The following is a 72,089-nucleotide window of genomic DNA, read 5'->3' as shown; positions in this document are numbered from 1 at the left end:
CCCTTAAAATGTTTCACTAATAATTTTATTTTTCTACAATAACGTGGTTAATGTGGTTGTAATAATTATTTTTATCATTTAATTGTTTAATTTAAATTTGACAGTAAATGGAATATATAAAGACGTACATTATACTGTACAAAAGTAATACAAGAGTAATATATTTCTGTTACATGTTAAACCGCACTTTTATTTTGACATTTTGCTGTGACGTTTCTGTGTGTATACAGTAGGGCTGTCACATTACTAGATTTTTCACACCACGGTTATTGTGGCCAAAAGAATTCACGATATCAATATATCGCGATATCTATAGAATCCTTGGGGAATCAGCCAAATTAATTTTTACTTTGTTAATTTAGTTTTTCTTTTTACCCAATGAGCATAAGGAGAAGGATAAGTTCAACAGTATGATGAATAAATATTAACATCAAAACTGATACTTTAACCTGTTAACTTGTGTAAGTTACATGTATTTTAATCTCTTTAACCTATAGTTGCACCGGTGCCAATGAATTCATGCAATTAACGCGCTTCTAATTCAGTATTAATGTGCGTCTTGAACGACCGCAGATGAGGCATTAAGTGCATGGCACTGCGACCAAAATAACATTTTACAGAGTTTAATGTAGCAATGTGGTCGCTCAGCTTTTCTGGATTTGTTTTAATTGTGTAAAAAAGATTTGAACAAAGAAATCAAGTGCTACGCACATGTATTGGCCATGACTTGATTGCAGATACAAATACAAAATTTAGACGAGTAAAGAAAACGCGGTACTTATTAAAAGAATCATCCCTTTTATTTAAACATATGAACACAGGAAACCGCTGTTAACAGGTTAATGTAACGTTTCCCATTTCATGACTAGTAAAATAATGACAACTTACTGTATAATATTGAACATGGTTTTTCTCGGAGTAGCGTTAGTATAAGTTATTTGGCGTCTTCTTCTTGTTTGAAAGGTGTCAGTGTTAAGGCGCAATACTGCCACCTGGGAGCTCAACCATGTACTGGCGCTGGAGTAGGCTATTTGCGTGTCGTGTTATCTTAAGTGTCCTGTTCGTTTTAAATATCATGGTTATCGCAAATACCGGTATATCGTCACACCCAAAATTAACACGATGTCGATATTGAATATCACGGTTATTGTCAATACTGGTATATCGCGACACCCCTAGTATACAGATATGATGCTAGTTTTCTCAAATGAAACGGTAAAATTCTAATGAAGTGACTCTCACAGCCTGTAAGATCATGTCGTCATGTAGTGAGATGCAGAGGCCGAGGGCGAATTCCAAACGGAAGTGAGCATCCCTATGCCCTACTCCCTGCGAAGGGCAAAGCCCTTGAAGTGTGTTCTTTGAAGGGTGTAGGGCATTACTGTCTCCTATAAACGTTTGGAACTCCTTTGGTGAAGGGAATGATGGACAAAATGTTACCTTTTTTTTTTGTTATCAACATTTTTATTTTTTTTTATACATAACATCCAAAATAAAAATAAATAAATAAATAAATAAAAAATAAAAAACAACAACAGACACATACTCAATATCTCAAAGTCCAGTCAAAGGGAGGGAGAGAGGGAAAGGCAAGAAAAACACAAAAGTCACTCCTTTATACAGTCACGTATATCAAAAAGAAAGCACTGCCAAGCATCAATGGTAGAAGGCTTGGCCCCATTGATTCGTGCCGTTGTACATTCACAAGTCACTATGTGCAGGAGGCTACGGATCCAATATGTTGACAAAATGTTACCTTGACAACGTTGCGCGTGCATGCAGCATTCAGCGCTCCAACAGTTGTTGCAAATAAATATTTCCTCTTATTGTTATTATTTTATTCAAATACTGTCTAATTGTGTCTTATTTACAATTAAACTTTTTCAAACTAAACTTGCTTAAACATGCTTACAATACAGTCTTAAATCATATTTCAATCACTAACATAAATATTGACAAATTTAATTAGCTTATTCTACTTACGTTTGTATGTAAAGTCAAAATAAACCTGAACTTTGCTTTAAAATGCATCTCAAGATCTCCTAACTGAAGATCACATGATCACAAACGGAAATCACTTCCGTGAAGTGACCATCGCACGTTCCCTTCGCTAACGGACTTCTGGAACTGCCCTTCATGAAGGGATTAAGTTGTTCACTTTCGTTTGGAACGTCCCTACAAATGGCGCCCCATTCCCGAAGTGCCCTACAAGGGTGCAAAAAAGCCATTTGGAATTTGGCCCGAAAATCACCGCGAGTTCACGTGTGCATCAGTATTTGTGTAGTAAACAAACCACGTCTCCACCATTCATACATACCGAGGCTAACGGAACATGCAGGATTCATATTTAAACTGTCTTTTTGCGTTTTAATGTTCACATACACTTGTTCTAAATTACACACTACTTCTTTTATTCATCCGCCTATAGAGTAAATTCCATTTTATGAATGGACTCTGCCATCCTGTCTGCGTCAAGAGAAACCATATGACCCTAGAAATGTAAGCACACTTCAGAACATTTCGGTTTGCCCTGTGTGTTGTGTTTTAAAGAGTTGCAGTGGTGACATCATGTCACCGGGTCTCTCTCTCTCTCTCTCTCTCTCTCTCTCTCTCGTATGCGCCCAAATGCGTTCTCAGGTACCGAAATTTGGTACCAAATGACTTAATGTGAATCGGTACTCGGTAGTACCGACGCAGTTCGGTCGGTACCCTTAAAAGTACTGAGTTCGCAAGTACCCAAAAGTACCCAACCCTACATGTAGGCTATTATTCACTTCTCTTTAAACCAACTTTTTGGTTGAACAGTCCTACACTTTTAATCATCAAAATTATATCTCCAATGCTGCGCTCACTTTCAGAAAAACAAGCTTTTGCAGAGTGGCAGGTGTTAAGCACATGCGATTAGTGCTGGACATCAGGCCAGCAATAGAAAACACCCTTTCTACGCTGGCCGAGCCGCTGGGGATGCTAAATATGGATCTTGCAATGTGTGAAAGTTGGGGCAGTATAACAGAGTTGTCCTTCCAGAAGCGAAGGACGTCAGCGTCGGAGTTCATGTTTCCTTCACATGCCATCGGAAATTTCCTATTTCCCACTTATGAAGTCATAATTACGAGCTAGTCGTATTCAAGTGCTTTAACTCCAGTGTAACGAGTAGATATTACTGTACCCCAACCAGGTTAAATTAGGAGAGTTGACAGTAACTGTCAGGAAATAATTTGTGAAAACTTGCAGTTACATTGATACCAACACTGAGAGTTAAATTCAACTTTAGTCTGGAATTAAAGTTTAAAATAAAGGCAAAATGCAAACAGTTGATTTAACAAACTTTTTTTTTTTAATCAATGAACAAGCCACTTTACATCATGGAAGGTTCACTTTTAAAATGAATGATGAAGGCACAATATAGGTATTTCTGTCACCAGAAATATGAATGCTGCTAATGAAATGGTCTGTAATACTTCAAGTCCTGTACATTGGTGAATGTACAGTGAATGTAAGTCACTAAATGTCAGTGAAGTTGAATCAGTACCTTCAACTTTACTACACAGTAGAGCAGTGCTTGAGTTAACAACATTCAGCAGATTAAAAAATGGCTGGCTATGTGAATCAGTCGTGTCCAGTTGCAAACAGTAAAGTTCAACACATCTTTGTATCTCAGAGCAGGAAAGAACGTGCAGATTCATCTTCCTCCAAAAAATACTGGAGTGCTGGTTCTCATCTGGACAACACAAAACCAGACCAATTAAAATGAATGCTATTTGTGTTTTATAAATACAGCAAGTTTATGGTGGAAAAAATGTTTGTTAAATATTTGACATTACGTGAAAAAAACTACTTTATTTATTTATTTTTTTTACTGATGTAGCTTGCCAAAGTGGACATAAGGCTATATCTACTCAACACTTTATCTTATTCAGACCAATACTGGAGTTTGTTATGACAATCTAGTCCTGAGGTTACCTGCACAGTTTCGGCACAGTGCCACCTAGTGGTCAGGAGATATGAAAAATGAAAAAATGGAGGCTGTATGTCTGCAATGCTTTGGCATATTGGCACCCCTAGTTAACCACACCTGGGGAAAAACTACTAGTCATATTTAAAAGAAAACCTTAGTTAAAGGGATAGTTCAACCAAAAGAAAATTAAACCTGGAAAAACTTGAGGATGAGTAAATGATTACAGAATTTTCATTTTTGGGTGAACTGTCCTCACAGTATTATCTTGCATACTCTAATATACTTAAGGTATTGAGAGTAAAAGTAAAGGTATAGGCCTACAGTATTGTTCTGAAAAATAATTAGTCCGGATGGTTTTGCATTAATATTACTGCTGCACTAATGTGTGTTGCATTTACTTCTGAATATGTTCAAGGTTGTTAAATTTAAAGTTGCCTACTTCATATACTGTTGGGTTTAATCTACAACAATGCATCATGTTGTAAAGACCATATTTTGTAGTGTTGCCGTCCCGTGAGAAAAAGAAGAAAACTTAGTACTTCATATTTGTACGAGAATACTTAACAAATGTACTTCCTTGCAGTCCACCACTGATTATTTTAAAATGAAAGCAACATTTTGTCAGAATATTAACAAATTGATGCTAACTATATCAGAGGCCGCATCTGAAGGACTCGGACTGGCCATGCAGGGCACTGGTCAGCTGTCACAGCTGCCGCTGAACATTGAGCTGTTCAATGCCCTGTTTATTTATTTATTTATTTTCACCGTTTTATTTTTATGCTTAACTGCCTAAAAAAAATCTGGGTTGCAAACCTGTCTACATATGCATGCTCAAGACAATGAACTATATATCATTTCACCTTTGTAAGATATCAGTCAGCATTTGAACTGCTGTGTGTGTGTGTGTGTGTGTGTGTGTGTGTATTTTGTAGTTTTTCCATTATTCTAGTAATCTCCAAGCAGTACCTGCATTTAAAGTTGTAATCCGCACCAAGAACGCAGCAAACCAGTGTAATTTACCTGGCCTCGGTCTTGGCTAAGCCTGAGGTACATCACTGTCTCCTCCATTATGACATAAAACAGAAACAAAAATGATCAACTCTGGCTCCACCTGTCCTGTCAGGAGGGCAGCTCTCCTCTCGCACCGTTGCTATGCGACAGGAGCGGCAATTAGTAAATCCTGCAAAGGCGGAGCATCTCAAGCACTTCCAAGGGTCCTTCGTGCACTTCGGAGGCGTGGCCTTTGCCTTCAGCGCCACCTTTGCAGGATTTACTAATTGTGATAAGATGTACCTCAGGTTTAGCCAAGACCGAGGTCAGGTAAATTACACTGGTTTGCTGCATCCTTAATTGCCGGATTACAACTTTAAATGCAGGTACTGCTTGGAGATTACTTGAATAATGGAAAAACTACAAAATACACACACACACACACACACACACAGCAGTTCAAATGCTGACTGATATCTTACAAAGGTGCGATTTTATATAGTTCATTGTATCAGACAGGTTTGCAAGACAGATTTTTTTCAGGCAGTTAAGCATAAAAATACAACGGTGAAAAATAAATAATTAAATAAACAAATAGGGCATTGAACAGCTCAATGTTCAGCGGCAGCTGTGACAGCTGACCAGTGCCCTGCATGACCTTCAGATGCAGCCTCTGATATAGTTAGCATCAATTTGTTAATATTCTGACAAAATGTTGTTGCTTTCATTTTCAAAATAATCAGTGGTGGGGGTTTTTTTTTCTCACAGGACAGCAACACTACAAAAATATGTAGTCTTTTACAACATGATGCATTGTTGTAGATTAAACCCAACAGTATATGAAGTAGGCAACTTTACATGTAACAACCTTGAACATATTCAGAAGTAAAATGCAACACACATTTGTGCAGCAGTAATATTAATGCAAAACCATCCTGACTAATTATTTTTCAGAACAATACTGTAGGCCTATACCTTTACTTTTACTCTCAATACCTTAAGTATATTAGAGTATGCAAGATAATACTTTTAATTAGAGGACAGTTCACCCAAAAATGAAAATTCTGTAATCATTTACTCATCCTCAAGTTTTTCCAGGTTTGGAATTTTTATTTTTGGTTGAACTCACAGTTAAATATGACTAGTAGTTTTTCCCCAGTGTGGTATTAGTAGTTACTACAAGTAGTTTACTAAAGTATCTCAATATTTCTTCTACCAATTACTTTGTCATAGCTCTAAGCAATTTCTCTTTTCCTTCTTTCGCTAAATCAGACCAGACGCCTATACTGCAGGATAAAGCAGAATGTGCCAGCGCTGGACAGGTTTTTAATGGTTTTGGGCTGAGCAGGGAGGCTCTGACAGTGCTGCTGGATCTTCTGAGAAGTGCCACAATCCAGACCCTGGTGTTTCTCTTCTGTCTGGCCAGTGGCGCATCATACAGAGTGGTCTCCAGAGTGTTGGACATGCCTCGGTCCACTGTCCACCGCATTGTCCTCCGAGTCACTGATGAGGTGCTGGCCATTCACCAAGAGATTCACCTTCCGAAGACCCCAGAACACCTGGAGGCAGGGCTGGGCTCAAATTCGATGTTGTTTTTCTGATGTTAAACCTAGGCTATGTTGTAAATAGTTGTAAAAAGTACTTTCAGTAATGTATAGAACAATTTATTTTAATGTGTAAAACATTTATTTACAGGACGAAAAAAAAATAAATGTATAGAAGAATGTTTTGTAAGCTGCATTAAAAATGAACAATGCACATAATTACTTCCCTTTTATTTACACATGTGAATATGCATAACAAAAAATACAAAATGTACAGAAAGTACTCAGGCTCATTTATAAATAAATTACATTACAAAAAATGAATAATGTATACAACTCACCATTTCGTTTTTAACTTACGTCACAAAAAAATAAACTACAGAAATTGGTTGTTTCATTGACAACGTGACAAAAAAAGATACTGAAAAATTTGAATGTACCCATTTTTTCCACTGTTTTCTCTTCTTGAGAGAAGGGTTAATAAATAATTTATTGTCTCTCCTGTGCTCTTCTCTGCTCTGTCTTTCTGGAGTTTGATGTCCTCTCTGAGTAGCTCCACCAGCTTCCACTCACTCCCTCACCTGTCCCGGGACACTTGCAATCCTAAAACAGAGCAAATAAACCATGCCTGTTAACAACGACAGCACAATGAATTTCAGATTGTGTCTAAAAAAAAAAGTCTAACTTAATTACTTTGTATTTTTAAGTCCTTCCCAAACAGGCTCATTTTTTCCAGAATAGTTCTAAAATGAGAAAATGGAAACACTTATGGAAAATATTTAGACAGTGGTGCAATCTTTGAAAATATGTACAACATATTTAAACATATGTAAAAATTGGTGCAGCATTAGAAAATATGACAGCAGGGCATGCATACAAAATACTGAAGTGCTCAAGTTTGGTTAAAACATTTGTGGACATATCTTACATGACAGCACTATAAAACACAACAAAAGTAAAGACTATTGCCTTATATAGTGGTTTTCTTATAGTTTGTGGGCTTTGTGTTAAAAAATCCCTGGCTTTTAACACTAGTTTCACTAGGTATTTGACTAAATGAAAACACAAAACTTACATACGTACATACTTGAAATACGCCTTGGAGTCCACGCACTTCAGTTTGGGACAGCCCACTGTGACGCATTTGCACTTAAAATGTGCACTCCGAAGTGCGTACACTTAGCTTTGGGACACAGCTGTAGTTTGGTGCCAGTATGCCAAAGCATTACAGACATACAGCCATAGATCCGTTTTTTTTTTTCTTTTTCTTCATTTTTCATATCTCCTGACCACTAGGTGGCAGTGTTCCGAAACTGTGCAGGTAACCTCAGGACTAGATTGTTATAACAAACTCCAGTATTGGTCTGAATACGATAAAGTGTTGCGTAGATATAGCCTTATGTCCACTTTGGCAAGCTACATCAGTAAAAAAAAAACGTTTTTTACGTAATGTCAAATATTTAACAAACATTTTTTCCACCATAAACTTGCTGTATTTATAAAACACAAATAGCATTCATTTTAATTGGTCTGTTTTTGTGTTGTCCAGATGAGAACCAGCATTCCAGTATTTTTTGGAGGAAGTTGAATCTGCACGTTCTTTCCTGCTCTGAGAAACAAAGATGTGTTGAACTTTACTGTTTGCAACTGGACACGACTGATTCACATAGCCAGCCATTTTTTAATCTGCTGAATGTTGTTAACTCAAGCACTGCTTTCAGGGCCGTTTCTGTCCATTTTGACGCCCTAGGTGAAATCCCTATTAGTGCCCCCCCATCTATATATATATATATATATATATATATATATATATATAATTTATTTTTCAGACATCAGTTTCTTGTCACGTTTAAATTGGTTGTCATAGTAACGACACTAATTTGTGGAAATTCAGCACATTGTGAGTTCCTCAAATCTGAACACATTAGGCCTATTTGTAAATTGACTGTTAAGATAAAACATTTTGCACAATTTATTATCTGTGATACCATTATAGCCAATGGATGCCTGTAGCGCTATGTAAAAATCCCTAGTTGCTAAGAAATTGTCATCACACATAAATGAATTTTTATTACATTTGGATTTGGATACATGTTTAGATATTATCAATGGCTACTTTTTCACTTTATCTGTTTTTTTTTGTTCAATTGTTTTGTTGTTGTTGTGTCAGTTATTGCAATATTATTTCAGTCAAACCTATAAAACCCTTTGTTACCCCAAACTACATAGGCCTATAAAAGCCTGATCAGTGGCATAAAATCAATCAGAATGCAGCTAGTAGTTCTTTTATTACTCATTGAAGTGTTAACTTCCCCTTTAAATAACGTGACGCTCTGCCCTCTATATGTATGTCGCTACTCCCTTTAAGCGCTGTCGGAAGCGAATTAATTTAATTTTTTTTTTAATTTTTGGAAGAGAATTTGACAAAGCGGTTTACGTATGTATTGATCTTAATTGCATTGATTTTAATTGGCTGTAAAAGTTTTATATGGGAATATTACACAACACACTGAACCTTTAACTATGCATTGGCGCAAAAACGCACACCTTTTAGATCAGTTTCACATGAAACATGATTTCTCGACTGTCACAAATACTGCCTAAACAAAATACTGGTTTTGTGCACTTTTTTATGTACCAATATTTTAAATTGGCCTTTGAACTTGCATGGCAAAAAAAAAAGCCTTACCTTGCCAAAACACTGACAGAACCCATTGATCTAATGGCATTGTTGATGGCTCCAAATCCAAACGCAAACTTTGCATGCAACAATCAGAGGCAGCAATTGACAGCGCTCTGTTCCAATGTCATACAGGCATCGTCGGAATGACAGTACTCTAGCCCAATGATGTTGGGGGATCCAGTGGGGGCGGCAATCATATTTCAGTGTCCGTGCCAGCTGGTGGCACTCCAGGCGACCGGCTAGCTTACCTATGCCTAGAAACGGTACTGACTATTAATGTTTTAAACAAACGCTCAAGGTCTCTTGTTATCTCCAACTATGGTTTTTAAAGGAATATGCATGTTTTTTTTTTAAATATACAGAAATTCAAAAATGATGAGAACCGATTTTTATTCTTCGGTCATTTTAAGGTAAATTGGGACACACATATTTATCTCATTTGAACTTTGATAATATAATTGCTTACAACAGGATACTATACAAAGAGTTTTTTTGGACACACAGCAGCCACAATGGCACTTATGTTTTATTTATTTTTTTCCTTTTTACTCAAAACATTCCCAAACGCATTAACTATAACATGAAATATCTCGATTCTCACCTTTATAGATTATGATGGTCAAAGTAGCCTAATAATGTAATCTATTAACTATTAATGTGAATATTAAAAACATTGCAAGTTAGGCTACTTATTGTAGCCAGGTAATGCATAGTCCAGGTATGATTGGCTGATTTCATGCCAGCCTGTGAACCTATCAGTGCCCTTACTCCTTTGTGATTGATTAACATGGTTTAAATCCTATGAACCTATCGGTGTTGGCATTGATAATAGGGAAGGGTTTGATTGCTCAAGATGCATCATCCTTGGTACTAGACCTTTGTGAAAGTATGTCATTGTGTATGGAAGGATTTTCTGGACTATTTTCAAAAGCAATTGCAAATCTTGCATTAACGTTTGCATTTTCACTTTTGCGAACGCACAGTGACTGCCACATTTCAAATGAAAAACCAAAGTCCATTTGCATCTGTATTTCCCATGTCTTACGAGTTATGAGCCTGTCATATTTAAATAGCAATATTAATTACCACATTTGCTTTTTCACTTTCTCTGCCTCGTGCATGTAACCTGCCAAAACTCAAATGAAATCGCAATTCCTTTTGCATTTGAATTTCCATTGTCTACACGGAAAGCTGTCAATCAATGTGAGGGGGCGGGACTATACTAGGGGGCGTGTTTGTATTGGGAGGTGACGTCACTCACAGACGACCGTGCCGAATGCTTTGATTAATGGAGGTAATCAGTGAAGGCTCCGCTAAAGGCAGCTGTTAATCAGGTCTTACCTGTGTGAACAAACAGACAACCTTCTTGGCACAATACATAATTCTGTCTTTTTTACCCCAAATGCAGCAATTATACCCTGCTAACAGCGGAAGCAACAACGTACGCACAATTGGTCAATATTCACTATTAACGAAACGCTTTACACCTGTCTCAATACTTTACACCTGACACAAATGAGTAAACAGACAGTGCAATTCTACACTTATTACAGTATATTTTATTCCTTTCTTTTAATCTGTAAAAGAGCACGTCACACCTGTCTCATTATTTTTAACTGTTTGAAAAAAAAACTACAACAAAAAACAGTGCCAATCTATATTTATTTATCCATTTTCCACCTTATATATATTTATATTATTTCATATTTTAACAATTTTAATCCGTTATGGAGCACATGTCCCGTGGCACCAAAGTGTCGCACAAGTCTCAAGATCTCTCACTGTGTACAGCCACCCGACACTGCGATTGATGCACATGGTTTTTAATATTAATTCACTTTGGCATGTTCTGTGACAGCTGTGCCTATATCGTTGGTGTGAAGACTCATCTAGGGCAGGCAGAGTAGCAGCATTTTCTGTTTTGTTACGTGCATTAATTGGAGTGTAAACAGACTGAGAGATTTTGAGGCAGGAGCTCTATTATAAGATTGGAATAAGATATAGGTGGCAAATAGGTAACTGCGTGCAGATTTGCACTGTCTGTTTGTTTATGTGCCTCAATCGGAGTGCAAACAGTAAAAAATCTTGAGGCCGGTGATGCGCTCTCTATTACTACGGAAGTTCTAAGCGGCCATGCATTTTTTTACCTTCTTGTTTTCTCGTGATCTCGACATAAGTTACACAACTGCATAGAACTATAAAACTACTGATGGGGAGTTAATACTGTATCAACTAAATTTTACTGTACGCGTTTGGGAAAGAGGACCTTCGTGATCGCTATAATTTATGCAGTTCATTACTGATATTTAATTAAACTTATAAATGTTAAATGCTTGAATAAATATGATCATTTTGCTTGAAATTGTATGTTTTTGTGACGTTTTTACTGCTGCACGACTCATCACAGTTTCTTACAATGACAGATATGTAATGTGCTTCTTTCTTATTTTTAATCTTTATTGTTAATATATATATATATTAATAAGAAATGTGATTTGCATATGGGTATAATTTAGTTCAGTGATGTTGTACAGTGTTGTAGCCTAATCTTTTGTATTTTCTACATTTGTAAGAAACCATAAGTGTAGAATTGCACTGTCTGTTTACTCATTTGTGTCAATCGGAGTGAGAGAAGCAGTGAGAGATGTTGAGACAGGTGAAAAGCGTTTCGTTAATAGTGAATATTGACCTATTGTGCGTACCGTTGTGGCTCCCGCTGTTAGCAGGGGATAATCACTGCATTTGGGGTAAAAATGACAGAATTATGTATTGTGCCAAGAAGGTTGTCTGTTCATTCACACAGACACGAACTGATTGGCGGCTGCCTTTAGCGGAGCCTTTCCCGATTACCTCCATTAATCAAAGCGTTCAGCACGGTCGTCTGTGAGTGACGTCACTTCCCAATACAAACACGTCCCCTAGTATAGTCCCGCCCCCTCACATTGATTGACAGCTTTCCATGTAGACATCGGAAATTCAAATGCAAAAGGAATTGCGATTTCATTTGAGTTTTGGCAGGTTACATGCGCGACGCAGAGAAAGTGAAAAACCAAATGTGGTAATTAATATTGCTATTTAAATATGACTGGCTCATAACTCAGAAGACATGGGAAATACGCAAATGGACTTTGCGTTTTCATTTGAAATGTGGCAGTCACTGTGCGCTTATGCTTGCAATTGCATTTATATTATGTCCCAATGTATGCGCCCACATGTGGAAAACGCAATTGAAAATACAATTTGCAATTGCTTTTGAAAATAGTCCGGAAAATCCTTCCATACATAACATTAATTTTAGTTACTATATTTCATTTCATTATAACTACTTGTCACTGTATTCCTCCATCAACTGGTTAGCCAGCAGATCCAAAAGTTTTTGTTAAAGGTGCTATATGTATTTTAACTGTATTAAAGCATAAAATTACTATGACATGTTAGCAGATATTTAGGAAACATGCTAAGTTGAAATACATTTGTCTGAAAATGATACTACATACAGTTGTTCTACTGCAAAATGTCTCTGCAATCTGGCCTGCATCTGTCGTCATGAAATGACTTATAACCAATTACTATATATTACCAATAAAATGCATGTTCATTTAAATGCAGTGTGACATGATTGCATATCATAGCCCAGGAAATACCAAGCCAACGGTCAGCCGTCGGGCAGTTTTTGTTCGTCGGCCAACTAATTTTTTTCAGTATGTTCCACACCGTCGGCTGAAGTTGGTCCTCATCGGCCTTTTTTCGGCCTATTCAACATGTCAGAGCTCATCAGTCAGTCGGGCCATCTGATCATTCTGATTGGCTTGGCTGTTCAGCTGGTGAACCAGTGCACAAGAAAAAAAAAAACTTTTTACGCAGGTGTAGAATGGATGTGCTACTTGGCCTTTGGGTGGCCTTTGACGTGAGCCAACCTCGCAGTCTGCTTTCGTCGCCACTAGTTCGTCGGTGTCAGCTTGGTGTGTTCCGGGCTATAATGCAATGCTCTACCAATTGAGGTACTCAAATCCCAAAAATGATGCAGATAAAAGGGTACAATGCATTAGTATGAAAGTGTCCTATTGTCAATAGGGTATCAAATATACTAAACACTCCTAAGGGTCGTATTTCAGGGAAGTGACAAACTACCTATACTGGCGTATTCCCAGTGAAGACCTCGATTAAAATACAATAAAACTAAAAATATAACAAAATAACTAAAAAATATAATAAAATACCTAACTACATAATACTATTATTGTTAGAAATTGCAACAAAATAAAAATAGAAATATAAACTCTTGAACTGCTGGTTCGTCTGGCCAGAGGAGAACTGGCCCCCCGACTGAGCCTGGTTTCTCCCAAGGTTTTTTTCTCCATTCTGTCACAGAGGGAGTTTTGGTTCCTTGCCGCTGTCGCCTCTGGCTTGCTCAGTTGGGGACACTTAATTTCTAACGATTATCGTCTATTTGGTTGCACAGATACTATTTAAACTAAACTGAGCTAGACAATGACATCTCTGAATTCAATAATGGAATGCCTTTAACTGAAAATTGAGTGGTTCATCTTGTACATTACTGACACGCTATTCTCCAATTTGATACTGTTAAGTGCTTTGACACAATCTGTATTGTTAAAAGCGATGTATAAATAAAGGTGACTTGACTTGACTTGACTATTGGTTGGAAGACATGTTGGATAGCCAGTTTGTGGAAAACAAAGTGTGTTGCTGCCATGGAAGCCAACAAACAAAGTGGTCAGAGATTGCAGACTCTACCTGACCTAAAAAGCCTTGGCATTCGTGCACATAGCTTCTTTACTAAAGGCAGAGTAAAACATGGATAAATATCACAGTGTAAGGCTCATTGCTTACCACTGTCAATTGCACTTATTCTTGTTGCATGTCCTCAATCTGGCAATGTGAAAGTTTCATGTCTGAGGATAAATAATCTGGGGAACAACTATCTAATAATTTGAACTTGGACTGCAGTATATATTTTAACTGCTAGCTGTCAATCTTACATATTGCACTTTTAAGTCCTCACATTCATAACATTTAACACCTGTTACTGCTACATGTAATGCTACATGCTTTTTCCTTACCAACAGATAATTTTCCTACTGCTTGTGTCTTGGGGAATTAGATTTCACTGTTAAGGGTAAGCAAATCATTAAGACTGAATAACTTAACAGTTAAGCCTTGTTGGACTCGATTTATTATGTGTTAGAGATTGTATTTGCATTTCAAAATAGGTTATTTATTCAATGTGCATTTAAATACACTATTACTTGACATTCATTGTTTTCTTTAAGCTTGGGTTACAGAACCAAATCCGGACAAGGCAGCTCAACTGTATGTAGAGTCAGCACTTGAGGGAAAAAAAAACAATAATGAAAGTTTGAACTTTAACCTGAATCTAAGAGAATCTTTGGAAGACAGAAACAGGGCCATCATTCATTTCTATAGAAAGCCAAATGTGGAGTGGGTTAGTCCACTACAGTGCAGGCTGATTGGTAATAATAACAAATTCTTCAAACATAATAAATAGTTCTTATCAGTTACTTTCTCTAATTGTATTATTTTTGACATTTGCATATAATTCACAGACCTGGCCCCACATTCTATCTTTATATGGGTGCTAAATTGCCAAGGGTTGCCACGGACTCTTAACTCGAAATCTGTGGTGGCATCACGGAATCGCCGAAAATTCCGTGATGGGCTCACAGAAGTGATACCAATGTAAGTCAGTGACAGGCATCAGCCGTGGTCCATGCACGGATTCACTGGTTCAACACCAGCGCTGCATCGGACCATGTAAAAAGAGTGACTCAGATGCAGTTATATTTTGTATATAAATTTATACTTTCACTGGAGTACCCAACCCCACCCCTAACCTAAACCTACCCACTTCTGAACAATATAAAACACACACAGGTGCAGTCACAGGTATTTATTGCAAAAACTGTCCATAAACAAGCAGTATAATGGCAATGTTGTTACCCAATATATAATTTAATTATGACGATAAAATTCCCAGTATCGCATCGGCATATTGATGCTAAGGGTTTCCTATTTAAAGTGTTGAACCAGTGGATCCGTGCGTGGTTCACGGCTGATGCCTGTCACTGACTTACATTGGTATCACTTCTGTGAGCCCATCACGGAATTTTCGGCAATTCCGTGATGCCACCACAGATTCGGGGGTTAAGAGTCCGTGGTCATTACACAGAATTCTGTGAGATCAGTTTGATGTTTACTGTACTGTGGGAAAAATTACACTGATTTTCCAGACCGGTCATAAAACATGCAAATGAGGTGTCAAGTGGGACAAAGAAACACTTTCCCGCTGAAACTATGTGCCTTGTTATTGGTCAAACTAACTGTAGCATTTGGACCAATCAGACACACAATTTTGCATTTGATTTAACAAATCAATTAGTTATTAGATTAACAAATGGTCACAGACCCCTCACCCAATACACATTCCCGGTGCCAGTAGGACTGTCAAGGACTTTAGGCCCCTGGTCCCATGGCAACCCATCAGATAACACTAGTTTTATTGCTCAAAGGAATGCAAATGGCCGAGCAACACTCACTTCATATCCCCTTTAGGAAAAAGACATTATGCCATAAAATGGACTCTTCTCTAATTAATTCATAGAAAAACCTTTCTTTGAATGAGCACACATATCATTAGGTCGTTGTGTATATTATTACTGTTCTTGTATATGTTTTTGTGTATTGTATACTGTTCTATGCATGCTTATGATAGATCACTAGTTAATATCACTCTAATTGTAACATGTTTGGTCTCTATCAGTTCGTCTTCGGATGATCTACGTGAGAGTGAATATTACATGTTGATACCTATGCAACATATTAATGTCCTAAGAATCTTTAATAGTTTGTATAACAACTTCCAATCCAACCCCTTTGCAAATTACCATGCTCTCAGACAAAGAGTCATAAACCCCCCAGTATTTCCAAACTCCCGCTTTCTCATTGGTCAAGCCCATCCTGAGAGGCGTGACTCTTCTCAGACCTTAAAGGGCTCACACACAGTTCCGCCGCGCTCTTCTGCAAAAACTCTACTGCCAAATCTCCGGACTGCTGCCCATGTGGAGAGCCTGAGCCGGTACCGGCGTGCCCGGTGGGCTCCTACATATCTCAGTTTTGCGGTTCTGTTAGATCCTTCAGAAGAGTTCTGTTAGAACTCTTCTGAAACTTTAAGTTTTGCGCCAGGCCTTGCGACCTTGACTTTCCATTCAAAGCTCTGCGGACCTCAGAACCAGAATAACCTCTTTGGAATTCATCACTCTTCAACCCGGAAGAACGTGATCACGAGTCCAAGACCTTGAAACCATCAAGACTTTTCATCCGAGACCGCATTCCAGACACACGTCAACAGCCGTGGAAGTGCAAGTATGGTACATTAAACTAAACAGAGATTTAGTATAAGTTATAGACCCCGTTATAAACGGCGCTGATGGTTTTACTCAGGTGGTTAACTGACTCTTTCCATAACTGCATTCTGTTTTCTCTAATGGCTTCATTCATCCACTTTAGCTACCCTTTTGTATATATGCGTGAGTGTATGTATGTTTGTTTGTTTGTTTAGATTAGTTATGCGTGTTAGCGTTTAGTTAATAAAAGTTGTGTGCACAAATTACATGAGTTTCTGGTTCTGCCTTGCAAATTAATGTCCCTTTACGATTTTGACCCTCGCTACATGCTCTAATGCATTAATACTTAAGAAAGTATTTTCTGTGGCCACGAAAATATCCTTTCTTAGAGTTGATATGAACTTACACTGAATGGTCGCTGGACGACCAGATCAGTTGATGGCAATTTAATTCTGCTACAGTTATCACTGTCAGCCGATATAAATAATTGTAATTAATCATAATTAATTGTAATTATTTATATACAATTCCCTTTTAAGCTAATTTGCTACATAACCAAAATGGGTGTTACAGGGAAACCAGATAAAACTTCTCCCACACCCAAAAGGCGAGGTCTTCTCTTTACTTTCGGTGCCCTGGAGACACACTTATCACCTTGGAAATCTCACGGCTCCCCTTCCGGGGGGAGTCCGAGCTTCTGGCAGTTTTAAGTTCAGTAACTTTGTCGATTCACTTCGGACCAATCAACCCATGGCTGGAATGATGAAGCTTTCACTCCTAAAGGACTTCATCAGGAATCTACACATCATACATGCACCAGGACACATTACTCAGCACCAACAAAACCCATGCAAGTAACCGCTTGTTAACTATTTAGATGCGCTTCTAGGCTTCGACCCCTTTTAATTAAGGTGATGTGATTCTCTGATGGTTCTTAACAGGTTGTAGTTAGCTGATGTGTAAATCCTGCCATTACACTCCACTCTCTTGCAAGCAAGCTCTCTCTCTCTCTCTCTCTCTCTCTCTCTCTCCCCCTCTCCCTCTCCATGCATTCCTTGCGTTGGCATCTATGTCTAATGTGTGTATGTTTGTATCTAGTTCGATGTTGCATGTTCCCCTGTAGAGTAGTTTAATAAACATATTCACGCTTTGTATAAAATCCCTGTTGAACTCTTAATTTGAAGTACTCAGTGACATCACATGTGGGCGGAGTCAGGGACGTGCCCAGACAAGGCACAAACTGATTGTGGAATAAATCACTGCTTGAGACCTGAAACTGTCGTGGATCTTTGCCTATCAACCTTCTGACCGAGGTTGAGGACTAGATGTTGAAAAGCCAGTGCATCTTCGCACGTACATCTTAACACGCATGGTTGTCTGTGTCAGCTGCTCACAGAACGAGGTCACTTTAACATTCTGGTTTTGTTAAATGCTCTATGAGCAATGTATCAGTAAGGAAATTATTTTTCGTGGCCAGAGAAATAATTTTCCTTAGAGTCAATAGACGATTCAAACTGTCCATACTGCAGACAAACAAATCATTTTATTGTACTATTAATGCTACAGTTAATTCCTGAAGATTAATATAACTGATATTATTAACCATATCATATGGTTAACCATATTATTGGTTAATCATAATCATATGGTGTTGAGAAAAGGTTGTTAGGAAACTATTTAAAATAATAGTTACGAAGATTAAGATTAACAGTTCATGTTACAGATATATATATAGTTAAAACGTTGTGTCATTTGATTTGTTAATTGACTTCATTACCCAGGATGCCTTGAGCATTGGTAAGGGTCACGTGATTCACAGGAAGGTTTGTGAATGGGTTTTTGGGATTCAACAATGACCATCTTGTGAACGATTTGCTGAACAAGCACACGCTGTATTTTTACTTTCGCTTTCCTTTATTTCATTAAACGTATAAAACGAATCGACGTCTCAGTTCGTTATTCTTAGTTTTCTAAGACGATAAATTTACATCATTTTTGGTGCCGAAACCCGGGAAGCAGAAGACTATGAGTGACGAAGAGCGAACGACCGGTGTGGAACAATATGAACGGTCCAAAAGAAAGCGTCGGACGATACGGAGTTCCACAACAAGACTGCTGAACCAAATCGACGTTGAATTATTAAAGGAAGACAAGGATATCGATCGTGTGCGGGACATGTTAGCCGTGTTGTCAACAAAGGAGGACAGTTTGCGCGAGCTGGACAGCATAGTGGAGAAACACACTTCGCTTGAGGACGTGGAGGCGGAGATTGAACTCGCAGAGGAATACAGAGACCGCGTTATCGAGATGAAGGCGCGAGCTCACCGAGTGATCCGAGAAAATGAAACTGTGAGTAACCCACGCCCTGCTCAGTCAAGTGATGGTAACGTTAGCGCAAATAAACCGACAGTAAGACTGCCCAAGCTGCAAATTGAGAAGTTTAGCGGAGATGTTAGTGTATGGCAGGAATTTTGGAGCCAGTATGAGACTGCTATTCATAGCAACAGTGCACTTTGCAAAAAAGAAAGGTTTACCTACCTGAAAACTTATCTTACTGGAACAGCTGCAAAGGCAGTAGCAGGACTCACACTGACAGACAGTAACTATGATGCTGCAGTTGATATTCTCCAGAGCAGATTTGGAAGGAAAGATCTCATTGTAAATGCTCACATGTCAAAGCTTCTGAATCTCACTCCTGTAAAGAAATCCTCTGATGTCAGTGCATTAAGGCAGTTATATGATGACTGTGAAATTCAAATTAGAAGCCTGGAGTCATTGGGAGTGGTATCAGACACCTATGGCGGTATGTTGTGCCCAATATTACTCCAGATGATGCCAGACGACATGGCTCTTGAATACAGCCGTCACAGAGGGGATGATGATGAATGGAATGTGCCTAATGTGTTGAAGTTCCTGCAGAAAGAGGTTCAGAGCCGAGAGAGAACTTTACAAATGATGAAATCATACAACCAGAGAGAAACCAGTCTGCTAACAAAACATGCAGCAAATCATATTCATCCAATGATGTGAAATTAAAGAAACCAAGCATGCCATCTGCAGCGGCACTACACATTGCTGACCAGAAAATGCTAAACTGTCTGTTCTGCGATAGCACTGAACACAAATCTGAAAAATGTCCAGACCACCCGGTGCCAGCACGCAAGGAAAAACTGAAGAAGCTTGGCAGGTGTTTTGTGTGTCTGGGGACCAAACACATCGCCAGGTTTTGCAGGTCAAAGTGCAGGTCATGTGCCACATGTGGAGGCAGGCATCATGCAGCCATTTGTGAGAAAAATGAAGCATCTCCACCTGCTGCAGCTGCCAACATTGACACTGTTATTTCCTCAGTAATTCCCCAAGCAGAGAAATGCAAACCTGACATTGAGAACACTGTGCTGCTACAAACTGCCAAAGCATGGGTCGTAGGACCCACCAGCAGGAAGATGGTCCGCTGCTTGCTAGATGGAGGCAGTCAGGGGAGTTTTGTGCATGAGAATGTGGTGAAGGCGCTGCAGCTACCTGTTACTAAACAAGGGACACTTACTCTTCACACATTTGGCTCCTCTGCTCCAACAACGGTGAGTCGCAACATAGTGAAGCTCAGTTTGGAGAATGTATGGGATAATCGGCAGGGAATTGAAATCGAGGCAGTTGTCACCCCCAAAGTGTGCACAGCGCTGATGAAAGTGCCTGGTGAATACATACAAATGGAAATGAAAAACAGAGGTCTTCAACTAGCAGATTGTGCTGGAGATGATAAACCTGAGCTTGCTGTGCTAATCGGCTCTGATTATTACTGGCAGATAGTATCAGGCAGAGTAGAGACTGACAAAGAGCCTAGTGGCACTGGAGAGCATTTTCGGATGGGCAGTGCAGGGTCCAGTAGCAGTGTCCAGCATGACAGAGACAACCTGCATGCATATTCAGCTCAGTGAGGACGCACAGATTGATAAACAGCTGCACGCATTCTGGGAGCTTGAGTCCCTGGGCATCACAAAGGAGAAGTCTGAGAGCCCAGACGATGTAGAAGCGTTGCAGCGGTTCGAGGAAACCTCCATCTTCAAAGATGGGCGTTACCAAGTGGAGTTGCCATGGCGACAACATCATCCTCCACTTCAAGACAATTACCGCATCGCAAAAAAAGACTGGAGAGTTTGAAAAGAAAACTAAGCAAGGATGTCACACTCTACAGCAGATACAATGAAGTTGTGGAGGACTACTTAAAACAAGGAATGGCTGAGGATGTGCCAAGGGAGCATGCATCACCACCAGGCAGTCAGATATATTACTTACCTCATCACGCTGTATTGAGAGAGGATAAGGCAACAACGAAACTGCGGGTTGTGTTTGATGCGTCATCCCACGAAGATAGAAGTCCCTCACTAAATGACTGTCTTCTAACAGGTCCCAATCTGAATCCAGATCTGATGAGTATTTTGATCAAATTCAGACTGCATGAAATTGCATATATGGCAGATATCAAGAAAGCATTTTTGCAGATATCACTCTCAGAAAGAGATCGGGACGCTGTAAGATTTCTGTGGTTCACTGGACCACCTACAGAGGAGAAGGATGTGACGCTGCGCTTACTCAGAATGACGAGAGTGGTGTTTGGAGTTTCGTCAAGCCCATTCTTACTTGCAGCCACCATAAGGAAGCATTTAAGACAGTACAAGCTCGAACACCCACAAGTGGTAGAAGCCCTCAGCTCCTCACTCTATGTCGATGATTTCATTTCAAGTGCACGTGGGGTGACAGAGGCACATACAGTGACAACAACAGCCAGGAACATTATGTCTGCTGCAGGCATGGAGCTATGTAAATGGATGACAAACTCTCCTGAGCTCAAAGAAAAATGGCAGGAAGGCTTGATGGATTGTGCTGTGCATCCAGAGTCACACGTGTCTGTGCTGAAGGTGCTGGGTATGGTGTGGAGACCAGCCACTGATGACTTTGTGTTCGACCTCAGGAGGCTGCTTGATATTCTGACAGAAAGAGAAAACACAAAACGAAGTGTTTTGCAGTCTTCTGCTCGCATTTTTGACCCTCTAGGATTCCTGACTCCTTTCACCATCAGGATTAAGTGCTTGTTCCAAGAGATGTGGGAGAGAGGGCTCAAGTGGGATGAGAAATTGCCACCTGATTTGACGAAGAAATGGCAACAGTGGTGCTCCGAGCTACCTCAACTGCATCAGCTCTCAATCCCACGATGGTACCAAACACACATACCACGACAGGATGGTCAAGAGTTAAGGCTACATGTGTTCTGTGACTCGAGTGAAAGGGCGTACAGTGCAGTCGCTTATCTTCAAGGAGAAACAAAGGAAGGAGAAGTGACCGCAAGCCTGGTTGCATCCAAGTCCAGAGTGGCTCCACTCAAAAGGATGACACTGCCACGACTGGAGCTAATGGGTGCGGTAATAGCAGCCAGGCTGGGGAACACCCTCATGAAAGCACTGCAACTAGACAAGACGCAACTCAGACTATGGACAGACTCTATGATAGTGCTGCATTGGATTTGTGGTTCTGCTCATAAGTGGAAACAGTTTGTAGCAAATAGAGTCACGGAAATCCAGTCTCTAACTGATCCACAGTCATGGTCTCACTGCAAAGGGAAAATGAATCCAGCTGATCTTCCCACCAGAGGTCTAACTGTGCAGGACCTGAAGCAGAGCACATTGTGGTGGAAGGGTCCTTGTGTTCTGATGTCAACTGATCAGTTAGAGAGCACTCAGGAAGATGTTCAGGAAGATGAGGTAAAGTCTGAACTCAGATCCAAATACCAGATTGCTGTACAGTTTGTTAAGAAAGACCAAGACTTCTTAAGCCCTGTTTTGTGTCTGGAGAAGTACAGCAAACTAAAAACAGTGCTCCGGGTAACAGCCTGGATAAAGAGGTTTATCACCAACACCCGCTCAAGCATAAAAATCAGTGGTGAACTGACGGCAGAAGAGCTGAATGAAGCAAATAAAAACTGGATAAAGGTGATTCAGAACCAGAGTTTCAGCTCTGAAATTGATCTGCTGAAAGCAGGGAAATGTCCCAACACTGACTCCAGAATCCGAGAGCTAAAACCATTTCTGGACGAGGATGAGCTGCTCAGTGTGGGAGGAAGGCTCCAGCATTCTGATCTCTCTTACAGAGAAAAACACCCATGGATTTTGCCCAACAATCACCGATACACAGAAATGTTGGTGCAGTATGAGCATGAGAAGATAATGCATGCGGGTGTACGAGACACTTTAGTGCAGACAAGAGAGAAGCATTGGATTTTGAGGGCACGACAGGTAGTGAAGAAGGTTGTGTCCAGATGTGTACTCTGCAAGAAATTCAAAGCAAAGGCTGGACAGCAGACTACCGCACCACTGCCAAGAGACAGGATAACAGAGTCACCGCCTTTTGAGATCACTGGTGTGGACTTGAGGGCCACTCTATGTCAAGACACAGAACGTTATGACAAAGGCGATATAGCACTGTTTACTTGCGCTGTAACCAGAGCAGTGCACTTAGAGCTGGTCTCAGATATGTCCACAGAGAACTTCCTGTTAGCTTTGAAAAGATTCATCTCAAGAAGAGGATTATGCAAGGTGATCTATTCAGATAACGCAAAGACGTTCAAGAGAGCTGATCAAGATTTGAAGGAGCTCTGGAAAGGCATTAAAGATCCACGGCTACGGGAGTTCTTCTCAGAGAAAGGCATCACCTGGCGGTTCATCGCTGAAAGAGCAGCCTGGTGGGGCGGATTCTGGGAGCGGCTGGTCAGGTCAGTCAAAGTTATTCTCAGAAAGGTGCTAGGCAGAGCTAAACTCAACTTTGAAGAAATGTGCACCATTCTGACTGAAGCTGAAGCCATAATAAACTCAAGGCCGCTCACTTATGTGCACAATGATGTGGATGAGCCAGAGCCACTTACACCTGCTCATTTCTTGGTGGGTCAGAGACTGACCTGCTTGCCTCCTAAGCCATGTGCAGCTGAGACTAACCATCCAACAGCGAACAAGGAGGAGATGAACAGAAGGTGGCGTTACAGACAAAGACTTATGAATAACATCTGGAACCGATGGCGGAGAGTATTTGCTGAATCTGAAGTCGGCTCATCGCTGCGACACCCCACAATCTTCTTTGCTGAAAGTCGGAGATGTTGCGCTCATCGGAGAAGATAACACCCCAAGACAGAGCTGGAGGCTAGGAAGAATTGAGGAATTGATTCCAGGTCGTGATGGCCTTGTGAGGTCATGTGCAGTTCGCACAAGTTCAGGGACTGTTCTGGAGACCCATCCAGCTTTTGTATCCTTTGGAAATCATATAAACTGTGGTTTATGGGGGAGGATGTTGAGAAAAGGTTGTTAGGAAACTATTTAAAATAATAGTTACGAAGATTAAGATTAACAGTTCATGTTACAGATATATATATAGTTAAAACGTTGTGTCATTTGATTTGTTAATTGACTTCATTACCCAGGATGCCTTGAGCATTGGTAAGGGTCACGTGATTCACAGGAAGGTTTGTGAATGGGTTTTGGGATTCAACAACGACCATCTTGTGAACGATTTGCTGAACAAGCACACGCTGTATTTTTACTTTCGCTTTCCTTTATTTCATTAAACGTATAAAACGAATCGACGTCTCAGTTCGTTATTCTTAGTTTTCTAAGACGATAATTGTACAACATATGGTTAACCATATTATTAACCATATGATTAATTATGTTAATCTCACTTTGAGCTAATTTGCTACAGTTATTGAAATGTGCATTAACTATGAGCAATACATTTGTTACTGTTTTGTTACTATTTGTTACTTTTATTCATTTTTGTTAATACAGCTGTTCATTGTTAGTTCACACAGTGCATTAATGTTAACAAATGTAAAGTTTGATTTTAATAATGTATTAGTAAATGTTCAAATTAACATTAACAAAGATTAACAGAAATACTGGTCATTATTAGTTCAAGTTAAGTAATGTAATTAATTAATATTAACTAATGAAACCTTATTGTATAGTGTTACCTACTTTTTCTTTCTCAGGAGGAAAACTTTGCTCTTCGAGGGAGAGCGGGACCATCTCGTTCCTTCCACCTCTAAGGCACTTTTGGAAAGTGATTTCTTTGTTGTGGTTGGTTGCATTATTAGGCACTGTTTTTTGAACCGAGGCCCACATTTTGCTGGACTGAGCCCTGCAATTATACATGTGCTCTTCGGGGGAGAACCAGAAAACGCAACAGAAGTAACAGAATCGGACTGTAGACCAGGATGTCCGGGAAGTTTTACAGTTGGTTCTGTAATGTAATGTAATGTAAGGGAAACAGGTCAATTTAGCTCAAAGGGAATCATTTATGATTTTATAGGAATTTGAACAGACTCTGATCAATGAGTCAGCTGGCGATTCATTGAACGAGCCGTATAACATCAACTCTGCACTGGATATTAACCCTCTGGGGTCTGAGGGTGTTTTGGGGCCCCGGAGAAGTTTTGACATGCCCTGACATTTGTGCTTTTTTCAGTTGCTTATAAACATTTTAATGGCTAAAGTCTAAAAACACTGTATTCAGCACAAACTGGGCTACAATAATATGTGAGCAGCATGTACGTACGTGATTGAGTTTTTGAGAAAACAACGTTTATGCGTGGTTTGAAAAAAACTACAATTTTAAAGTAACTGAAATAAGGCCAGAAAACACATACAGAACATTTGTTCACAAGACTTTTGAGAACTGGATCTTGTAGCCAAGAATATTTGCTTCAAAATGATCTGAAAATAATCTAACTCACTCATTAAGAGAAAACAATATATTGATTTAAGTTTTCTAAGTCACTTTTTGAGTAGTAAGGGTCTATGCGAGAGAGCGTGACCTATCCTGGATAATGCTGTGACTGACACCTGAAAAGACAAAGGCCCGCATAATGAGCTCCATAATGATTCATTCAGTCAGGTGTGTGACTGAGAGAGAAGAGTTACAAGAAAGAATGTAAGGAAAAAAGAAATATGTATACATATAACTATCACATAAAATAACTTGAGATTCACTTGCGAGTGCAGTTAAACAGTTTATTAGGAACAAACAAACAAATAAACAACAGAAGAGTCAAGACATCGTGGGTGCAATATCCAAAATATCCAAAACAGTGGCAGGAAACTGGAACCCAGGAAAACGGGAGACAGCAGAAACTGCATGAGAAAACACAAAACAGGCGTGAGCAACATAATGAACGGACAAAGACAAAGCAAACATGGTGACAATACATACACTACCAGTCAAATTATTTAAACAGTAAGATTTGTAATGTTTTTTTTATAAGAAGTGTCTTCAGCTCACCAAGCCTGCATTTATTTGATCCAAAGTACAGCAAAAACAGTACATTATATTTATTATAATATGTAGGCCTACATATTGTTACTATTCAAAATAAATAAAGCAACCCCCCCCCCCCCCCAAAACTGAAAAGTATCTGAGATGAACGCGTTGCTGCTTTGTTTACGGTGGTGTGGGCGTTTACATGCCGTGTGGCTCACGTGGAGATTTGTAATAACAATAGCGCGAGCAGCGCGTGGGCGTGACCTAATTAGAGATAATGAGACCAGACGGAAAAACTGGACATGTCCTTGGTTTCATACGGATTACTTTATCACAGAATATTTGTTTTCGTTAAAACTTACTTCATTTGAGAGTAGACATGTCAAGCTTTCTATAAATATATTTCTCATGTCTCTGTGTGAAGTATTTGCTGAGTTACAGTTCATTTTAGTGACGTGTTTCAAAAAGCAGTTCGCGGAGACAGAGAAGACAGAGAGCGCACCCTGTTTGTTTTCTTTATTCTTCAAAAGGACAAAGTTTAGTTGTCATTATGAGTGTATACAAATAAAAGTAGACCCCTTACAGATTCGAATGGTGTATTGCTCTTATCTGTATGATCAAAAATGGCAGAGTAATTCAAGCTCATTTCGGCCTTATCAGGAAAATCTGCCTCAAAACGCATATACGCGTTTGTCGACCCCAGAGGGTTAAAATCCAAAATATAGTGAAAACACTATTAAAGGTGCAGTAGGAGATCTCGGAAAATGCTAACTTTAGCCTGATAGCACTGAAAGCGAACATCCCACCCTCCCTGCAATCGCCATCCAAAGCCACGCCCCCTGATACGCTCAAAGAGCAGCCAGAGACAACATAAATTACTACAATAGGCTACATCAATGGTTTCCAATTACAGTCCTCGCGCCCTCTCCGCTCTGCACATTTCATATGTATATCACGTCCGACGGTTGTTCTGTTCGACCCTGTGAAGTGGACATCACCAGATATTCCGCCATGATTCCAGTTCGAAGCGAGCGTTTATGTTCCATACAAAAGGCATTAAAGTGTGCCAGACCTGAATTTAAATTGTATTTATTTACATCATGTGTCATTCACCGGTGAGAAAACTTTACAGCACAATTAGTAAAAGTACTACAATACCAGGAAGGAAGATCGGGTTGTTGATGTTTGCCTGCTATTCTGGCTCTGTCTGCACAGCATGCGTGATCGCGCTGATGACGTATCCTGTCTGTGCGAACAGGGTGCGCAGAGGTATGCAAATACATACGTTGACAGGCAGGTAGGAAAGACTATTAAAACGCTCAGACCGAGCATTTTAATTGGACAAACATTTCTTGGTCTTACACCTTCCACAGAATATATAAATACAGATAAATACATTTAGACCACTTAACTTAATGATTGCTATCAGGATGTGAAGAGACTTTCAACCAGAATAACAAAAAAATTTTCTTAAGACAATCACCTATGGCACCTTTAAATAGCACAGTAACAAGATCGGCAGTTTAAGACATTAACTTGTCAGCACAAAACACAAGATACTTTTCTTTTCAATATAAATAAGACTTTATTTGATAAATCTAAGACATGTAAACTAATCTAACGCACGCATTCACACAAGTTGCAGAAAGAGAAAGTGAGGAAAGGATGAGTTTAAGAGAATGAAAATGTGAAATCCCAAGCTTATAGTAATATGTGCTATTACATAGACCTGAGCAACCATCAATCACTTATTTAACCTTCGCATTGCGTTTCTCAATGCTAAAATTTATATTAAATGCACCAGCTCATCAAAAATCTGGGGTTTGTACTTGCTTGCGTTGCCTTTGTGTCGTCGTTGCAGGAAAGGAGGTTTCCAGAGGTTGCTGATTGGCTGGAAGTTCAGTAGTTGTTCGTAGTGAAATCTTGGGTGTTGGCTGAAGATGGTTTCAGAGTCCGTTGCTGGTTGAAGTTTGGGGCGGGTGCAGTCGGAGCTGGACTTTGCAGCAAACTCAACTTTTGAACACGAAACTCAACGGAAAGAAAGGAAACTAAAGTAAAAGAATAAAATAATGTAACGAGACTAGGAGGTTTTTCTTCTCATCGTTGTGTTAAGTAGCAGCCGGCATGTAGGCCAGAGCACGCTCAAAGAGCGCTAAAAAGCAGCGTCAAAACGTGGTGGCAAAAGGCAAAAGATCTTAGCCAGGGTCGGACTTAGTGATTTGGGGGCCCTAAACAAATTTCAGGTACGGGGCCCCAACACAATAACTATAATGCTCTTTTACCATAACCCTTATTTTGCTCGCTAGCTCTCTCTCATTATAGCTATATTTATTATTTATTGTAAATATCCCCTTCACAACTTAAGTAGCCTAAATAATTAGTCAACCTGATGCTGTTCTAAAGCCATATTAAGCTACCTTATTTTTTCATAAAAATTATCCCATGCAACTCGTTCCGTATTCCAAGTGTTCTTAAGGCATACGATAGGGTTTGCAGAGAAACAAATCGAAAATGTAATCTAATAAAGGAAAATCTCCAGTCATTGCATTCGTGCATTTATACGCGTTTTTAGTTTATAGTTCATTTGCATTTATTGTTCGCTAAAAGCACACAAGAGAGTCATTTTGAAACATCAAGAAAAATAAAATTATGCCTTGAAACAATTTCTTTACTGAGGTGAATATAACTTTTCTGAGACAGTCAAAACAGCTAAGAATGTGCGCAAAAAGCGCTCCGTCTATAATCACTAAAAGCTTTCACTCACTTCAGTTCATCATGATCTCGCGACGTTCCGTTAATAAGCTCTCTGCACAATGAATCTCTTATTTACATCTTATCTACACGGTGTTATATAATGAGAGGATTCACAAGCTTGCAGAACTCCTCACTAGGCTTGCTGCGATAGACGGTGTTGGCGGTGATACCGGTGTTAAGCCGCAACACCGGTTACGTCACTTGCCCACCACGGCACCGTCCCCCACCGTCATTTTGATTTTTTTTTTACAGTAATAAAAATAATTTAGTTCAGTTAGAGGACACTACAATTAAAACTGAACGCGGCTGCTCAATGCAGCACACCGAATGAACGAGAGTCGCGCATCACAGACCAGATTTCATTTATCACACGAGGAGTGAGTCGAGGTGACTGACAAGAAGAGTGAGGTGAGACAGATGTAACCCAGGTTACCAACACTCAACTGAGCTGGGAGTAGTTATTTTCATGAGCTCTGAAACGGCCAATAAGAGTATTTTGTATATTGAAGGATTGACCAATCACGAGTGAGAATGTTGGATAGTGCACATTTTTTTTGCCCTTTCTGGAATTAGCACGCGGTTAGTGCGTGCTCTCTCTCTTGCTTCGTTGGAATGGAAGTGAACGGAGGCGTTTCAGGTCTCTCCGATTAAACTGAAAAAATTGATTAATCAAGTAGAAATACCTGATTTAAAACAGCGATATTTACCAGAGACGCGGTATCGAGACTATAAGCAAAGCTTGATGTAAACAGAGACTGTTAAATCGGTTGGTATTACGCGATTGCAGAGAGGAGGCCTCGTTTAACACATATGGTGTGTTATCCACTAATTATAAGTGTTTCCTTCAGAAGCAAAAGACGTTTTTGATTGGAAAATTAATTTCATGAAGTTTATGAAAGACCGAGTGGAAACTGAGTTCGTTTGGAGCTACAAGGGATTAAAACGGTCAATCTCGTCCATGGTCTTGGTGAGTTAACAATGTTATTTCATGTGTTAATCTGTGTGAAAGGTTCATATAAGTGAAGTGTGAAAAAAAAGAAAGATGTTGTAATCGAGTTCATTCATGAATCGTGAATGTATGTTGCAAGACCACATGTGATACATTTATGCTTATGTGTTCATTTAAAACATTAGATGGTCATTTTATTACTTTGTTAAATGTTGTGATATGCGTTTGTTCTGAAAATGATATTAATGATGGTTTTGTGACCTTGTTATACAAGGTCAGGTTTTTGTTGTTGTTTGTTTTTTTTTACTTCGGATTCGGGTTCATCGTTGCCCCATTGAGTGAGTGCTGCAAGCTCGGTGTTGACGCTGTATGGACATCGATGCTTCACGGAACGGAGTCTCTGGATTCCCGGATTTCGTCCAAACTCTCGTGTTTGCGGAGGGAGTGAGGACTGGCGAGCCACAAGGAGTTCTTAACAAGTGCTACTGAATGACATTTACATTGCTGTTACCGAACTCGACGGTAGGAAAGTGAATTGTTAGCACAAACAACGCATTTCACAGTTCTCTGTTGGAAGGATCTTAAGGGAGAGACTGAGTGACTAACAATTTCATTGTCGTTAACTGAATTCAGCTACATTCACAAGTTTGTGAATGTACCAAGTACTGAATCACAAGACTTTTTGAAAACTGAGCTTTGAGTTCATATGTGAGTTTATTCAAGTTTATTTGGGTTTTCTTCCTAATTGTTTTTCTCCTAATTTGATCAAGTGTATTTGTTTTTATTTATATATTTTTTTCTCACAAAATTGAGAATCAAGCTTTCACTCAAAAAAAAGTGAGCACGCTGAGTTAGTGATACAGGTTTATTTTTTTTTTAGAAAGACTGAACAGAGGATACAATCCCCATTTTATTTTATTTTTTTTCTCCAGAGAAAACAGAAATAAGTTTAGTGATACCTAAGAAGGAGCACACAAAAGGTTAACTTCATTAATTGATGTGAAGTTGTGATCGGAGGGTGATTGTAATCCCCATTTAATTTTTCTGAGTTTTCATTTATAGTTCTTGAAATCTATAAAAGGGAAAGAAAAAGAAGAGTTATTGTCAAAACAACTTGAATTGAAATATTTTTTTTCCGTTTCTTTTCTTTGAGAAAGTCACCTATTGTAATTTTTATTTTTTATTTTCCTTCCTCATTCCTCTGATTTGGTGCATTTCAATTGCTTAGTTAAACATTTGCTTTTGACAAATAACACAGAGTTGAACATCTTACCATGTCTGAGTGATTCATTGTTGTTGTTGAGCTCCTTATTCTCCGTAGGCGAACCTGAACTTCTGAAAACTGGTCCGTATTCAGAACCCATAGTGTCTGCAGCACTTGGTGCAGCGGGTTACACAGATGTAGCAGGGTTATGTTGTTACACCAGATTATAAATTTTAGTTATTTACTTTATTTTCTTTTTAATTATTATTTGTTAGGGGGTATTTTATTTTGAAAGAAGGTTGTGCGCTTTTATTAAAGGTAATAGTCACAGTATGTACGTCGGCTGACGTCATACGTGAGGTGAGCGGTTCAAATCACAGCGCAATCAGAGCAGTGTTGCCAACTTAGCGACTTTGTTGCTAGATTTAGAGACATTTCAGACCCCCCTAGCGACTTTCTTCCAAAAAAGCGACTAGCGACAAATCTAGCAACTTCTTGGTCAAACCTTAGCGAGTCTCTGTGATCGCTGGTACTGAGGCAACGGCGCGAGGTCGGCGCGCACGCACCTCTTTCTCTGCATCTGCTCTGTTCAGCGAGCGGCTGAGAGGAGCAGCGCGTTGTTAAAACAGATATTATGTTGCTTCTCTAATTTTACATGCAAATATAGCCGAAATCTCTTGTCTTATCTTGTGTACATTATTTGATTTCATCAGACGACGGCTCAATTATAAATTAGGATTTTTGTGCAGACTAACTTCTTGGAAGGGAGAGCTGGTTATATATTCTTAAAGTGCTGCTTTCAGTCTATTTCATATTTATCCTGTTGACTGACAACAGAAACAGTAAAATATATAAAGCAAAACAGTTTTATTGAGAATTTGGCTGCATTAAAATACAGTATGAGCACAGAGACGAACAAATGTAAAAGGCAATAGGACGCGATGACGTCATGAATATGCTAATTAGCGTGTGACGTCATCTAGCGACATTTAGCGACTTTTCAAACTGGCTTTAGCTACTTTCCATCGAAAGAAGTTGGCAACACTGAATCAGAATTCGTCCTCTTTCCTGCAATGCCGCTAGAGAGGAGAGGTACGATTTCATGAGCTCCGTTCGGCTGATGTTAAGCTGATGTTTTATAGGCATTCATTTCATGTTTAAATGATCAACTGTGAAAAAGTATTTCATGTGATGTTATATTTGACTATTAGTTTGAGTTGTCAATCGGTTAAATGGAGTTTATTTGAGTGCTGTTAATGTGTGAATAGTATATTGCGTGAAATGGCGTCCTGGTGTGTGCGTCACGAGTGAGAGATGTGTTAGCGGTTGAGCGGCTAACATTTTGATAAAATGTGTATGTATTTATATATAGATATGTATGTATAATTATACTTATATAATTGTATATTTTGTAAGCATGCTAAAGACATATATTCTAGTTTATTAACATGATGGACATTGCATCAGTGTGTGTTTTGTGGTTGACTACCTGGTGTACTTAAACACGTATTTTGTGGTTAACAGGCAAAAGAAAGTCTGGCAGATAACATACCTGTGTGGTAAAACACACAAACAGACAAGCACTGTTAATTGGCATCTAAGAAACACTGTAATGCTGTTTTAGTTATTTTCATATGAGAATGACATGTTACTTGATTATAATAATTAATTATTATTATTTATACTTTGTATTATTTTATATATATATATATATATATATATATATATATATATATATATATATATATATATATTTATGTGTATGCATGTTGTAAAATGTGTATCTGTACGCTCTTTCCTGCAATGCCACTAGAGAGGAGAGGCAAAAGAGAAAGTCTGGCAGATAACAGTGTTTGTCTGTTTGTGTGTTTTACCCCACAGAGAGGAGAGAGAGAAGGCGCTGCAATTAAATCACCTTTGGCACAACCAGATTTGTGTGGAAAATCTTTTATTAACATCAAAATAACACAACGCAGAGGAACAACTGCTACACAGACAAGACGATGGCGGAACAGTTTCAAAACGAAATGTAAAAGCGCCTCTTTTCAAAATATTTTGGATTTTGAAAAGCCTGTTGACTTCTGCCATTAATCTAAGTGATAGTGGACGTTGTTTTAAACATTTGTTTCTCATTTATTTGCTTCCACAGTATTTGCTGATCTTCATTTTATTTAAACTGTATTCCCCCCCCCCATTATTTTACATCAAGGTGTGTATGCCGTCCGTGCCTCCAAACTTTCTTATTGGTTTTGCTAATAAACATTCTACGTTTCATAATTATGTGTTCCTCATTCTTTACTGATTTTTTGTTTTGTATACCTATTTAAACTTTGTGTAAGTTATTTGATATTTTATATTAGGTATATAGCATGGTGTATTTTTATTAATTTTGTTAATAAAAGTTATATGTTCTACGTTGTATTTTGTTGTTGATGCCGAATTGCCGCTAATTTAAAAGTGAAAGTAAAATGCGCATGGTGCTTTTATAAGCTATTTAAGCAAAGGTAAGTGAGGGAAAGAGGGAAAACTCAAACTAAAAGCAAACAACTGCTTGACGTCGAACTGCCGCTAATTTGATAGTGAAAGTAAAATGCGCATGGCGCTTACAGGCTATTTAAAGCCGAAGGAAATCACGGAAAAGAGGGAAAACTCAAACTCACCCTCCACCACGGTGATACCGGTATTACTGGGGTTGTCACACGTCAGTAGTAAATATGGAGTACATTGTGACCTTTTGACCTTTTTCCCTCCCCCACACGGCCCACCCACATATCGACCACCCACGTCGTGTTGACCCCTTGACCCGTTAATGAGATCCAGATGTGCGGATTGGAATGCGTGAAATTCCGACGTCATCCAGGAATGAGATATGTTGTTTGTACAAGTGTTTGTTCGGTGGTAAAACCATAATGAGCTGTCAAGTAATGTTTTTGAAGATTTTATGCTCATCCGGTGGGGGTTTGCCCATCTGCGGACCACATGGCAGTGGTATCCGGTTGCGTTCCGAGGAGCTCTTAGATAAATAGATTGTGGTATTTCTGTGGAAAATCAGAAAAGAGCTGTGAAATACATGGTCATGGATGCTTCATACTCACCTAAAACTCCTGAGAAGGAATGGAATGAAGAGATGATGGAAAATCTGACTTTGGCACAGAGAAAGCCGGTCGGTGACCACGCTCAAAAGAACCTGGAAGACTGTGTGTACATATTCTCCTGCGAAGACAAGACAAAGCTTAGCGACCGTTCGGGGGGTGACCTGCATAAAGAATATCATGAAATGTTCACCCTTCAGTTTTTGTTCAAGTGGAGCGATCTGCATTTGCTGAGTGCTCTTTTTCGGTCGTGAACAAAATGTTCAAGTGGTGCAGCATACGTGACGGATACAACAAAATTAAAACACAGCTGTTTCGCCCCGAGAGATACCCCCGCGAGGGGGTGTTGCCGTCCCTGCCCATCTACTACAGTCATTATAAAGAACAGTAAGTCGACACTCCCACACGTCATTTCCAACATGTCTCAAGAAGACTATTTTCAATGCGATTATGCTCCTTTCAACCTCAAAGCTTCTGATGATAATGCTGTCGATCATCTTTCGACAGACAATACCCACTCACCCGACCTGCGCAAAGAATGCTTGGATAAATTCTGCACGGAGCTTGGATATCGCAACCTGAGCTACCTAAAGGATCTGTGTACCACCTCCGCCCACACGGGGTTCACCACCACAGACGGTTGCTTCAACGGAAAAGGTTTCAGAATCATAAAAGCCACGATCGTGATGCTGCTGCAGCACATCGTCGACAACAAACTGAGGGAAGAGTGTGAGGGGTGTGCAACGGACCACCCGAGCCAGCTGCAACATTCCTGTCTGTTTGAGCCTGCTGCCTATTATTTCGACTCACGCTTTGATGAGCTGTGCCGCAAACTGTTCAAACCCGATCTTCAGACGATTATCGACTTCACTCTACGCCGCTACGGTTTAATGACCAACATTCTGAGTATTCAAGGAACTACCGGTGCTATCCTGCACGAATTAAGAGACGAACCATTCATCGTCGCAAAGCTGCAAGAAATCAGGGACAAGCTGCTGGATGAGTCCTACAAGAAAGTCGTTTACGACGCCGTAGATCTCTGGCAAAGCAGCGTGACCGCCCCCGGAGTGTGACAACATGGGCTCTGTGTGTAGCAGAATCAATTTTTTCAGGAGGATTTCGTTTACCCCCCGTTATAAAGAACAGATGATCAAACCGATGCTTGCGGCCATCGATCACGCTTGTGATCCAGAGAAAGATTACAAGGGGGAAACGAGACGTATAAAAAATCTCATGAAACAAATGTGTGTTATAAGATGTCTGACCGACTCGTGGGATGAATTGACTGACATGTGTGTAAACAGATCCAATCAGGCCTCTGTAATACTCCAAAAAATTCTAGATGAGATATCTGCAGCCGGTAAAGCGATAAGAGTTAGCGATGTCCTATGTATGTACACGTATGTAACCGATATATGTGTGAAGTTTGTTTCAAAAAATGAGAAAAACAAGGTGTGCGAAATGGTTGAAATTCTGGTAAACTACATACTAGATCGCAGCTATACGGCCTGTGTAGATAGTATGTAACATCAGTTTCAGGGTTGCTGCAGGATTTTTAAGCTCAAATGTAAGACTTTTTAAGACCTCCACAAATAAAATTAATACCATATGAGCAGGGTAGGGCAATGTCTATGGTAAACTGTAAAATGAATGTAAAAAGCAGGATTTACAGTTCAGATATAAGTGTTCACGAAACAAAAAGTTTTATAAAATTATACACTTCACATTTCAGCCTTTAAACCATTTTTTTAAGAAAATGGATGAGTCAAAAGTATTAATTATATTAATAGCCTCTGTGCACAAGCGCAGTGACGAACTTCCGCTGTCGCCAGAAGTCGGCAAATCTGTTTCCGGTTTACTTGCGCGTCGCCGAAAATGTCATTTTTTACTTGATGTCTCCAGGATCTTCCGAAAATAACCGTCAGCGATGTTCATCGCATTGTTGATGCCTGGTCCCCTGCTCCCGACAAGCAAGAGGGACAAGGGTTTTAAACTCTACATATCGAGTTATCTGCACAACTACGAGGGTAAGTATTTTAATCTAATGTGGTGTGCTGGCAGATAGCGGCTAAGCTAGTTTTTAATGTAACGTTAGTAGTAGCACTATATAGAAGCTTGTTTTTCTTAGTTTTAAACACAGACTGTTGGTTATTTTTTGTGATAATTGTAATATCAATTGTATTAACTTGCTCTCCTCTCAGTTTCTAATAAAGTTCAGGGCACAGGTGAAGTCACTGTCAGGCGTTGTGCTACAGGTCCATGAGGAAAGCAGAGAAACCTCACAGTTTGAGTGTATGGTGAAGTTAGAATTGATAAAACAGCAGTTATAGGCTTGTTACTTTAATAGCCCGGTGTTCCTGGGGTTTTAGCAAAGGTAATTCATGTTTATTAATTTATAACTCTTAAATGAGTAGGTAATGAAAAGAGAGGCTAAAATTGGCAGGTGAGTTGACCTTGCTGGTCCCCATTCGGGTTACTGTATGCGTTCTTGTTCATGCATGCGTTCTTGTTCATGTTATAAGCTTGTTACTTATTATAACCCAATGTTCCTGGGGACTTGGCTAAGGTTACTTATGTTTAATATAACTCAAATCTAATGAAAACAGTTATTGTAGGCAGGTAAGTTTCCTAGCTGGTCCCCTCCGGTAAAATGCGTTCTTATTCAAGTTTTCAACTCAGTCATTCGTTTAAGATGAAATCTTGTGTTATAGGTATTAGGCTATCATGTTTCAAATAAACAACTTTGAGATTTTGATCTAATGCAGTCAGCATATTATACAACATAATCTAATCCAATCTAATTTGGACTGTTTATATATATATATATATATATATATATATATATATATATATATATATATATATATATATATAAAAACAAACAAAAAAACAAGATTATGTCCTAAACAAATGATTAAACAGTGAACAAGCTATGATAAATAAGTATTTAATATGACATTTTACTTATGCAGGTGGTACTGAAAGATTCGATTCCTGTGGAGCTTATGCAACACAGTTGCACATGTGTTGCTGGAGCAGCATTATGCAACCACTGCGTTGCTTTGCTGTTCCAGTCAGCACATTACTCTGAACTGAATATGCCAGTTGTGCCTCCTGTGCTAAGTTGTACTGAAGGGGAACAGCAGTGGCACAAGCCCAGAACTTTGGTAAGTCCGCACTATAATTATAGACCTGTTGGCTATATTTTCTAACTGTATCCTGAATAACTTGATAGGGTATAAAGGCAGGCCCTGTGGAAAAGATGGCTGTGCTGTCTGCTAAACCAAAGTGTAGAGCAACAACCGAGGGTGTAAGGTAAAGGCTCAATGTTGTAAATTTATTACAATATGTTGCATGTCTGAATTAAAATACCTGTGGATATGCCACTTCCCACTCATGAAAGTTTTATGTTCTACACAGGAGCACACTCTACAAAGGCCTGACCGGAGATTTGCCTGATCTGTCCGTCCTTCAGGTCAGTAGGGATATAACAATAGCAAATTTCACTGTACAGTACGATATATCAACCAAAATCTGTATACCAGTATTTCATGATTTTCTTTCTTTTCACACGCATTTCATGAATATTTCCTTTTAATTAAATGTACTACGGCCCATCAATTATACAAACACAAATTCTGCTTCAAAGAAAAAAAAAACTGAAATTGAATTGAAATCAATAGGATAATGTTCATAAGGTTCCTTCATAATGAACTTGTATGCCATGCATAACATACTGTGGATAGAAATTACAGGGAAAGTTACTGGTATGCTAATTGTTACTTTCCAGGTGACAGAGGTTTATAAAGATTTCTCTAAAGCTGAGGCACCGATGATCTGCAGCATGGGCATCAGCTGTGAAATTCCCCTGGTCGACTCTGCCCTGGGCAAGGTTCAAGCCGGTAGTCCCTTGTCCTACCAACAACCTGCAATAGCAAAGCGAAACCTGTCCTTCCATGCTGCCCCACCACAACCATCTGTGCCTCTTCAGAATTACCGCCTACAGCCATCCAGTTGCATGTTTGTCTGCACTGAACTACAACAGCTTCATCTTAGGAGTCTGGAGGTCACCTGGGACATGGCACACAAATATGAATGTGCTACTAGAGACCAAAGTTTGTGTACTGAATGGCATCAACTAAGGAGGCATAGACTGACTGCCTCACGATTCAGAGAGATCTGCCAGGTTAAAGAGAAGACAGAAGAAGGTCTGGCTAACCGGATACTGCAAGGAACCCGTCAGACAGCAGCTATGAAGAGGGGGCTTGAATTAGAGGCAGATGCCATCTGTGAATACTGTCAAATAAAAAGGGTCAACCACTTCCCCTGTGGTTTGGTCATTCACCCTGACGCTCCTTGGTTGGGGGCGTCTCCAGACGGGATCATCTTTGACCCTTCAGAGCCATGTCCGTTTGGGCTGATTGAGATGAAATGCCCTAATGTTAAAAGCTACGTTGACTGCCCATATCTGAAAATGAAGTCAGGCACATTAGAGCTAAAAAACAAAACATGCTTACTACTGGCAAATACAGGGGCAGATGCTAATTACAGGAATGGATTGGTGTGATTTTGTAGTTTCAGCCGAGGAAGACATACTCATCCAAAGAGTTTACAGAGACAGTGATGTTTTGGATACAATCAAAGAAAAAGTAGACAGGTTTTATTTCTCTGTCTATATACAGAAATGTCTAATGCTTCAGGAGTAGGTGTAGTGTAGTAGTGTTTCCAAATAAATATTGTATGTTCTTCTGTGTTACCATTAAATGTGAAAATGAAATATATTTTTATGATTAAGCACAATAAAAGTATTTCAACACTGTGCACCGCAAGAAAAAGACCAGTCATTTATTACCATTGTACTCAAGAGAAGGTAGACGTCTCTGGCAATTGCCTCTTTAACAACTATAAACTGCAAAATATTACATGACCATGCCTGTGATTTTTAGGTGTTTTTTATTGTTGCACCTTCAAGTTCTCACAATTTATAAAGATATTTACAAATTATATCAGAGACAATTTACAAAGTGATGTTATTTTTTTTGAATACTGTATGTTGAACACAAAAATAGTTAATATTGATCTCTTTGGCAGAAGATATGGCTACAGTTGCAGTATCTCACTTCATAATCTCCATTTCTTGACCAGAGGTCCATTTTGGTAGTTTGAGAGGAGACAAGCGACTGTGAAGATTTGGTTTATGCTCCTGCAATGGAGAGAGGGATAGTGGTATCAAACAGTTTATTCTCTTTTACTCTTCTGATTAACCTTTCAATGTGCACCCTCAAACGGGCAATGGACTGCGTCTTCAGAACATCCACCTCTGACATTTGGGCCCTCTTGAAGAGGAAGGCAGGACGATGAACAGGCCCAGGTACAAGGTCATCCACCAAGAATCCCTTGTCCACCATTATGGCCATGTCAGGTGTTAAGAGTGATGTAATCCCTGACTGACGAAACACCTCCCTGTCACTCATGGAACCCTCAAAGAGCGCTGACACAATAGTCAGGGCTCCATGAGGGGCCATGCCCACCATAGCCTTAAAGGTGCAGTGGGACTTATAGTTGGAAAAAACTTCACTCTGAAGGAGAAGGGATGAAGGTGTTTGACACCGTAGCTCTGTACAATCAAGCACTACTTGTGTGTCGCTGTAACTGCCATCAAAGTCGGGTGGAAGATTGGCCTTCACAGCTGCAGGATACATCCATATACAGACCGAGCCCAGTAAGCTGTAGAGGAAGTTGGCCCAGGTCACAATGATTCGGCTGACTGTTGCTCTGTGGATGTTGAATCTATGACTCAACTCTCTGGGTACAGCCAGTGGACAGGTATGCGAGGAAGAGGAAGAGCTCACCGATCGGCAGCAGTTTCTGGGGGGAAGATGAGTTTGAGTAGGAGTGTACCAATATATCGCAATACAAAAATGCAACAACAATATGTATTGTGGATAGTGAATATCTGTTTTGTGTATAGTTCATAGTTCACTCAAAATGAAACTTACTGTGATTGTAAACTGGATTTTTTTTTTAGTTTTAGTGTCAGTACATTAAAACTACAAATATATATATATATATATATTGTAGTAATTTTCATTCATTTGTTAAATAATATAATGTATAATAATGCAATGGGGGAATATTTAGAGGGTCCTCATAATGCCAAATGTGACAGAGTGCAAGCATATTCGTGTAAAATAAATCTATGTATTAAATCATGAAACGAGGGTGTCATTACACCCTTATTAATGGGAGTCAGTTTAAAACCATCCTTTTCATGCTTCGGTATGTGTGTGTGTGAGAGAGAAAAGAAAACTTACAGTTGGTCTGGTTAAAGGGCTTTCAATTGTTGTGGTAGTAGCATTGGTTTTCTTTGCCCTGGTGACCCTAACCATTTTTGCTGTTGCTGCCTCGATCAGGTTCCAGAACGCCATCAGATGCTTGTATGAGGGGAATCTAAAATACAGTATTGCAATTAAAATTAGTTGATTTGCCATAAGTGCTCAAGAATATGATTAAGAATACAGAGAAAAAAATAATTACTTGGTCAGTCAGTCATTCAGTAAACAGTTATGAGAAGATGTTGATATTAACTATCATACCTGGTGTAAAATCTGATGTCTTCAGGCGAAGAAGCAAACCTTTTAAGTCCAAAGGAGTGATGAAGATGACATGTTTGGAGCTGCTCTCTCAGCGCCTCGATTTCCATCAACGCACCTTCATACCGCTCCCGGTCCACACATACAGTACGACTGGCTACATAGTCGTGGTCCACGACCATCGGGACCATGACGGGTTGCTCGATGTCTTCATCAGGCCCCGGCGGGGCAGGTTCTGGACTTGGTGGTCGAGATCGGCGCTCCCAAACACCGGCCCGTGACACCGTAGTGTATTTATTCCACTCGAATAACGATGGAACTGAGCCTACTGCTAAAACCCGTCTACCCTTAGCAGTAGTGTGAATTTCACTATCGTGGAAATGTCGGCTGCATACCTTAGTATGGGTGGTCACCGAAAATCGTGCCCTCCTTATTTTGTGCAGCCACTGCGCACGAAGGTTGGTGTCCTTCGGGAAGCAGTGGAAGCTCAAATTACTGTTATACCGACTTGAAGCAGAGCAAAGTGGCACACAGCAGTGCTCCTTAGATCCACCGACAGCTCTTAGAAACTTCGATGTGTCACGCACATTATATTTCTTTTTTCTTACAACTGCAGCAGCGCTCATCTTGTTTGTTTATAGCGGTGAAGTAAACCGGAAACCGATTTGCCGACTTCTGGACAATAGCGGAAGTTCGTCACTACGCTTGTGCACGTAGCCTATTTAAACAATTATCAATAAATTATTATATGTGACCCTGGACCACAAAACCAGTCTTAAGTCGATGGGGTATATTTGTAGCAATAGCCAACAATACATTGTATGGGTCAAAATGATTGATTTTTTTTTAAGCCAAAAATCATTAGGACATTAAGTAAAGATCATGTTCCATGAAGATATTTTGTAAATTTCCTACTGTAAATATATCAAAAGTAAATTTTTGATTAGTAATATGCATTGCTAAGAACTTCATTTGGACAAGGCGATTTTCTCAATATTTAGATTTTTGCACCCTCAGATTCCAGATTTTCAAATAGTTGTACCTCGGCCAAATGTTGTCCGATCCTAACAAACCATACATCAATGGAAAGCTTATTTATTCTTTCAGATGATGTATAAATCTCAATTTTGAAAAATTGACACTTAAGACTGGTTTTGTGGTCCAGGGTCACATATTAATTAAATAACATACAAACACATTTTAGTGTTTAGATTTTTATAATGAATTATCTCCTTATCGATCCACCAAACTGAATTTTAAACCAGAATATATTGAATATTGAAATAAATTAGGTTAAATATTTCAAGAGGGTTACCAACGGGTATGTTTAGAGTTAGGAGTTGGTTAGGACAATAATTAAGAGTATACAATTAAATAACTACATAATTCCTTAAAAATAATAATATACAGAACTGAATACCAAGTGCTATAAAATAGTATGAGCCACTAATATTTAGTCATTTAGCAGACGCTTTAATCCAAAGCGACTTATAAATGAGGACAATGGAAGCAATCAAAATCAACAAAATAGAAATGATATGCAAGTGCTATAACAAGTTTCATTGGTTACACTTTATATTAGGTGGCCTTAACTACTATGTACTTACATCAAAAAAATAAGTACAATGTACTTATTGTGTTCATATTGTATTGCAAAACACTTTTGCTGCTATTGAGGTGGGATATGGGTAAGGTTAGGGACAGGTTTGGTGGTATGGGTAGGTTTAAGGGTGGGTTAAGGTGTAAGGGATGGGTTGACAGTGTAATTATAAATGTAATTACAGAAATTAATTACAGATGTAAGTACATATAGGTATTTTTATAAATATAAGTACAATGTAAAAACATGTATGTACACAATAAGTGCATTGTATCAAATGATTAATTTAAATGTAAGTACATAGTAGTTAAGGCCACCTAATATAAAGTGGGACTGTTTCATTTAGCCTAACGCAGTACATGTAGCAAGAGATTTTTTAAAAATTATATAATAAACAAAAAGAAAGCATAGAATAGAAAGAGAATAGAGCAAGCTAGTGTTAGAGGCCTTTTTTGCTTTTGTTAATTGTATAATAAATAAAAAGAAAACAGAATACAAAAAGATTAGAAAAGCTAGTGTTAGTTTTTTTGTTTTTTAAAAAAAAAATAGAATTAGAATAGAGAGAGGTGTGACATTCTTCATTCTCTCTTACATTCCTTTTGGCTCATTAAAAATTAATCTTGCTGCCACGTTCTGGATTAATTGTAAAGGTTTGATAGAATTGGCTGGAAGACCTGACACAATACATACATGCAAAAAATAAATAAAATAATTAAAAACAAACAAATAAACAAAAAAACTATAGGGTCCTAGAAATCCAGTTCTGAAACTACAGCCTCCGACTACTCACAACACCAGCCCTATTGAACATGCAGATTCATTCTCTGCCAGCAGGAGGCGCTTTCGAACAGTTTCCCCGGTAACGCCAGAACACAAAGTAGCACAGCTACTGCGGTTAGATCAGCATGCACAATAATGTGTCTTTGACCTTCATTATGCATGTTTTGATTATACTGTGTTGTTAATAAAATACAAATAATTAAAAAAAAACTTTTTTTCAATCTCCTCACATTCTCTCTTACCTGCCTCAAAGTCACAGTCACACTGATGGGCCATTAGAGGCCATTAGGGGAGGTCCCTTTGTCTCTCAGGTGAGACTCACTTAATATTCATGGCCATTGCCACTCCCTCGCATATAGACCCTCGATGACAAAACATGTCTTGAAAAAATTAAATCAATATATTGTTTTCTGTGAATGAGTAAGCAGAATGATTTTCACATAATTTTGAAGTAAATATTCTAGCCTACAAGACTGATTACTCAAAAGTCTTATTCAGAACTATTTAGTGTGGGTTTTAAGGCCCTTATTTCACCTAAAAAAAAATTCCAAAACTTACTAACCACGCATAATATTTTTTTTCTAAAAAATGCAAACATGTACATCCATCTTGGTCACATATTATTGTAGCACAGTTTGTGCTGAATACAAAAAAATTACATGTTGGTCAATAGTATGTTTTAAGTAGCTGAAATAAGCACAAATATCAGGGCATGTCAAAACATCTCAAGGTCCCCAAAATGACCTCAGACCCCAGAGGGTTAAGGTGGAAAAGATTTTAGGGGAAAAAAAAAACAGGGGCGATCTATGCTAGTTTTAGTGAAATGGTTAGGATGGCTTTCGAAATATAATAGCTATATAGACAAAAAAGCTGTGATGGACTTGCAAAATCCTTAAAACGCACACGCCTTTACCAAAAGAGATAATTCGAGTAAAAGCTTACCATGGATGACCACGGTTTCTACGTCACGTTGCCGTGCAATGCCTCTTTACATTTACATTTAGTCATTTTGCAGACGCTTTTATCCAAAGCGACTTACACAATTGGGGAATACATAAAGCGATTCATCTTGAAGAGGCAATCCGACAAACAGAGTGCTTGTAACACCAAGTCTCAGGCATTGTTTAAATAAGTACAAGCTAGCAAGGGAAGGAATAAATAAGGAGAAAAAGATTTTTTTTTTTTTTTTTTTTAAGTGTAGGGTGAAGTCAAGTAGTGTCAAAAGAGATGAGTTTTCAGCTGTTGCTTGAAGATTGACAGGGATCCAGCACTCCGAATATGGGTGGGAAGATCATTCCACCAGCCAGGAATGGTGAACGAGAATGTTCTGGAGAGTGATTTTGAGCCTCTTTGTGATGGTACCACAAGGCGTCGCTCACTAGCAGATCTCAGACTTCTGGAGGGGATGTAGATTCTTAATAGTGAGTGCAGGTAGGCGGGTGCTGAGCCTGTGGTTGTTCTATAAGCAAGCATCAGTGTCTTGAACTTGATACGAGCTGCGATTGGTAGCCAATGCAATGAGATAAAGAGAGGTGTAACATGGGCTCTTTTGGGTTCCTTGAAGACCAGTCGTGCCGCATTCTGAATCATTTGTAGAGGTTTGACTGTGTTTGATGGAAGTCCAGCCAGAAGAGCATTGCAGTAGTCCAGCCTAGAAATGACAAGGGCCTGGACAAGAAGTTGTGCAGCATGCTCCGTCAGAAAGGGCCTGATCTTTCTGATGTTGTGTAGTGCAAACCTGCAAGATCGAGCAGTCTTTGCAATGTGGTCTTTGAAGGTCAGCTGGTCATCAAAGATTACACCAAGATTTCTGACCGAAGTTGATGGGGTAATTGTTGATGAACCTAACTGGATCGTGATGTCATGCTGTAGAGTTGGAGCGGCAGGAAAGACAAGAAGCTCAGTCTTTGCCAGGTTGAGCTGGAGGTGATGTTCTTTCATCCATGCCGAGATGTCCGCCAGGCAACCTGAGATCCTTGCAGCTACCGTTGGATCATCTGGTTGAAAAGAGATAGAGCTGTGTGTCATCAGCATAGCAGTGGTAGGAGAATCCATGTGCCTGTATGATGGGACCCAGTGATGTAGTGTATGTGGAGAAGAGGAGGGTCCAAGAACCGATCCCTGAGGAACCCCAGTGACCAGTGTATGTGCTTTGGATACCTCCCTTCCCCAGGCCACCCTGAAAGACCTACCAGTGAGATAGGATTCAAACCAGCGAAGTGGAATTCCAGCGATGCCCAGTGATGAGAGGGTGGAGAGGAGTATCTGATGATTGACAGTGTCAAACGCGGCAGATAGATCCAGCAGAATGAGGACTGATGATTTGGAATGGGCTTTTGCACTGCAGGGCTTCAGTGACCGAGAGAAGCGCAGTCTCAGTTGAATGGCCACTCCTGAAACCTGACTGTTTAGCATCCAGTTTGTTGTTCTGTGAAAGTAACAATGAGACCTGGTTGAAGACAACACGTTCAAGTGTTTTCGCTATGAATGGAAGGAGAGAGACAGGTCTATAGTTTTCTATAAGAGAAGTGTTTAATGTAGGTTTTTTGAGCAGTGGGGTTACCCGAGCCTGTTTGGACACAGTGGGGAAGATGCCTGTGAGGAGGGATGTGTTGATGATGTGGGTGAGTGCCGGTAAGAGTGTGGGAGAGATTGCTTGCAGAAGGTGCGAGGGGATTGGGTCAAGAGGACATGTTGTAGGATGGTTGGAGAGGAGAAGTTTGGATACTTCAGACTCCGTCAGGGGACAGAAGGAGAAGATGGGAGTTTTAGCAGTGGATGTGGTTGGTTGGGGGTCCTGTGTGCGTGGAGGTGAGAACTGATCACTGATCGATCTAGTTTTGTCTGTAAAAAAAGTTGCAAAGTCATCAGCTGTAATAGAAGTGGTGGGAGGTGGTGGAGGGGGACAGAGGAGAGAATTAAATGTTCTGAAGAGATTTCGCATGTCTGGAGTGCTGTTGATCTTGTTGTGGAAATGTGAGTATTTGTCAGTGTGGACATCAGCAGAGAAAGATGAGAGCAGAGACTGATACCTACTCAGGTCCAACGTATTGTTTGATTTGCGCCATTTTCTCTCTGCCGCTCTAAGTTTAGTCCGATGTTCACAAAGAACATCAGATAACCAGGGGTTAGAAGGGGCAGCCCGTGCTGACCTAGAGGAGAGAGGACAAATGTCATCTAGACAAAAAGTTAAGGTAGAGCATAAAGTTTCAGTAGCTGCGTTTACATCCAGAGATGAGAAATGGGTAGGTGAGGGAATAGAGGAGGATACTACAGAGGAAAGATGGGAAGGAGAAAGGGAGCGTAGGTTTCGTCTAAAAGTAACCGGTAAGGGGGTTGGTGGCACACGGGTAGCAAGATGTAGTGTAAATGTAATGAAGAAATGGTCCGAGATATGTAGCGGTTGTACCAGAATGTTATCTGCAGTACAATTGCGTGTGTAAATTTAATCAAGTTGGTTTCCTGATTGATGGTAGATTACTGTGGTAGATTACCACAATCTGGAGTTTTATCGGAGCTGATACAGTAATGGCATGAGATTCAAATGAGTTGTAATTGCATAGGATAGAGCGGCTTGAGTATTTCCAATTGTTTGAAATGAGCAGGCCAGTGCCCCCACCCCGGCCAACTTGATGCGAAGTGTGAGAGAAAGAGAAATTAGTAGAGAGAGCAGCTGGAGTTACTGAGTCTTCTGGACGAATCCAGGTCTCAGTCAAGCCCAAGATGCTGAGCGTGGATTTGAAAGAAAAGGCAGAAATGAAGTCAGCTTTGTTGACGGCTGACTGACAATTCCAGAGACCCACAGAGAAAGCCAGAGGTGTAGTGGAAGATGTAGAGATAGGGCGTAGGTTAGCAGGATTACGTTGCCGTCTGCGTGTGATGTTAGAGCGTGGTCGAGAGAGAACCGGAATGTTTTGGAGACACATGATAGCGGTAGAAGGAAAGAGGATAGGAAAGCAGAGTGTGTGAGGAGGGAAAAAAGATACTTAAGTGTGTAGCTCGGTGTCGTTGCTCGGTTAAAGTTGCGCAGGAAAAAGTCGCAGGTCTTTACACTCCTCGGTCTTCACACAAGGAGGCTGAACACGACGGCTGAACGCTTCCGCAGACGCTTCCGCGTCAGCACACAGACCTCAAACACACAGTCTAGAGTGAAAAAAAACTGTGGCCGCCTTTAATTAGCCCAACCACCAGCCTATCGCGAAACTAACACTTCGCACTTAAGTGCAGGAAAGGAGTTTAAGCTAAAGGGGCAGTTATTATAATTACCAGTAAGTGCAATGAAAAATATAAACCACAACTAAAAAGCAGAATAGAAATAGGTAGGAAACAAAGTATTCTTTCCTAGCAGCAAGTAATTAATTTAAACAACAGAACTAAGAACAAGTATTAAAACACTTACGCGCTGCCGTCCGTCTCTTCTGGTGACTAACCGACTTCTCCCGGGGTCTAACAGTGCCCAAGCAGTTTAAATAGTTTTTACAGTCGCTGTGGCCGCCTTTAATTAGCCCAACCACCAGCCTATCGCAGGGCCAATGGCTCAAATCGAAACTAACACTTCGCACTTAAGTGCAGGAAAGGAGTTTAAGCTAAAGGGGCAGTTATTATAATTACCAGTAAGTGCAATCAAAAATATAAACCACAACGAAAAAGCAGAATAGAAATAGGTAGGAAACGAAGTATTCTTTTCTAGCAGCAAGTAATTAATTTAAACAACAGAACTAAGAACAAGTATTAAAACACTTACGCGCTGCCATCCGTCTCTTCTGGTGACTAACTGACTTCTCTTTATCAGTTTATCCTGAAAATCGCATATCTAGTTATACGACAAGGTTAGCAAAGACTATAAGTGATGTTTTATTAACAAGTTTCGGGAGGAGCACGCGCAGATAATAACGCAGCCAATTCATCATCAGCAATCACACCAACTATCCAATCAGCTCGAGAGAGAACCCCTATAAATAATCAAAGCAGTCTTACCTCCATCAGCTCTAGTCTTTCAGCGTTCGGTTTGGTTTGGTTCGCTCCTTTGCCATTGTATCACAGACCCAATTTTTCCTTATCCAAACAACGTGACCTATACTCGAGATTTTCGGATCCTCTGCAGCAAATCCGCCGGCCCCAGGATCACTCCTCCTCCGCCGAGCCCCAGGCTCCATCGCGGCTGAGCCCCAGGCTCCATCGCGGCCGCCGCTCTGCTCGACCAGCCACAAGATTTCCTCGACACCGAGGCTTAACCTCACCTCCACTGCCGAAACTTCCAAATTCCCCGGCATCCTCGTATCATTCGGCTGCGCCAACAATTTCTCCGATCGGAAAGTGGTAATGTCATTATGTAATCTTGATGCAAGTGCCTAGAATACACACTGAAATTACTCAAAACTCTCCGTATTTTTCACCAGCATTTTACCTGTTTTTAATTTACTCAATTCATTTTGATAAATGGATGGATAAGTCAGATAATCAACAGTGAAACTTCTCTTCCACTATTGATCTTAACCAGAAAACAAAAATTAATCTCACAGTGGACCAACAGTAATGATTAACAATCATAAGTACAAACAAAAAATTAAGGCGTATCATAAATTAAACAATTATTGAACAAGTGCAACCTGCAACTTAATTCATATATGAAGTGCATACTGCTAGGCACCTCCCTCAAAGTGTCTAACGTTACCAGCCGATGTGCTGCTTAGCTGGCTAGCTGTTTCAATATGTTTTCCTTTTATGTGGTCAAAAAAAAAAGCATGCCTTTTACCATTTTATCACTTTTTAAAGGTTTCCAAATAAAAAATTTTAAATGGCTACATTTGTTGCTAGTTGCTTTGAAAACAAGTTGCTAGGGTAGTCTGAGAAATTGTTAAATCCAGCAACAAAATTGCTAAGTTGGCAACGCTGCAGGCTACCCGGACATTTCAGCATGTCCCACCAAAGTCACAAACCACTCCCCTTTTTTCCGCAACCGACAGCTACAGCAGCAGAAGCAAGCATGTGGCTGCCTTCGCTTGCAACGCAGGCCCATCTCAGACTTTCCTTCTACTTCCCCTAACCCCTTTCCTTTTCAGCAGCTTCCAGATCCCGTAGAAGGTACTAACGCGAGGCCGCCTCTGCTAGCAGTGCAGGCTGCACAGGCTCTACAGCTTTTCTCTCCGAATGCCACAAACCCCCGTGTCATGCAGCTACAGCAGCTGAAGCAAGCGCAAAGCTGTCTCCGCTTGCAACACAGGCCCTCATATGTCTTTTCCTCCTGTTACTCCTAACCCCTTTCCTTTTCAGTTGTCTCCAGCTCCTATAGCAGACGCTAGCGTGAGGCTGCCTCCGCTAGTGGTACAGACCACACAGGCTCTTCAGGATGTCACAAACCCCACTCCCTTCCCATGAGCTACAGCAGCCGATGCAAGCGTGTGGCCGCCTCCGCTGGCAACACAGGCCCACATATCTCAGTCTTTTCCTGCCACCACTAATAACCCCTTTTCCTTTTCAGTGACCTCCAGCTTCCATAGCAGACGCTATCGTGAGGCTGCCTCTGCTAGGGGTGAAGACCCATCCATATCAAAGAAGCTCACCGAACCCTCATCAGCAGACCCCTTCAACGCCAGTCCATCCCTGTTCACTCAAACCTCAGACCCGCCATAGCCATCCTCTTTAACACCACCAAATCCACCCATAGCGGCTCATCTCCACTTCAACCATCCCAGCAACACCCCACTCCTGCAGGAGACTTATCTGATTTTTCTCCACTGCCGCAGCAGTACTCGATTCCTCAGAAGCCGCCTTCTCTTTTCAGATGCCGTAGCAGTGACTGCTCGCACTGGAGCCCTATCTGTATTTACTCACTACCGCAGCAGTGACTGCTCCCACAGAAGCCTCCTTTTCTTTTCAGATGCCGTAGAATTGACCGCTTCCACAGAAGCCTCCTTCTCTTTTCAGATGCCATAGCAGTGACTGCTCCCACAGAAGCCTCCTTTTCTTTTCAGATGCCTCCACAGAAGCCTCCTTCTCTTTTCAGATGCCGTAGCATTAATCGCTTCCACAGAAGCCTCCTTCTCTTCTTCCTCAGAAGCCTCCTTGTCTTTTCAGATGCCGTAGCAGTGACTGCTCCCGCAGGAGCCTTTTCTATATTCCTCCACTGCCGCAGCAGTGTCTGCTCCCACTGGAGCCCTATCTGTATTTACCCACTGCCGCAGCAGTGACTGCTCCCACAGAAGCCTCCTTCTCTTTTCAGTTGCCGCAGCAGTGTCTGCTCCCGCTGGAGCCCTATCTGTATTTACCCACTGCCGCAGCAGTGACTGCTCCCACAGAAGCCTCCTTCTCTTTTCAGATGCCGTAGCAGTGCCCTGCTCATTTCATACTGCCGCTGCAGTACCCGCTTCAGCGGAAGCCACATTCTTTTTCAGATGCCGTAGCAGTGCCTGCTTCTACAGAAGCCACATTCTCTTTTCAGATTCCACAGAAGTGCTCTCTCCCGCAGGACCCTCTATCCCTGCTTCCCACTCATCTCTACTTCCCACTGCCGCAGCAGTGCCTGCTCCCGCTGGCGCCTGTATCTCTACTGCCCACTCATCTCTATTTCCCACTGCCGCAGCAGTGCCTGCTCCCGCTGGAGCCTGTATCTCTACTTCCCACTGCCGCAGCAGTACCTGCTTCCGCAGGAGCCGCATTTTCTTTCAGATGTTGCAGCAGTGCCCCCGTCCATAGAAGCCACATTCTTTTTTTCAGATGCCGCAGCAGTGCTCACTTCTGCAGAAGCCACATTCTCTTTTCAGATGTTGCAGAAGCCGCATTTTCTTTCAGATGAAATACGCCACATACGCATAACCTTTACTCAGTTTATTATATGTAAGTGTGAACTTGTGAAACCTGAAAGGAGAGTGGAAAGTAGGTCTCGCTGAGATTGAATATCCTAGAAGCTGGTACAGCTTTAACGACGACGATGGGATTTTCATCGTGCACATCCCAGAAACACGTTAATAAACCAGGCGAAGGAGTGTTTAAACGGCTATTGGGGATGTCCGTATCACGGAATCATCAAATAACCGGGGGGGTACTGTGAGAATGTTCGTGCAGTGATCGGTGCAATAAATGTGATTATCGCCCCCGGGGGCTGTATTAGATTACGATAAATTAAAAAACAAAGCCCAACTGGTAGCAAAACCCAACATTTCGGTAAGCTTCAATGGGAAACTAGCTGCTATTTTAAGGATGAAACCCGGCGAGGCTTTAGGACGTTCCGCCTATCACAAAAAAGCTGATTTTACAACGAGCGTTATTATGGTTGCTCCTCACCAGACCGATATCGACGCGGGTTTCTATACGATGTATGTTTATACCGACATTATCGAAATACCAACCGGTCGGTGATTCATACGTACCCCTTTTAAGATGCGTGCATATAAAGAGGGGCGACAATGATACCGTCAGTATTAGATACGACAAACCCCATTACACATCAGTCAACAAGTCGCTCATCACGGACATCGTCGTAGAATTAAAGGACGACCAAAACCGCAAAATACCATTTTCTTACGGGAAAGTCATTGTAAAACTACACTTTAGGCCTGTAAAACAATCTGTGCTTTAAAAATGGCTTATTACAACCCGTGTGGGATGAATGCCACTGATTATGTCGATTATTGTCGAAATCAGGCTGGCGGCAGACTACCGGGATATGCGGGCGGTGCTGTTATGTACGGGGCCGGTCTAGGAGGTCTTTTCAGAGGTCTGTTTAGGTTGGCCATACCGTTGTTAAAAGGGGTTCAGCATCGCTAAACTGCACCTGAAATCGGCCGCTAAAAATATAGCAACCGACGTTGTCTCAAACGTTCTGTCAAGATCCTATAACGATAACTCTAAAGCTCAAGACAGTTCGGGGCTTATGCCTTTGGAGATTTTTATCCCAGGAACCAGCGAAGATTACATCGACCTAAATAATAAGCGGCGATCAATTGATATCACAGAGCTCGAGCACTTACCTTTACCGATGTATCATCGAGAGTATCATCAACAACAGCAAAGATGCGCTGGAATCACTTTTCTCAACTGGTCTGTTTTTCAAAGACACGGCGGGTCACATGGATGAAACTGATCCTGTGGGGTGTAACGCGGGCCTGACCAAGAGATCGCTCTACACCACCGGGGGCAGCGTTGTGGAGTTGTTGGCGCCTATTCACAGCGATATATTCTTTCAAGAAAAATTAATGCTAAACGGCGTCGACATAAAAATACGAATGATCAGAGGCAAAGATGAATTCTGCCTGATGACCGGCGAGGATGTGGCCTATAAACTAAATATGGTATCAGCATCCCTTTGCTGCATCCCCGGTCCTACAATAAAAACCCGTTCGCGTTCAAACATTACGATTTGGAGTTCCTGGCCATCTACGTAGATGGACAGCAATTTCCCGCCAAGCCTCTCCAAACTTTGCCGCAGGGGCGGCCATACGAGAATTTTATCAGTTGGCGACCGCTACCGGGAGACATCTTAAAAATCAGGCTCTCTCTATCAACAGGGATGATTTTCTGAGAGGGTATTCGCTTTACGCCTTTAACCTCACACCTGACGAAGACTGCGGCCAGCACATATCGCTCATCAAGTCCGGGAATATCAGACTCTTAATCTCATCGTTTACGCTGTGTTTGACAGCATCATTGAAGTGTCTAACCGCAGACAGTTCCTGGTCGATTACTACTGAGCAGAAAAATGAACACTGTGCAACTCATGACCATCATGGACAAAATTTTGTGTAACACTCATTTTCTCTGAGTTCTTCCGAGCGATCACCTGCCTGAAATGCCGTTAAAGACCTTACCGGCGCTGGCTATCGTTAACATGGACCCTTCTGACCTGCCGGGGCAGCACTGGATCGCTGCTTATTTTACTCGAGAGGGTTCCGGGTGTTTTTTCGATAGCTTCGACAACGCTCCTGACAGCGATCGCTTTCCAATATCCATCAAAAACTTTTTAATATCCAACACCTCCGTCGTGTTATATTCTACCAAACGGGTCCAGGACTTTACTTCAGACGTGTGCGGTCAGCACTGTGTGTTTTTCCTATATCACATAGCCAAGGGTCTAACATGATTATTCGGTACGGTAAAAAAATGGTATGTTTAATTCGGCAATCGCCTGCAGAAACTCCGACCATCCTAGAGGTCTTCGGTCATCCCGGACCTGGTGCGGTGCTGTAACATTTTTTAGCAGATCGAGCATGTGTGAGCCTGGTACGGCTTTATCCCTAAACACGAATTTGCCCGTTTCGTTCCAAGCGCTGAGTCTAATATGTATCGACTGTTTTTCACGCTTCTCGCCGGCACATTCTTCAGAACTTCGTCTACGACGTCTTCCAAACCCTCGTCATCTTCGAACGAGGTATTGGTGCGAACATCTTTATGACCGGCATCAGGATTTGGTAACGATAGGGTTAAAACACCATTCTCGCGATCCATTTGTTTAACGATAGTTAAAACCCTAGTTAGGATGTTTGAGTAAAGTTTGACTTTTTCACGTTGATCTGGTTGAAAACGTGTTTCTTGGTGGTTATACCGATTTTCTTATTGGCGAAAAATTAAATTTCCGAACAGCCGGTACTGTTCGGGTGTTTTTGATTTATAGTCTATCATGAGGTATCCGTAAGGCTGGCTGGTAGCGTCTTGATAACACTCCATAAAGTATTTCACATTGGTCGGAAACATTTGCCTCCCAAGCACCATCACTTGATTAGCGTCCCTATACAAACTGCGTGAAGACTTTTTGGACTTGCGGGTTCCCGCTAGCTTCGCTCATCATGTCGTCCAAAATCAGAAGATTAGCTTTGTTGACGGGGAGTAAATGATCCTCATTCAGAGACATGGGTATTCCTTTAACAAATTTAATGTCGTACAATATAAGCAGTTCATCATACAGAGGTTGCCAACAATTGTAAATATAAACAAGGTTTTTGATTTTTGTTTTAGAAATCATATTTAAACCATTTTCCATCAGACGTTTTACAAAATAGGTTTTCCTGCTATTGGATGGTCCACTTAAATGAGAAAGAGTGTTGCAGTCTAAAGTCAAATTCAGAAACACCCCGTACCCCTCTATGCAACATTGAATTAGTAGCCATAATGAAGAGTATTGAAATCGGGTAAAAGCCTGCGCTTATTATACACCACCTTGAACCGTCACATAGTTGTTAACCAGACTAATCAGGGAATCTAAATAGCTTGGGAATTTTTAGCGTTCAGAGTTATACTCTTAGCCTTCATGCACGCTTTTCCTTTGGCGGTGCGGTAGCCGTAGGATTTAGGTCCACTGGAACAGAACTCTGTGATATAGTCACTGTCCCCTATTTCGTCTGTCAGCTCCCCCAAATGATCCCCCAGAGGAAGCATCCAGTCGCCGTCCCTAGACACAAAAATGACGCTGTCTGTGTCCGAGTATAAAACACAGTCGCTGAGTTTGTCCATCAGGTTGTACAACTCCAGTCGTGCATGAGCCGTCGTAAATGCTCCTATAAACACGTTGATGTCGTGAGTCTGTCGAACATACCCTTTGGGGGGCCAATGCTGGACAAGTGCTACGTCGTCCGAGACGAATGTGAAACGATACTGGTGAAATCTTCAGGATCTTTCACAAGTTATGTCTGTGCTAAATCCTCCCTCATAGAGAACCTCCCCCATAAATTATTAAGCAATAGCTTGTTTATAGACCTCTGAGCGGGGTTGTGGCTGATTTTTTTCAGGGTCGAGACGAATTCCCTCTTTTTCATAATATTCCCAGATGTAAGTCGCTTTGTCGGCATCCATGATCACGTTTGACGGATAGCTTTTCCTTGCTTGGCAGTCAAGTCAAGTCACCTTTATTTATATAGGACTTTTAACAATACAGATTGTGTCAAAGCACTTAACAGTATCAAATTGGAGGATAGAGTGTCAGTAATGTATAATGATAAGATTAAACACTCAATTTTCAGTTAAAGGCATTTCATTATTGAATTCAGAGATGGCACTGTCTAGCTCAGTTTAGTTTAAATAGTATCTATGCAATCAAATCAGCGATAATCGCTAGAAAATTAAGTGTCCCCAACTGAGCAAGCCAGAGGCGACAGCGGCAAGGAACCAAAACTCCCTCTGTGACAGAATGGAGAAAAAACCTTGGGAGAAACCAGGCTCAGTCGGGGGGCCAGTTCTCCTCTGGCCAGACGAAACCCGCAGTTCAAAAGTTTATATTTCCATTTTTTATTTTAGTAGGGGAAGTAGGGGTATAAGCTTGTAAAATCGACGTAGCTTATTTTCTCCCCATCAGTTGTTTTGTGATAGAGTTTATAAGCGTGAGTCCTTCTGCCAAAAAGCGCGTCTCTAGGTTTCAGTCCCCCTGGAGCCGAATAAGTACTCAAAGTCCATCACTGAGGGGTCGGTACACTTTATTTTGGTCCATTCACACTCCCAAAGGGTCACTATTTTCAATCCATATGCGTTTTGCAGAATTTCAACCTTGTCATCAAACAGTCTCCTGAGAACTCCAAAAGGTATGCCTGAGGGGTGCGTTTTATGGGGTTCGAAGCGGCATTCATGACCATGGAATAAACACCCATTGTACTCTAACCCGTACCTCACCCCGTCCTGCTCGTAGTAGCCGTCTAAAAAGTAACGACCGATCTGCACTTTGCCGTGATTTAGAGCATGATGAAGGTCTATGTTTCGGGGCTTTTTCACATACTCGAGCCATTCGATCGACGCGTTAGAGTAAGTCTTGCTGTGCGGACGTACATGTTATTATGCGTCAGAGCCAGAGTGTCTCTGTCGAGATAATGTGTTTTGAAGACCCCCATACAACAGCTCGCAAGAGTGGTAAAGTTGAATGGATCGAGTTCGGTGCAGTCTATGAACGCTTCTCGGTATTTCATGCACGCTTCGCATAATAAGATGACGTCATGCATCCCGTACACGTACAGTTCCTTCCTGAAACGGAAGAATTTACCAGAGGCCGTGCTGTACCATGCATCGAACTTTGACTGGTCTTTATCCGACATGTTTTCATACCCGTAAAATTTTTTGTCGGGGTAAGGACCCTCATAATTGGCATTTTCAGGTCTATTGAAATGATGGGGGAAGTAACCTTTTTCTGTCGTGGTCAGGTTTAGAGCCACGGGGATCTTGGACAGAGCCATCAGGATGAAGCTGTAACTATCTATGTATCACTGAGCAAAAGCTTCGTCGTACATGAAAATTAATTTACATCCTTGCATGATGATGTTGAGAGTAACCCCTGCTTTGCAAAAATATTCGAGAATTAGAAAAGAGTTGAATCTGGAAGCGTAATGGGCGATGAAACAGTAGCCTTTGTATCGGGGGTGCCTGAACCGGTTGATCAACTGTTCCACACACTTGGTGCCTTTGGCCACAAATCATTCACCTCCAAAAGTGATCGTGCAAACAAAATTAGCAACGTGTCTCCCGTTTTCATAACGAGTTTCGAAATCATAAAAAATATCATTTTTACTAGGTTCCTTGGGTGGTTGGGGCTGTATGTAGCAGAAATGTAGCCCATGGTTGTGCAGCTCTTCTCCGCAATTGCTGCATCGGTGGGGGGAGCATTTATGACGTATTAGGGTATTTAAAACAATCTCAGTCGAAACAGACGTTGCAGACGTACTTACAATGGTGATTTCGGATTTTCTCATAGCCTTTATAGCAGAAATGGCATACCTAGCTAGCCCCTATGAACGCCGTCAGATTCAGAATCATGTAGTAATGTTCGTAGTGTAAATAAAGAAACACGGTTTTAGGATGGATTTCGCCATGATTTTTGAACGTTTCTAGCGTGCCTGCATTCGTCCTGTAAAAAACGATGATTTTGATATCTAGTAGGTTTTCAAACATTGCTATATCGTGAAGACCGATCTTGTCTTGGATCGAAAAACCTGCATTGTTGTGGATCACGGTCGCCCGACTTTCTAATTCACTCTTGGGTAATTGCGGCTCGCGAAAACGTGTGAGACAGATAGAGAGACATAAATTATTAACGGAATTCAGGGGTACAAACAAACTCTACTTTTTTCTTTTAATCACCTGCTGTACCGGGACGTCTGTGAGTTTACGACGATGTCCCCCTCCTTGTCTGTTCATGGCCACATCAACTTCGATCTCGACAGAGTCGTCGGACAATAACTGATCGTCGCTCTGTAAAATTTTTTCAATTTGTTCGGTAAAGAGATTAAAGTCGTAATTATTGCCGGGTGTTAAAACAGCGTTAACGGGGACCTTCAGGCTTTCACCAATCATCGATATATTAATAACGCTAGAGTCGCCACCGATACGTATGGCAAAAGACGCTATTTCCTCAATTTTTTCGTGTAATAAAATGTGATGTGATGCTAAATCCGTAGCCCTTATTTCATGCATATTCATAGTCCTTTGCAATTCCACGCTGTTAAATCTCGGCCTAGGTATTACGTGATATCCGTTTACGATCCCCCCATGTCGTTTTAATGAAAAGGTAATGATAATATTTTAGAAAACGATTAAAAGTCCATTCAATCCATAATGCCATACGACAAAAAAGGAGCCAGACTTAAACATTAGTCAAACACCCATAAATCCAATTGGATATGAAAAGATTACAAATTAAACTAGAACAATCGGACGACTAAATCATATATCGTCTTAAATTGTATCAAACAAATGACCAAGAAAAAGCATAAAATAAAATAACAACTAGACTGACTAATAAGACGGTCCGATAGCCTCTGGAACATAGGCCTATGCGACCAATCATGATCAGTATTAATTGAATACATTTTGCATGTGTGGCTATTTCACCCCTAGCTGTACCCAAATTGTACTCAAATAGACTAATAGCAGGCTTTTTAAAGGAAATAAATGGAACTTACCAGTAATGGCCATCTCCCCAGAAAAGTTGCAAGAATTTCCAAAAACTGAAGATGTCCAAAGTTAGGGGAGTCTCCTGAAAAAAAAAAGTTTTTGTCCGCTCCTAAACATTCACGGTATTTAAAGACCTGTACTGCGAGAATTTATTACTTCCTGGGGGGTAACATCTGTTATACTGATTACAGAAAAAGAGCTATACGTTAATTGTATAGTTTTGGAAATATTTAAACATAAATGACGTGGATAGTAATTTAAACGCAAAACAACATGACATATAACTCGTTGTAATATGTTAATATATTGTTTTAATATCTGCATCTGAATAAACAGATTTTTGTGAGAGATGTTATTTTAAGCGTGACCAGCAGGGACCGCTTGAGCACCGCTATATAACGTATTAAAAACATCTGCTAAAGTGTTATACAACGACAGCTGGGATAGTCCCGACAAAGGAAAACAGACATGCATATGTCACTGTTACTTGTTTTGTACCGCCGTTTGAAAACTCTTTCCCAGGGTCTAAACACAACTACTAAATCGATTTAAACACGGGGGTGTCTGAAATGATCACCATGACTAATTTCCGAATTTCCAAATGACTAGGACATGTGAAAACATAGTATTCTGTTTACATAAACAGAACCTGGACAGCGTGTCTAATCGAAATTATTTATTTCGTCACGGCTAGAACCGAAACACATGTACATACACATAGAACTGTTATTTAAACAAACTTCTTAAAACAAACCATAAAATTACGCGGACAAAGTCCACGGTTTCATCTGTATAAACATGACCAAAATTGCCGGAGCAGTTAGGCGAAACTGGGGAATGATTTTCCGGAAGGTTGTGAAATAAACATAACCAACATTAAATTCGTCACAGCGACGTAGCCCACCGAGCCATCGCTCTCGTCTCATTCTACCGAAATGTTACTACTTTTAGTTAAAAAACAATCAATTTTGAAGATATAAGAAACTTTTAAACAATCGTTTGATGGGAAATAAGTTAAAATATAAGGACTTCAGATCTATTAGGGAGACATTAAAGCAATGTTATACATCTCATTTTTAAAATGTTTGCAAAGCTTTCTCACTCACAGCGGACAGAAATGGCATGAGCGGTGGGGGCCTGCATCTCACACACACACAAACACACACACACAGTCACACAGACAGGCACAAGCATGCTCACTCTGCAGAGAGAGAGAGAAATACAGAATTAAAGTTTAAACTAAACACAATTTTTGTAATCAGTTCATTTGAGGCCAACTGGAATACCATGAAGACGTGATTCTCTGTTTTCCATGAAGAATGTAAGACCATTTATATATTTTTTAACCATTTTATTCGTTAAACTAGACATTTTTTATCCCTTCTCATTATTAGTCGTTACCTATTTTATTTAAATTATTTTTATACAAACAACAGAATATGTGTGTGAGCGTGGGTTTGTGTCTTAAAACTGATCTCTTAATTTCCTTTACTTTTTATTTTTGTTTATTCATTATTGTTTTTCTCAAGGATCCCAAAGAGAAAGAGAGAGAGAGAGAGAGACAGGACCTTTTCCAACTTAAACTAAACACTTTTTTTTTTTTGTAAACCTCTCATTCGAAGAATGGAGTTCCTTGCGAGAGGAGGAAATCTTTTTCTCTTGAAAAAATGTAAGAGGGTTTTATTTCTTTATTTATTGTTTTAATCCCTTCTCATTGATAGCCACGTTACACATTTTAATAAAATTCTTTTTATACAACCAACAGAATATATCTGTGTCTTTTAACTGTTGTTAAAATTGTTTTATTTATTCTGAGTTTGTCCTTAAATCCAATATCTTTTTCATACATCTCCCATAGAGGGAGAGCCCATAACACCCCTGCCTTGGAATGCAACCGGATACCACTGCCACGTGGTCCACAGATGGGCAAACCCCCACCGGATGAGCATAAAATCTTCAAAAACATTACTTGACAGCTCATTTATGGTTTTACCACCGAACAAACACTTGTACAAACAACATATCTCATTCCCGGATGACGTCGGAATTTCACGCATTCCAATCCTCACATCTGGATCTCATTAACGGGTCAAGGGGTCAACACGACGTGGGTGGTCGCTATGTGGGTGGGCTGTGTGGGGGAGGGGAAAAGGTCAAAGCCATAAATCTTTTTGTCACAATGTACTCCATATTTACTACTCACTTCGATTAACTGGTGGGAAAATTTCCTCACCGTCACAACCCTACGCCGCACCTGACAAAAACTTGCCGTTTTGAATGGTGAGTGAACATTTGATGCTCTCCATAACACAAATACATACTGGTGCATTTGCCAAATATGTTTCACGAATATCAGACGGGGCCCCCTGATTCCCCGGGGCCCTAAGCGGCCACTTACCTTGCCTATTGGTTAAAGGTGTTTCCTTAATTATTGGGAACGATTTAGCTGGGAAAAAAGGTCCTTCCACTTCCGGAAGTTATCGAAAACCCAATGTGTGAACCTGTTACTTCTAGTGAGTTAGCGTCAGAATTTCCGGCAGTCTTTTCTGCTTGTGTGATTACGCGGGCTCAAGTGCGCAAGTCTGGTGACTTAGTTGACATCTCTGACACTTTTCTGACAACAGGGGACAAAGATGAGAATAGTCTTGTGACATCTGAATCGCGACGTTTGGAGTCGCTGTCCAAGGCTGGTGGTGCTGAACTAGATTCAGGTGATCTGTCGCTGTCCGTTGATGAAGTTCTGATTTCTGCCAAACAGAAAAAAGATCCTTCTCTGTTGTGGTGACGAAATGTAGCGTTGACTTTGGACGAAATTGAGAATAAACCGATTGGTTATTTTTAGGACAACGGTGTTTTAAAGAGGAAATGGACTCCAACGAGGTCTGATGATTTTGGTTGGGATGAGTGTTTTCCAACTAGTCGTGCCTAAGTGTTTGTGCAAGCAAATTCTGAGTGTGGCACATGATAATGTTGCTGGGCATCTGGACATAACCAAAACTTATCATCGGATTTTGCGTTATTTTTTCTGGCCTGGCATTAAATCAGATGTAGCCCAATACTGTCGATCATGTCATGTGTGTCAAGTTGTGGGAAAACCTAATCAAATTATTCTCCCTGCTCCTATTAAACCTATTCCCATCATGGATGTACCTTTTGCACGAGTGATTTTGGACTGTGTTGGGCCGCTGCCGCAAACGAAGTCGGGACACGTCTATCTGATCACGCATATGTGTATGGCTACACGTTACCTCGAGGCCATGCCATTGCGTTAGCTGAAAGTCCAGCAGAACTAGTTTTCGGACACACTGTGAGAGGCCCTCTCAAAATGCTGCAAGAGAGCTGGGTATCCGATCAGAAAGTGGAGTGCAACCTGCTGGATTATGTGATTTCATTTTGCGAGCGATTGCATAATGCATGCAAATTGGCTCATACCATTTTGGAGAGTTCACAATCAAAAATGAAATAACGTTTTGATAGGAATGCTGTTTTTTGTTATTTTTCTGAAGGAGACAAAGTTTTGGTTTTATTACCAGTTCAGGGTGCTGCCTTGCAAGCTAGATTCTCTGGTCCATATGTCATTGATAAAAAACTGAGTGGCACAAACTATATAGTTCGAACTCCTGATCTACGGAGGAAAACTCGTCTGTGCCATGTAAATATGTTGAAGCTGTATGCAAACCGGGAAGAGGATTCGGAGTCAAGAAGCTCCGCTATCATCCCTGTAGCTTCTGTTGTTCTGAACTCTAAAGTTCTGGAGAATCTGAATTCACATTTGTTGCATTTGTCTGATGATCAGTGAGCTGATATGGTGAGTTAATTAACTCATTCTTATGTTTGTTCTCAGAAGTTCCATCCAGAACGCAGGTGCTGAAACATGATATTGACGTATGTGACCATCCGCCAATTAAGCAAAGTGCTTACCAAGTGAATCCTTCCAAACGGAAAGTTATGGAAGAGGAGGTAAAGTATTTGATGGAGAATGGTTTTGCAGTCCCGAGCTCTAGTGCAGAGTTCCCCGCTCTTACTGGTTCCGAAATCTGATGGCACACAACATTTCTGCACGGACTATAGGAAAGTGAATGCTGTGACGAAGCCAGATTCGTTTCCCCTCCCACTTATGGAGGACTGTATTGATAAGGTAGGCTCCGCATGCTTCATCACAATACTAGATCTATTGAAGGGGTATTGGCAAGTCCCCTTGACGGAGCGTGCTGCCGAGATATCTGCTTTTGTTACGCAGGATGATTTTCTCAATTATACAGTGATGGTGTTCGGGCTGATAAACGCTACCGCTACCTTCCAGTGCTTAATGAACAAAGTGCTAGGTAGTGTGTCAAAGTGTAAAGCTTACCTAGATGATATCGTTGTTTATTCAGACACATGGGACGAACATCTGTTAACTCTGAAGACTGTTTTTGAGCGCTTGCAAGATGCTTCTTTTCCACTTAATCTGGTCAAATGAGAATTTGGTAAAGCGACTGTTACCTATCTGGGGAAGCAGGTGGGACAAGGACAGGTCCGACCTGTTGCTTTAAAGGTACAAGCCATTGTGGATTTTGCCATTCCGGAGGTTCTCAGGAGGATCTCAGGAGGTTTCTCGGCATGTCCGGGTATTATCAAGGTTTCTGCAGAAACTTCTCGGATGTGCTGCCTTTGACAAAGATGCTTCATACTTCGCAAGATTTTAAGTGGACTGATGAGTGTCAGTCAGCATTTGATGCTGTTAAAACTCTTCTGTGTAGTGCTCCAGTTCTCGCTGCTCCACATTATTCACATTCTTTTAAACTAGATGTTGATTCCAGCGCTACAGGTGCGGGTGCTGTCCTTCTGCAGGATGATGAAAATGGAATTGAGCATCCTATTGAGTATTTTTCAAAACAATTCCTAAAACATCAGTTAAGTTACAGTACAATCGAGAAGGAAACACTAGCGTTACTTACGGCCTTGCAACATTTCGAGGTTTATATCGGCTCAAATTCTCTCCCCGTGGTCGTATTCACTGATCATAACCAGCTAGTCTTTTTATCCCGAATGAAGAATTTGAACCAGCGAATCATGCGTTGGTCTTTATTTGTCCAGGACTTTAACATTGAAATTTGTTACAAGAGAGGCAAAGACAATGGGCCTCATTTACAAAAGGAACGTACAACAGAAAAGTGGGCGTACGGTTGTTTCTACACAAATTTTGGAATTTATCAATATGGACGTGAGCGGTGGCTACGATCAAATCTCACGTCAGGTCTGAGCTCGTGTACACAAGTTTTAACATGGGGTGAAGGTCCGTGTATGCTTTACCCTTTTGATAACTGAAATGAATGATCACAAATAGAAAGATTAAGTTTTTTTTTCGTTGAGTATAACAAATGTAAAAATGGATTTCGATGCGATTTTCTTATTTTCATTTGTAGGATCAGAACGAGTCAGACAAAACTAAGATTCGATCAGAACATCGAAACATGAGGAGCCGAAATTCCAGAGAGTCCCAAGAAAACAGGACATCATAAATCAGATTCCTAAACGCCATGAGTCTGGAGCAAGCCTTACCAACAAGCCTCTTTCACAGAACAGCTCGCAACATTAAGACAAAAGAACACTTATTGATAAGTACAATGCCAGAAGGAGATCGTCAAATTTGGGACAAATAATCAAGATTAATGGTCAAAGAGATGGCCATCACATGTGTTCCACAAGAGAAATCACAAGCTTCTTTAGATTGACTTTTCCCCCACACATAGAAGACAAAGAACCAGACTGAAATTCCTCTGTCCAAAGAACATGTCTTTTGGTCTCCACAGAACTATACAGAGACTTTCTTTTTCATATGCACATAAAACCATCCTAAAAGGACATTGCTAGGCATAACACTATATTATGTATGTAACCCACACATTAGACTATCATGTTTTAAGCACATATTATGTATGTCTTTTTAATAACTATTGAATGACTTTAAGGTATTCGTGTTTGGTATGTATGAGCTTGACAATTCTAGCTTGAAATGTTTCTTCCAATTGATTCTTTGTCAAATGTATCATATTCTGGTTATAGAAATCACATCCAAAAGTATACCTTGCAAGAGTGTGTAAAATTCGGACCATGTGACTGATAACATGCTGATTTATGATGGAAGGAACAACCCTAGCTAAGATAATAGCCTATCTAATTGGTCAAGACACCAGATGGGATGTGTCCAAAAGCCGAGTTTAAAACCTCAGGACACCACCAAATCTCCCCTTCTTCCCTTCTTGCCCTTTTTCCTTTTGCCACCGCGTTTTGACGCTGTTTAGCGCTCTTTGAGCGTGCTCTGGCCTACAGGTCAGTTGCTACTTACCACGATAAGAGGAAAAACCACCTAGTCTCGTTACTCGTTTTATTCTTTTACTTTAGTTTCTTTTCTTTCCGTTGAATCTCGTGTTCAAAAGTTAATTTTGCCGCAAAGTCCAGCTCCGACTGCACCCGCTTCAAACTTCAACCAGCAACTGACTCAAAACCATCCTCAGCCAACGCCCAACCATTGGCTTCCCAAGACATCACTTCAAAGACTACTGAACTTCCAGCCAATCACCAACTCGGGAAAACCCCTTTCCTGCAACGACGCCGACAGAAGGGAATCCCAGGAAACGCAAGCAAGTACCTCCAGATTCTGGCTGAATTGGTGCATTTAATATAAATTTTAGCCTCATTGAGAAACTCAATGCGAGGGCTAATTAAATGATTGATGGTTTGTTCAGGTCTATGCTATAGCACATATTGCTATAAACTTGGGATTTCACTTTCTCATTCTCTAAACTCATCCTTTCTCTCTTTCTGCAACGTGTGAATGTGTGAATGCGTGTGTTCATGTTAGATTAGTTTATGTCTTAGGTTTATATAAATAAAGTCTTATTTATATTGAAAAGAGAAGTATCTTGTGTTTTGTGCTTACAAGTTAATGTCTTAATCTGCCGATCTTGTTACTGTGCTTATTAATAGTGTTTTCACTATATTTTGGATTTTAATATCCAGTGCAGAATTAATGTTATACGGCTCGTTCAGTGAATCGCTGCCGACTCAGTGATCAGCCGCAAAACAGTGATTCTGTTCAAATTCCCTATAAAATCATAAATGATTCCCTTTGAGCTAAATTCAATTATATTTATGTATCAAACCCTACACATTACATGAATAAATTAGTTATTTTCTATTAAATAGGCCTATTTATATGATTATTTAATTGTTTGAAATTACAAAGTGAACAGGTGCTTTGGTGTAAAAAAAATTACTTTCAGGATATTTTAGGCTACTTCTGAGATAATTTCCGACAATTAAAATGCACAATTAAAAGTAAAACATTTTAACTACAATAATCAATATAATTACAAGCAATGGGTATGTTTACCTATTTGCAAGGTGATATGTTATATGCTAATTCTGTCACCTATTTAAACAACATGTTTTGACTGTCATCAAACATCGGCAATGGCAGATCTGGCTCTGTTAGAGGACCTTCATGCGCCCCTAAGAGGGTTTTTCTGGACCGCAGGGATCTTTTTATGGAGAGTGATGAGTGGTCACTTTCGTCTCCCAAGGCATCTCCTTGTACAAATGTGCCACGATATGGAACCTCAGTTAAGGAAAGAAACCCAGCGTTCACATGCCATTCCTGTGCCTGTGATGGTGCTCTCAACTTTGGGGTTTTTGGCCACCGGGACCTTTCAGCGGGAGATAGGTGATAGATCTGGCATTTCACAGCCAATCTTTAGCAGAACTATGCCAGCAGTGTTGGCAGCTATTAAGTCACTTTCTCGCCGGTATATACAATTTCCCTATGATGATGGTCAGCAGTTTGTCATTAAGAGAGAATTTTATGAGATTGCTGGGTTTCCTAATGTGGTTGGTGTAATTGACTGTACTCATGTGCGGCTAAAGGCACCATCCATGAATGACTATGCATTCATCAATCGCAAAAATTTGTACTCAATAAACATGCAAATAATTAGTGATGCCAAACTATCCATACTAAACATGGTGGCCCGGTGGCCTCGGGGGACGCACGATTCTTTTATTCTTCAAAATAGTAGTGTTGGGACTAAGCTACGGGAGGGCGCACTGCAGGGTGAGTCATCTCCTTGGTGAGTAACTACTGCTTCAATAATTTTAAAGTATTGCAATGACTTAACTTTTGGGTTTGGTTAAATAGGAGATAAAGGTCTCTTCCCTCACGGAATACCTTGTTACCCCACTGGCAAACCCTGCAACAGAAAAGGAAGGCTGGTTCAACACTGCGCACATACACACACGAGCCACAGTGGAGTGCTGCATCGGGGGGCTTAAGGGCAGATGGCTCTGTCTTGGATCAGCAGGGGGGACGCTACTTTACACACCGCAGAAAGTCTGTGACATCATCCTTGCTTGTGGGGTTTTGCACAACATCGCTCAGAGTAACAGGGTGCCATTTGATGTTCATATGCTGCAAGAGGAACGTATGCTCAGAGAGCCGTGGCCAGCACAACCTCCTATGAGGGCAGTACAAAGACTCATTTATCACCTCTAAAATGCAATTGTTTGTTTGACAAGTAGCCTATGCATTGTAATGAAAACACAACTCGCATGCTTTAATGTTTTTTTTTTATTATTATTTTTTTTTTTTTTATTTGTGTGATGTCCATTTCAGGTTTTCATTTATCTGTTTTAATGTATCGTTTACTGCTAGAACTGAGCCTGACATATTTCAGTTTGTTTCCCCAGGACCTCAGCTGTCAGAACCCAGGGTCGTGGTCTTGGAACAGTTTGCAGGGTGGAAGACACCCGCACTGGTTCACAGCTTGAGGTTGCCTTGCTTTGTGTGGCAGGCTGTCTGCGTGGTGGTGCATTTTAGGGCGGCAATACGCTTTTTGGTCACAAGCTTTAGGTCGGACCCTTTTTTCTTCACCTAAATGAAGAAAATTGTATCAACAACATTATTATTTTACAATTGAACCACAAAAATGATCAGTAATTTATCTACATTCATTTTTACATGAACACATTAATGTACTGTTACTCAACTTAACAGAAGTTCTTTAAGACTGAAGTCAGATTAATTTTGTTTAAATGTAAATGCATTATACAACCAAAGTTGTAAATAAACACTTTTCACCAGGCATCGCTATGCAGAAAATAACAGTGAATGCTGCAATAAAATGCTTGAAAAATACACATTCAGTAGATCCAAAGCTTGCTGTTGAACAGTAGGTCTCTTCAGGTAATATTCCCCCCAGTTACTGCAGAAAATAACATGGTGAAATGGTCAATGCAGACATTTTCCTTGAACTTACTTTCTCATTGGCTATAATGCTCCTTGCTAGTCCAGTCAGAGAAGTATAATAAAGATGATGTCTACTGTCTTGGACTCCAAGCACTGAGTAATATCTGCCATTTCTTCAGCGATGACACTTCTCTTGGTTACTACAAAACATAAAAATATTAAAAGAAATTTGTTTAGAGAAATAATCAATTACTCCTTTGTGTCTGTACATCCAGAGCAAAGAAGCAATTATGTAGCCACAAAAGTGATGAACTGAGATGCTTATGTTTGTGTTGTAGTCACATGTATTTGGGTAGAGATGAGCATCTGTACATGTACAGTCTGCTTACATGTAGCAGCTGTAAAAGCAGGACAGAGCTATTCTGCCCTACAAAGGCAAAAGACCTTAACTCGCTAGAGTGTGAAACTGAGAAAAATGACTTTAAAGTTATTTATTTGTCCAGCCAAATTAATTATAGGTAGGACACTGGAAATTTGACAATTAGATGTTTTAGTAATGAAAATGATCTACATTAAAAAAATTGTGGGCTCAAATGAGATTTTTACCCCTATTTTTAAGTTACTGTACTCTGCTTTTGCATTGTCTGCAAAAGTGAGAAGTCACACCAAGGCAAAAGGCAGTAACTTCCACATTATCAATATAAAATAGCAAACACTAACATATGGAAATAACATTGCCTTTACCTTTTGATCACATTGTAAAAAGTGATGTTCTTCATCAGTATTTTTGTCTTATTCAGCGCAAACATCAAAAGATTGATATTCAAGATATATTTACAAACCCGATTCCAAAAAAGTTGGGACACTGTACAAATTGTGAATAAAAAAGGAATGCAATAATTTACAAATCTCATAAACTTATATTTTATTCACAATAGAATATAGATAACATCAAATGTTGAAAGTGAGACATTTTGAAATGTCATGCCAAATATTGGCTCATTTTGGATTTCATGAGAGCTACACATTCCAAAAAAGTTGGGACAGGTAGCAATAAGAGGCCGGAAAAGTTAAATGTACATATAAGGAACAGCTGGAGGACCAATTTGCAACTTATTAGGTCAATTGGCAACATGATTGGGTATAAAAAGAGCCTCTCAGAGTGGCAGTGTCTCTCAGAAGTCAAGATGGGAAGAGGATCACCAATTCCCCCAATGCTGCGGTGAAAAATAGTGGAGCAATATCAGAAAGGAGTTTCTCAGAGAAAAATTGCAAAGAGTTTGAAGTTATCATCATCTACAGTGCATAATATCATCCAAAGATTCAGAGAATCTGGAACAATCTCTGTGCGTAAGGGTCAAGGCCAGAAAACCATACTGGTTGCCCGTGATCTTCGGGCCCTTAGACGGCACTGCATCACATACAGGAATGCTACTGTAATGGAAATCACAACATGGGCTCAGGAATACTTCCAGAAAACATTGTCGGTGAACACCATCCACCGTGCCATTCGCCGTTGCCGGCTAAAACTCTATAGGTCAAAAAAGAAGCCATATCTAAACATGATCCAGAAGCGCAGGTGTTTTCTCTGGGCCAAGGCTCATTTAAAATGGACTGTGGCAAAGTGGAAAACTGTTCTGTGGTCAGACAAATCAAAATTTGAAGTTCTTTTTGGAAAACTGGGACGCTATGTCATCTGGACTAAAGAGGACAAGGACAACCCAAGTTGTTATCAGCGCTCAGTTCAGAAGCCTGCATCTCTGATGGTATGGGGTTGCATGAGTGCGTGTGGCATGGGCAGCTTACACATCTGGAAAAGCACCATCAATGCTGAAAGGTATATCCACGTTTTAGAACAACATATGCTCCCATCCAGATGTCGTCTCTTTCAGGGAAGACCTTGCATTTTCCAACATGACAATGCCAGACCACATACTGCATCAATTACAACATCATGGCAGCGTAGAAGAAGGATCCGGCTACTGAAATGGCCAGCCTGCAGTCCAGATCTTTCACCCATAGAAAACATTTGGCGCATCATAAAGAGGAAGATGCGACAAAGAAGACCTAAGACAGTTGAGCAACTAGAAACCTGTATTAGACAAGAATGGGACAACATTCCTATTCCTAAACTTGAGCAAATTGTCTCCTCAGTCCCCAGACGTTTGCAGACTGTTATAAAAAGAAGAGGGGATGCCACACAGTGGTAAACATGGCCTTGTCCCAACTTTTTTGAGATGTGTTGATGCCATGAAATTTAAAATCAACTTATTTTTCCCTTACAATGATACATTTTCTCAGTTTAAACATTTGATATGTCATCTATGTTGTATTCTGAATAAAATATTGAAATTTGAAACTTCCACATCATTGCATTCTGTTTTTATTCACAATTTGTTCAGTGTCCCAACTTTTTTGGAATCGGGTTTGTACTTGGGAACCAAACTGACATGGAAAAAAAGGAGTCTTGCTTTCTTTGAAAGTGATTAAAAATTAAATAGGTTAAAGGTTAAAACAAGAAGAAACATCTGCCAATGGGCTCTAAAAAATAAACTTAATTAAAATGGGAAAATTATTTTCATAATGTCAGTCACACCAGGCTCTATCCCCTAATCACAATGATCACTGTCACCTGAATACTGAGCACCTGCACCTTGTCCACTTCCTCATCAACTTATACACTTCGCCTTCACTCATTACCCGATCTTGTCATTGACTAAATTGGAGTAGCCCACTTATCTCATAGTTGATATCTTCAGTGAATCTCTCCAGTGATTGTTTTCAATAAACTCCTGGTAACCTCTCTCCATTACATGACACATACCCTTAATAACATATTTGTTCTTGATTTATTAACTCACTAAACTTTGTTCAGTTTTTCAAAAAACATGTCTTTGTTATTCATCTCAAGAAATTGTATCTTGATTTAAGGATATTTAGATAATGGGATAGGACAACTATATAAAAAAATATTAATTGGAAATGTATTTATTTATTTATTTTTTTTGCAGTGCATGCAACATTTAATGCCATGATTTCATAATTTTAATAAAAGACATTTTCCTCCGATTTAAGAACTTTTTAAGGCTGCAGTAATTCTAAAGCAATGTCAAATGCGCCCTCTGTTTCCCAGGAAAATGAAGTGTCCATCCGATAGACACTTCGCACCCTACCATATCCCAGAATTCATAGCACGCAGATGAGAGTTCTGTGGGGAATTCACATCGAAATGTAAGTTTTGTGTTTTCATTTACTCAAATACCTAGCGAAACAAGTGTTAAAAGCCAGGGATTTTTTAACACAAAGCCCACAAACAATAAGACAACCACTATATAAGGCAATAGTCTTTACTTTTGTTGTGTTTTGTAGTGCTGTCATGTAAGATATGTCCACAAATGTTTTAACCATGAGCCTGTTGGGGAATGACTTAAAAAATACAAAGTAATTAAGTTAGACACATTTTTTAAACACAATCTGAAATTCATTGTGCTGTCGTTGTTAACAGGCATGGTTTATTTGCTCTGTTTTAGAATTGCAGGTGTCCCGGGACAGGTGAGGGAGTGAGTGGAAGCTGGTGGAGCTACTCAGAGAGGACATAAAACTCCAGAGAGAGACAGAGGAGAGAAGAGCACAAGGAAGACAATAACTTATTTATTAACCCTTCTCTCAAGAAGAGAAAACGGTGGAAAAAATGGGTACATTAAAATTTGTCAGTATCTTTTTTTTGTCACGTTGCCAATGAAACAACCAATTTCTGTAGTTTATTTTTGTGATGCAAGTTAAAAACTAAATGGTAAGTTGTATACATTATGCGTGAGCATGAGTACTTTCTGTACATTTTGTATTTTTTGTTATGCATATTCACATGTGTAAATAAAAGGGAAGTAATTATGTACATTGTTAATTTTTCAATGCAGCTTACAAAACATTCGGTCACACTTTATATTAGGGGGCATTAACTACTATGTACTTACATCAAAAAATAAGTACAATGTACTTATTGTGTTCATATTGTATTGCAAAACACTTTTGCAACTATTGAGGTGGGATATGGGTAAGGTTAGGGACAGGTTTGGTGGTATGGGTAGGTTTAAGGGTGGGTTAAGGTGTAAGGGATGGGTCAACAGTGTAATTATAACTGTAATTACAGAAATTAATTACAGATGTAATTACATATAGGCATTTTTAAAAATATAAACACAATGTAAGAACATGTATGTACACAATAAGTGCATTGTACCAAATGATTAATTTAAATGTACATAGTAGTTAAGGCCACCTAATATAAAGTGGGACCAAACATTCTTCTATACATTTATTTTTTTGTCCTGTAAATAAATGTTTTACACATTAAAATAAATTGTTCTATACATTATGTAACGGGGCTGACGAGACGTGAGACATGCGGATCCAAATGCAAGCTTTTATTTACAGGCATGGTTATAAATACAGGCAGGCTCGAGCAATGGCAAACAGGTATGGCAGGGACAAGACAAAGAGAAATCCTAGGGCAAGCAAAGGTCGACGATCGGCGAACAGTATCCAGTGGGCAAGGCAGAGAGATAATCCAGGGAACACGGGCTATAATCCAACAGGGGTGCAAACAGTGTCCAAACGGCAAGGCAAGGGTTAATCCAGGGAACACAGGCTAGAACATACATGGGAAAACACAATCCAAAACAGGCAGGGGAAAATTAGGAAAACTAACAGGGGCTCTGTAAGTTGCTACGGCTAGGGGAGCGGTAAACGCAAACAATACTCGGCAGTGAGGGAACCAAAGTCCAGGGTTTAAATAGTGTGTGTGATTAGTGATGATGTGTGATCAGTGCCTACAGCTGTGTGTGCAATCAGTGCAGTGAATGATGGGAAATGGAGTCTATTGTGATGTGTGGTGTGAAAGGTGAGCGAGTGACCTCTGGTGGTGAATGAATGGAAGTGCAGACCAGATTCGTGACACATTACTGAAAGTACTTTTTACAACTATTTACAACATAGCCTAGGTTTAACATCAGAAAAACAACATCGATTTTGAGCCCAGCCCTGCCTCCAGGTGTTCTGGGGTCTTCGGGAGGTGAATCTCTTGGTGAATGGCCAGCACCTCATCAGCGACTGGGAGGACAATGCGGTGGACAGTGGACCGAGGCATGTCCAACACTCTGGAGACCACTC

At 40.3% G+C, this 72,089-nt stretch overlaps 3 protein-coding genes across 3 annotated transcripts; 2 read left to right on the top strand and 1 right to left on the bottom strand.

Annotated features, from left to right (window-relative positions):
- The first annotated feature begins 20,654 nt into the window (after nucleotides 1–20,654).
- LOC131534209 (uncharacterized) lies at nucleotides 20,655–23,726 on the top strand. The gene has a single exon (XM_058766945.1). The coding sequence runs from the start codon at nucleotides 20,655–20,657 to the stop codon at nucleotides 23,724–23,726; it is 3,072 nt and encodes a 1,023-aa protein (XP_058622928.1).
- Nucleotides 23,727–36,867: 13,141 nt separating this feature from the next.
- LOC131538084 (uncharacterized) lies at nucleotides 36,868–38,610 on the top strand. Its single transcript, XM_058771927.1, has 4 exons — nucleotides 36,868–37,026; nucleotides 37,095–37,174; nucleotides 37,280–37,334; nucleotides 37,650–38,610. Exons 1-4 carry the CDS (start codon nucleotides 36,958–36,960, stop codon nucleotides 38,424–38,426), a joined length of 981 nt encoding a protein of 326 aa, XP_058627910.1. The 5' UTR covers nucleotides 36,868–36,957; the 3' UTR covers nucleotides 38,427–38,610.
- A 5,429-nt stretch (nucleotides 38,611–44,039) lies between these two features.
- LOC131537825 (uncharacterized) lies at nucleotides 44,040–45,276 on the bottom strand. The gene is made up of 2 exons (XM_058771491.1): nucleotides 45,025–45,276; nucleotides 44,040–44,829 (listed from the first exon to the last, which is right to left on the bottom strand). Exons 1-2 carry the CDS (start codon nucleotides 45,245–45,247, stop codon nucleotides 44,051–44,053), a joined length of 1,002 nt encoding a protein of 333 aa, XP_058627474.1. The 5' UTR covers nucleotides 45,248–45,276; the 3' UTR covers nucleotides 44,040–44,050.
- Between the last annotated feature and the right edge of the window lie 26,813 nt (nucleotides 45,277–72,089).

Source organism: Onychostoma macrolepis, chromosome 03, assembly GCF_012432095.1.
Source record: "Onychostoma macrolepis isolate SWU-2019 chromosome 03, ASM1243209v1, whole genome shotgun sequence".
Classification (NCBI taxonomy): Eukaryota; Metazoa; Chordata; class Actinopteri; order Cypriniformes; family Cyprinidae; genus Onychostoma; species Onychostoma macrolepis.
Note: the sequence above shows the minus strand (reverse complement) of the source record. Positions and strands in the feature narration are given on the sequence as shown.

Coding starts and splice junctions, on each gene's coding strand:
- LOC131534209 (XM_058766945.1), top strand. CDS start 20,655: ATGGCGACAACATCATCCTCCACTTCAAGACAATTACCGCATCGCAAA.
- LOC131538084 (XM_058771927.1), top strand. CDS start 36,958: ATGCCAGTTGTGCCTCCTGTGCTAAGTTGTACTGAAGGGGAACAGCAG. Junction 37,027..37,094: donor GGCACAAGCCCAGAACTTTG/GTAAGTCCGCAC, acceptor ATAACTTGATAG/GGTATAAAGGCAGGCCCTGT. Junction 37,175..37,279: donor GCAACAACCGAGGGTGTAAG/GTAAAGGCTCAA, acceptor TGTTCTACACAG/GAGCACACTCTACAAAGGCC.
- LOC131537825 (XM_058771491.1), bottom strand. CDS start 45,247: ATGCTAAACAGTCAGGTTTCAGGAGTGGCCATTCAACTGAGACTGCGC. Junction 44,830..45,024: donor GTTTGAATCCTATCTCACTG/GTAGGTCTTTCA, acceptor CTTTTCAACCAG/ATGATCCAACGGTAGCTGCA.